This window comes from Salmo salar, chromosome 19 (assembly GCF_965601325.2).
Source record: "Salmo salar chromosome 19, fSalSal1, whole genome shotgun sequence".
In the NCBI taxonomy this organism is placed as follows: Eukaryota; Metazoa; Chordata; class Actinopteri; order Salmoniformes; family Salmonidae; genus Salmo; species Salmo salar.
Genome location: NC_138309.1, coordinates 1867121 through 1931138, shown reverse-complemented (window position 1 = coordinate 1931138; position 64018 = coordinate 1867121). Strand labels below are relative to the sequence as shown.

Sequence of the window (64018 nt, the reverse complement as noted above, 5' to 3'; positions counted from 1 at the left end):
CCGTCACAAATAGTGTCGTTAGTATGAGTATTCGAACACAGCTCAATTGTTATGGGTGTAAGATGGCACGTTGATGCCATCTGTTGGTAAATGTTCATTACTGCAACGCCCGTGTTTTTACCGGTGTACTGATATACCCGGATGTATTGCAATGTGTTGAACAAGACTGGTTACTCGCTTCAATGACTCATCATTTAACTTCCAAATATGCTGTCAGAAGTGACTTCAGCAAATCAGAGCGAACTATTCGGGTTTACAATTCATGCGTCCGTGAGTAAAATATTGGCGGAATTCACCTTAGCTACAGTGAGTTTGCTAAGTTAGTAGTTAGTTAGTTAGTAGTTAGTGTCAGTGTTGTTGGCATCGGAAAGACATGGCTGTGAAAATTCCCCCTCCCACTTATGAAGCACAGCGGAGATTGGAGCACGAACTGGGATACGTTCAGACGTGAATGGGAGGACTTCTGGGAAAGGATGATGATGATGATGATGATGATGTAGTGGCTGACATTTTGAGGACTATAATGAGAGTTGAATGCCAACACCTATACAAACACAACCTGAACCTAACAGCAGCTCAGCAAGGTAAAGCAACAGTTATTCTAGATGCTCTTGAACATTACTTTAAGCCAGCAAATAATGTTATCTACGAGCGTTATGTTTTCGGAGTCCATTGAAGCTTTGTCACCAGGCTAAGGGAAAAGGCAGCTACATCTGAATATAGTGCTTTAAGAGAGGAACTGATCAGAGATAGGATAGTGCTCGGTATAGCTGATGAGGGCACCTACAGACGTTTGCTGAGAGAACGTGACCTGACGCTGGTCTTGGCAGCGGAGACTTGCCATGCAGCAGAGCTTACTGATATACGGATAAGGTCCATGGAGCTAGAAAGGCAGCATATGGACAATGTCAATGCTACATTCAGGCAGCCAGTAAAAAAACTAACATTTTGCCACAGCTAATACTACAGCCAACTCTGCAGTAGACAGCCCCAGTACGTGCAGATAAATAGATTTCTCATCGATGTGGAAAAGAACACTGCACAGAAAATCCTGTGGCACAGCTAATCACTTCGTGAGGTTCTGCATGAAAAGCAAGAGAAAGGAAGGTAAAGTGCACTCCACTGAAACAAACACAGATAGTGAGATTAACAGCACTGAGAAGGATGTCTGTGCTGACGAGTGCATGGGGCAGTGAGGGCCAAAGGAAAAAAGTAGTTTGTCATTCTACAACTCAGTAATAAACCATAGCAATGCCAGCTAGATTCGGGGGCCACATGTAACGTTGAGCCTTAAAGACAAAAGGAGGCTCGCGTCCAGAGACAACCTCCCCAGAGTAGCACCAAGCTGAAAATGTATTCAGGCCAGTTGATTACCTCTTTAGGCCTGTTTGTGACAGTGTTGTGCATGGCCAGAAACACACCGTTGAGTTTGAAGCTAATCAACAGCCATTACTGTCAGGGTCCACAATCGAGCGCCTCTTGCTTAATAACTTCACCATCCCAGCAGACCTTAACATAGACAAAGTCCAGGCTGGGCCCCTGAGCAAAGAGACACTCCTAAGCAAATAACATGATGTCTTCAACGCACCGGTCAAGTCAGTTCACGCCGAAATTCACTTCGAGTTGGATGCAGCAGTCCAGCCTGTCCAGTCCCGCAAAATACCAGTGGCCATGAAAGCAGCTGCGAAGGCTCAGCTTGACAAATACGAAGCAGATGGCCACATCACTGAGCCTACAGACTGGAAAAGTAATATGGTTATCGTCAAGAGACCAGACAAGCTACAGATATGCATTTATTCTAAAGGCCTCAACTGGGCTCTGCGATGTTCACATTGCATTTTGCCCACATTGGAGGATGTTCTTTACAAGCTCCCAAAGGCCAGTTTTCACGCTCACGGATGCCAGAGATGTCTTCCTGCAGTGCAAGCTTGATGAGCCCATCAGCTACATGACCACCTTTTGGAGGATGTTCTTTACAAGCTCCCAAAGGCCAGTTTTCACGCTCACGGATGCCAGAGATGTCTTCCTGCAGTGCAAGCTTGATGAGCCCATCAGCTACATGACCACCTTTTGGACAGGCAGAATGTGAGCATGACGCCAAGCTGCTGGCCTTGATGGACAGATGCAGACAGGTCAAGCTAAGGATATGCATAAAAAAAACTTCAGTTCAAAGTGCCAGAGGTCTGCTCCCACGGGCACATCTTTTCCTCCACCGGATTGAAGGCGGATCCTGAGAAAGTGAAGGCTGTCTTGGACATGCCCCCTTCATCTAACGTAAAGGCACTGCAGCGCTTCGTCACCTACCTGGCCAAGTTCCTTCCGCATCTCTCTGAGGTGTGTGAGCAACTAAGGAGGCTCATAGACAAGGGCGCCATCTGGCATTGGCTCCCAAAAAACAACACAGCGGTAAGGGAAATAAAGCAACTGGTCACCCAGAGACCTGTACTGCGATACTACGATGTGTCAAAATATGTCACGATTCAAAGTGACTCGAGCCAGTATGGACTGGGCTGTTGCCTCATGCAGGAGGGTAAGCCTGTGGCATTCGCCTCTAGGGCACTCACTCCAACAGAGCAGAATTTTGCCCAGATAGGAGTGCCTCAGCATTGTTTTTGCATGCCATCGCTTCTGCTTCCACCACAAACCTGTATGGACGCACAACATTACCGCAGAGACCGGTCACAAGCCCCTTATTGCTATATTCAGCAAGCCTCTCCTGAACACCCCGGAAGGCCAGCAAAGCATGCTACTGGCTCTACAAAGCTACAACCTCAAGTTGGTGTATAAGCCAGGGCCGGAGATGTGAGTGACACGCTCAGCAGGGATACGGCATCAGGCACTCACACGCTCCATGCATGAACAAAATACAGTGTGCAGTTTAAAAACAGAGCAAGTGGATGTTGAACACATCAACAAGGCAGACTACCTCAATGTGCCTTGTACAAATCAGACCGCACACAGACAGGGACAAGCACCTCCAGGTATTGAAGTCTGATTCTGATGGCCTGGCCTGGATGCAAGGAAGAAGCTGCTCTAGCCATCAGAGAATATTGGCCAGTCAAAAAGGAGCTATGTTCAAAATGGAGTGATTTTCAAGGGTCAGAGAGTAGTTATTCCCTGCGCCCTGAGATGTCGGCGCGTATGCACTCAAGTCACATTGGAGGTGAGGCCTGTTGCAGACAAGCACGTGACACACTATTGGCCAGGAATGCAGAGTGAAATAAAAGACTAAGTAAATGCACAATCTGCAATGAATATGCCATTTAGCAACAGAGAGACAATGATGTCCCACGGGCTACCAACGCTCCCCTGGCAGATAGTACGTCTTGATCTCTTCCAGCACAGTGGCAAAGACTTTCTTCTGTTAGTCGATCATTACTCAGACTTCTGGGAGATTGACCTCCTCCCCGACCTCTCAGCAGAGACGACGATCAAACGCTGCAAGACTTAGTTTGCCCACTATGGCCAGGCAGATAGGGTAATCTCAGATAATGGACCCTAATTCTCCTGCTTTGCATTCCGGAAATTTGCTGCAGAATGGGAATTCAAGCATATCACCTCATCGCCACGACACCCAAAAGCTAATGGGAAGGCAGAGTCGGCAGTCGAAATCGCATAGAACCTCTGCAAAAAAAGCCTGAGATATCTCTAGGTTGCCTGGAAAGCGGTCCTGCAGTGGCGCAATACCCCAACAGAAGGCATGAATAGCAGCCCTGCCCAGCGCCTCATGGCTCGTCGCTTAAAAGCAGCTCTGCCAGTAGCCAACAGTCTCCTCGAGCCCTGTATGCTGACAGACGTGCTGGAGCTTTGTCACAGAAGACCGATGTCCAAGTTCATCTACGATAAATCATTAAAATACTATTGTGGCCCTGGTAGCACAAAATAATCTGACTGCACAGAGATGCTTGGGAAAATGGTCATATCGGGGGACCAGCGTGTGTGTGTTTCAGGGGAATGGGGTGGATCTGATCTCCATCACCTAGGACTTGACAATGGTTAATCAAATCTCAAATCTTTGCTCTACCTTGCATGCTTTCTCAAACAGCTGTAACTGTATATGCACTCATAAATCAGGTTCTTTCTTGAGTTGGGCTCTGGGATGTAACATCCGTTGAGCATCTGAGCTCATGGTTGATTGTGGGGGAAAGGGGTTGTGTGTGTGTGTGTATGTTGCAAGGAGATAAGGATGTTAGGGACAATATACGAGGAATCACAATAATTGTTTGCTAAATTAATAATTCCTTGACAAAAATGTAATGCAATGGCAATCCTGGTTATAGGTAACGATCCTTTGCACAAACTGATGACATTATTACGCATATTAATTGTTAATGCTGGAAATTAAGATACACTAGATATTTAAATAGTTTTAAAACACCTACTCTGCCTCCCAAGTGGCGCAGTGGTCTAAGGCACTGCATTGCAGCTGTGCCACTAGAGATCCTGGTTTGAAATCCTGGTTCGAGTCCAGGCTCTGTCGCAGCTGGCCGCTAGAACAATTGCACAATTGGAACAGCATCGTTCGGGTTAGGGGAGGGTTTGGCCGGCAGGGATGTTCTTGTCCGATCGCGCACTAGCAAGTCCTGTGGCAGGCTGGGCGCAATGCACGCTGACACGGTCGCCAGGTGTACGGTGTTTCCTCCGACACATTAGTGCGGCTGGCTTCCGGGTTAAGCGGGCATTGTGTCAAGAAGCAGTGCGGCTTGGCTGGGTTGTGTTTCAGAGGACGCATGGCTTTTGACTTTCGCCTCTACCGAGTCCGTATGGGAGTTGTAGCGATGGGAAAAGACTAACTACCAATTGGATAACACGAAAATTGGGGAGAAAAAGGAGTTTAAAAAAATAAAATAAAAAAAGAACACCTTCAAGGGTTTTTCTTTTATTTTTACTATTTTCTACATTGTAGAATAATAGTGAAGACATGTACTATGAAATCACACATGGAATCATGTAACCAAAAAAGTGTTAAACAAATCAAAATATATTTTATGAGATTCTTCAAATAGCCACCCTTTGACAGCTTTGCACACTCTTGGCATTCTCTCAACCAGCTTCACCTGGAATGTTTTTCCAAAAGTTCCCACATATGGTGAGCACTTGTTGGCTGCTTTTCCTTCACTCTGCGGTCCGACTCATCCCAAACCATCTCAATTTGGTTGAGGTCGGGGGATTATGGAGGCCAGGTCATCTGATGCAGCACTCCATCACTCTCCTTCTTGGTAAAATAGCCCTTACACAACCTGGAGATGTGTTGGGTCATTGTCCTGTTGAAATACAAAATGATGCACCAAATTATTTTTTAATCTTCAACAAAGAAATGCCACCAAAAATGATTTACTTAGAGTCACCTATGATTCACCAAATTATATTTTGAAAGAGGAAGCAAAGTACTTTAAGCATATGTTTTCGTTTCAGTCTCCTCCATCTCCTCTACCCGAAGCTAATTGTATGGATCTTTCTATTAATAATGTAAAATTAACAGCCTCAAAGAAAGACTCATGTGAAGGTGAAATTACAGAGGAGGAACTTCTTGATGCAATTAAAGCATTTAAGTCAGGGAAAACTCCAGGGCTAAATGGCATACCAGTTGAGGTATACAAAACCTTTTTTGAGATTCTCAGAGGACCATTAGTAGCATGTTTTAACCACTCCTATGTAAATGGTAGATTATCACACTCAACAAGAAGGTCTGATTTGATTATTACTGAAACAGGATACATGTGGGAAATATAAAGGTCCAGTCAATTTCAAAAATTGGAGGCCCCTTACACTTCAGTGTTGTGATGCAAAAATGTATAGCGCATAGAATTAAAAAGGTATTGTCGGACATTATTCATTCTAATCAGACAGGTTTTTTACATGGACGACGCATTGGAGATCATATAAGGCAAGTACTGGAAACAATAGAACACTATGAAAAATCTGGGAAACCCGGCCTGCTATTTATAGCGGACTTTGAAATGGCTTTTGATAAAGTACAACTGAATTTTATATATAAATGCCTGGAACATTTCAATTTTGGAGAATCTCTTTATAAAATGGGTTAAGATCATGTATAGCAACCCTTGGTGTAAAATAGTAAATGGTTACTTCTCAGAAGTTTTAAACTGTCAAGAGGAGTAAGACAAGGTTGTCCACTATCGGCATATCTATTTATTATGGCCATTGAAATGTTAGCTATTAAAATCAGATCCAACAATAATATTAAAGGATTAGAAATACAGGGCTTAAAAACAAAGGTGTCATTGTACACTGATGATTTCATGTTTTCTTTTAAATCCACAACTAGAATCCCTCCACAGCCTCAGAGGATCTAGATAATTTTTCTAACCTCTGGATTACAACCAAATTATGATAAGTGTACTATATTACGTATTGGATCACAAAAAAATACAACTTTTACATTACCATGTAGTTTACCAATAAAATGGTCTGATGGTGATATACTCGGTATACATATCCCAAAATAAATACATTCTCACTCCAATACATTTTAATAAAGAGGTCACAAAAATCTATAAGATCTTGCTACCATGGAAAGGTAAATACCTTTCCATTTGTGGAAAAATCACCCTTATTAACTCTTTAGTCATATCCCAGTTTACCTATTTGCTTATGGTCTTGTCAGCACCTAGCAAACCGTTAATAAACCGAGAATAAAAAAAACAATTTTATTTGGAATGACAAGCAAGACAAAATTAAACGGGCCTATTTTATATAATGAATATGAATTCGGCAGGCAGAAATTAAATATTAAAGCATTAGACTTCTCACTAAAGGCTTCAGTCATACAAAATGTATACTTAAATCTGAACTGGTTCTCTAGCAAATTAGTAAGAATGTCTCACCCTATGTTCAAGAAAGGTCTTTTCCCTTTATTCAGATTACAACCTTCAGTTATTTGAAAAGGATATAAATCTCACAAATATCGCTATTTTTAAAACAAGGCATAGAAAGTTGGTTGCGATTTCAAGACACCTTTTTCCTCCAAACATAACAATGGTCATTATGGCCAAGCGGTTCTATTTGTTTCATCAGACCAGAGGACATTTCTCCAAAAAGTACAATCTTTGTCCCCATGTGCAGTTGCAAACCGTAGTCACCCTTTTTTATGGCAGTTTTGGAGCAGTGGCTTCTTCCTTGCTGAGCGGCCTTTCAGGTTAGGTTGATATAGGACTCATTTTACTGTGGATATAGAAACTTTTGTACCTGTTTCCTCTAGCATCTTCACAAGGTCCTTTGTTGTTGTTCTGGGATTGATTTGCACTTTTTGCACCAAAGTATGTTCATTTCTAGGAGACAGAACGCGTCTCTGTCCTGAGCGGTATGACGGCTGCGTGGTCTCATGGTGTTTATACTTGCATACTATTGTTTGTACAGATGAACGTGGTACCTTCAGGCGTTTGGAAATTGCTCCCAAGGATGAACCAGACTTGTGGAGGTCTACAATAGTTTTTCTGAGATCTTGGCTGATTTACATTTAAGACATTTAGCAGACGCTCTTATCCAGAGCGACTTACAAATTGGTGCATTCACCTTATAATATCCAGTGGAACAACCACTTTACAATAGTGCATCTAAATCTTTTAAGGGGGGGGGGGGGGTTAGAAGGATTACTTTATCCTATCCCAGGTATTCCTTAAAGAGGTGGGGTTTCAGGTGTCTCCGGAAGGTGGTGATTGACTCCGCTGTCGTGGCGTCGTGAGGGAGCTTGTTCCACCATTGGGGTGCCAGAGCAGCGAACAGTTTTGACTGGGCTGAGCGGGAACTGTGCTTCCTCAGAGGTAGGGAGGTGAGCAGGCCAGAGGTGGATGAACGCAGTGCCCTTGTTTGGGTGTAGGGCCAGATCAGAGCCTGAAGGTACGGAGGTGCCGTTCCCCTCACAGCTCCGTAGGCAAACACCATGGTCTTGTAGCGGATGCGAGCTTCAACTGGAAGCCAGTGGAGAGAGCGGAGGAGCGGGGTGACGTGAGAGAACTTGGAAAGGTTGAACACCAGACGGGCTGCGGCGTTTCTAGAATAACTGTTACGCACTGTAGAATAACTGTTACACACTGTAGAATAACTGTTACGCACTGTAGAATAACTGTTACACACTATAGAATAACTGTTACATAACTGTTACACACTGTAGAATAACTGTAGAATAACTATTACAATGTAGAATAACTTAGATACTGTAGAATAACTGTTACACACTGTAGAATAACTGTTACACACTGTAGAATAACTGTTACACACTGTAGAATAACTGTAGAATAACTGTTACACACTGTAGAATAACTGTAGAATAACTGTTACATACTGTAGAATAACTGTAGAATAACTGTTACACACTGTGGAATAACTGTAGAATAACTATTACACTGTAGAATAACTGTTACATACTGTAGAATAACTGTTACATAATGTAGAATAACTGTTACACACTGTAAAATAACTGGAGAATAACTGTAGAATAACTGTTACGCACTGTAGAATAACTGTTACACACTGTAGAATAACTGTAGAATAACTGTTACATACTGTAGAATAACTGTTACACACTTTAGAATAACTGTAGAATAACTGTTACACACTAGAATAACTGTTACATACTGTAGAATAATTGTAGAATAACTGTTACATACTGTAGAATAACTTACACACTGTAGAATAACTGTAGAATAACTGTTACGCACTGTAAAATAACTGTTACCCACTGTAGAATAACTGTTACACACTGTAGAATAACTGTTACATACTGTGAATAACTGTTACACACTGTAGAATAACTTACGCACTGTAGAATAACTGTTACACACTGTAGAATAACTGTTACATACTGTAGAATAACTGTAGAATAACTGTTACACTGTAGAACAACTATAGAATAACTGTAGAATAACTGTAGAATAACTGTTACACACTGTAGAATAACTGTAGAATAACTGTTACACACTGTAGAATAACTGTTACATACTGTATAATAACTGTTACACACTAGAATAACTGTTACACACTGTAGAATAACTGTTACACACTGTAGAATAACTGTTACATACTGTAGAATAACTGTAGAATAACTGTTACACACTGTAGAATAACTGTTACACACTGTAGAATAACTGTTACATACTGTAGAATAACTGTTACACACTGTAGAATTACTGTAGAATAACTGTTACACACTGTAGAATAACTGTTACATACTGTAGAATAACTGTAGAATAACTGTTACACACTGTAGAATAACTATTACACTGTAGAATAACTGTTAGATACTGTAGAATAACTGTTACACACTGTAGAATAACTGTAGAATAACTGTTACATGCTGTAGAATAACTGTTACATACTGTAGAATAACTGTAAAATAACTGTTACACACTGTAGAATAACTGTAAAATAACTTACACACTGTAGAATAACTGTTACATACTGTAGAATAACTGTAGAATAACTGTTACATGCTGTAGAATAACTGTTACATACTGTAGAATAACTGTAAAATAACTGTTACATACTGTATAATAACTGTTACACACTGTAGAATAACTGTTACACACTAAAATAACTGTAGAATAACTGTTACACACTGTAGAATAACTGTTACATACTGTAGAATAACTGTTACATACTGTAGAATAACTGTAGAATAACTGTTACACACTGTAGAATAACTATTACACTGTAGAATAACTGTTAGATACTGTAGAATAACTGTTACACACTGTAAAATAACTGTAGAATAACTGTTACATACTGTAGAATAACTGTTACACACTATCGAATAACACACACACATACACAGCGCACACACACAGACACAAACACTCTCGGATGTATGCACGCACAGCGCGCACACACGCACAAGCACACGCACACAGAATAGAACACACACAACCACACACACACATACACACACTTTCTTTTGATTTATTTTGATTTTCCCATGATGTAAAGCAAAGAGGCACTGAGTTTGAAGGTAGGCCTTGAAATACATCCACAGGTACACCTCCAATTGACTCAAATGATGTCAATTAACCTATCAGAAGCTTCTAAAGCCATGACATCATTTTCTGGAATTTTCCAAGCTGTTTAAAGGCACAGTCAACTTAGTGTATGTAAACTTCTGACCCACTGGAATTGTGATACAGTGAATTATAAGTGAAATAATCTGTCTGTAAACAATTGTTGAAAAATTACTTGTGTCATGCACAAAGTAGATGTCCTAACCGACTTGCCAAAACTATAGTTTCTTAACAAGAAATTTGTGGAGTGGTTGAAAAATGAGTTTTAATGACTCCAACCTAAGTGTATGTGAACTTCTGACTAATATATATATATATACTGCTCAAAAAAATAAAGGGAACACTTAAACAACACATCCTAGATCTGAATGAAAGAAATCATCTTATTAAATACTTTTTTCTTCACATAGTTGAATGTGCTGACAACAAAATCACACAAAAATAATCAATGGAAATCCAATTTATCAACCCATGGAGGTCTGGATTTGGAGTCACACTCAAAATTAAAGTGGAAAACCACACTACAGGCTGATCCAACTTTGATGTAATGTCCTTAAAACAAGTCAAAATGAGGCTCAGTAGTGTGTGTGGCCTCCACGTGCCTGTATGAACTCCCTACAACGCCTGGGCATGCTCCTGATGAGGTGGCGGATGGTCTCCTGAGGGATCTCCTCCCAGACCTGGACTAAAGCATCCGCCAACTCCTGGACAGTCTGTGGTGCAACGTGGCGTTGGTGGATGGAGCGAGACATGATGTCCCAGATGTGCTCAATTGGATTCAGGTCTGGGGAACGGGCGGGCCAGTCCATAGCATCAATGCCTTCCTCTTGCAGGAACTGCTGACACACTCCAGCCACATGAGGTCTAGCATTGTCTTGCATTAGGAGGAACCCAGGGCCAACCGCACCAGCATATGGTCTCACAAGGGGTCTGAGGATCTCATCTCGGTACCTAATGACAGTCAGGCTACCTCTGGCGAGCACATGGAGGGCTGTGCAGCCCCCCAAAGAAATGCCACCCCACACCATGACTGACCCACCGCCAAACCGGTCATGCTGGAGGATGTTGCAGGCAGAAGAACGTTCTCCACGGCGTCTCCAGACTCTGTCACGTCTGTCACGTGCTCAGTGTGAACCTGCTTTCATCTGTGAAGAGCACAGGGCGCCAGTGGCGAATTTGCCAATCTTGGTGTTCTCTGGCAAATGCCAAATGTCCTGCACGGTGTTGGGCTGTAAGCACAACCCCCACCTGTGGACGTCGAGCCCTCATACCTCCCTCATGGAGTCTGTTTCTGACCGTTTGAGCAGACACATGCACATTTGTGGCCTGCTGGAGGTCATTTTGCAGGGCTCTGGCAGTGCTTCTCCTGCTCCTCCTTGCACAAAGGCGGAGGTAGCGGTCCTGCTGCTGGTTTGTTGCCCTCCTACGGCCTCTTCCACGTCTCCTGATGTACTGGCCTGTCTCCTGGTAGCGCCTCCATGCTCTGGACACTACGCTGACAGACACAGCAAACCTTCTAGCCACAGCTCGCATTGATGTGCCATCCTGGATGAGCTGCACTACCTGAGCCACTTGTGTGGGTTGTAGACTCCGTCTCATGCTACCACTAGAGTGAAAGCACCGCCAGCATTCAAAAGTGACCAAAACATCAGCCAGGAAGCATAGGAACTGAGAAGTGGTCTGTGGTCTCCACTTGCAAAACCACTCCTTTATTGGGGGTGTCTTGCTTATTGCCTATAATTTCCACCTGTTGTCTATTCCATTTGCACAACAGCATGTTTAATTTGTCAATCACTTTTGCTTCCTAAGTGGACAGTTTGATTTCACAGAAGTGTGATTGACTTGGAGTTACATTGTGTTGTTTAAGTGTTCCCTTTATTTTTTTGAGCAGTATATATATATATCCCAAAAATATATGGGGGATTGGAAATGATGCAGACAATTACATTGATGGAAGCAACAATCTATCCGCAATATCAAAGCTGATCCACCCCCTAAAAAAAAGAAAAAAGGACTAAGCCCCCCCGGACGCGGGGCATAAAAACGAGCGCACCCATAACCACCAGGCCCAGCACACACACCGGTCACAGCGTGAAACCAAAACACAACATTGTTTAAACAAAACATACAATAAATCACATCCCCACCCTCACCCCTGATTGGAGGACCTCAAACATGTAGTCTGTGGGTGTGTTTATTCCAACACTTATTAATTCCAACTTTCAGACAGCCACAGATGAACCCATCTTTCTCAGTAAATCATAATTCTACCATTTCCTCTCGTAATACATCCCTCCATTCTACCATGGTGTCTCACTAGCGACTTGAACCTCCAAATCTGCAACATTTCTGCCAAAATTGCCATGAAAATAAACCTTTTACCCTACAACAAAATGATATTTCCTAATGAGTGACTGTGGTCCTTCAAATCCCCCAACAATACAGTTTGCAGGTCTAACCGTAACCTGATATTTGCTTGTGGCAGAGTCTGCACAGGTCCGATTGTTCAATGCCCCATATACTGAGCATTCTTTTTGTAGAGAGAATTTTATATAATAGCAAAACTTGAAAATAATGAATTGATGCGTCAATTGTTGTTTTGTATGTTAGTTCATAAACCCGATGCCATGGAATTGGGACATCGAAAATCTGTTACCAACTATCTTTAATGTTATGCAGCATAGTATCAACCCTCTTGACAGTAAGGGAAACGGATACATTTTATGATTTATATTAGTCATTTTAAGCCATTTATTTTTAATTGGTAGCAGACAAACTAATTCCTTTCTCTTAAGTAATTGCCTCCCATTTTTGTGGCACAGCTGCAATGTGTTGGTTTTAATTTTGTATTGAGCATACACCTGGATTGTGTGTGTGACAATTCTACCGTCGTTGTTTACAGTGTCATTCATAATCACGATACCTTCCTTATACATTCTCTCCAAGAAATGTCCCCATAGGAGAACCATTTTTGGTTCCAGGTAGAACCCTTTTGGGATCCATGTATTGTAGCTCCCTTTCCACAGAGGGTTCTGCTTGAAACCAAAAAGTGTTCACTTGTGGGGACAGCCGAATAACCCTTTTATTTATTTATATATATATATAAGAGTGTATTATTTGCTGTAATATATGTTCTGGCTAGCTAGCAAGCAACGCTGAAGGGATTGCAAATGGGTTAGCGTAACTCTAGTCAAACATGTTTTCTTCTAAATATTAGCTAACTGGCTAGCATGAGACCAGCAAACACTTTAATCAAATGCTAGGAACGTAATTTCCTCCAATGTTATAATGAAAATTGCCTATCGGTCCCAACCTATCGGGGACACGACATGATCTTGAGTGTCAACAAATCTGCCCAATACAAAAAAATCTAAAATCTGCCCAATTAACTGACTCACTTTCCATACACCTACTTATGTTCATACGCCCACTTCCATACACACTCCAAGTATGCAGTTAACCATGACTCGACTTTCCGCTACGTTGGGACTCAATTTCTTGTCATTTCTATGCGGTAGCCTAGGCTATTCTCGAAAGTGCAACAGTGCAGAACTTGCGTGGCGGTAACAAACATAAAATACCGCTTGATGGATTTGCTCATATCTTACCGACTGTAGTGCGCTTTACAGTTAGTGAGAAGACGTCGGAGAACCGCATGAATGGATTTACTAGAAAGAACTATAGACAGAGGAATGAATGAAATAGCACGCTCCTGTTTTGCTGAACGTTTCTATAATTTGCATTTTCACGTCACGTGGATTATTGTTACTTTGGAATGAGCTAAACCTGTAACGGGGATGGATAACATTTTAGTACTTGTATATGCGTTTTAAAAATGCATTTTACGTAGCAGGCCATCTTGTAATTTTACATAGCAAATCCACGAAAATAGAAAATAGTTTTATACATAACACACAGTTATGTGCGCATGACAGAACCACGAAGAGGGACTTATTTTGTGGTACACATTTCCTGTTTCCTAGCAACGAGCAGGAAGTATGTGGAATGGGATGGAAGAAAAAAGACAATCAAAGAAGACTGGTCTTTTAGGAATATAAATAACTTTGTGGTGAGTAAAAACGGTGCCAGATTTAAATACCATACATTAGAAATTCCAGAACATATTTGGCTGGACGCAAGAATCAAATAGATGGTAAGACAGGGTAACGTTCTCTTTTTTGATGCAATGTTTGTTTAGCCAACGTTAGCTTGTTAAGCATGATGCTAACCGTTACTTGTTTGCTAGCGGCTATTGTATCCAGCATTGGCTTGTTCGCAAACCAACGGATAACTTTTCCGTAATGGTGCGTGTTTTTAAGTTACATGTGAAATGTAGCTAATGGAATTCAACAAACATGTTTACGTTGTTGTTTCCCCACAGTATTGACATAGTTAGGCGGCTAGCAGTCGCGCTATGGTATTGTGACACAATATAACGTTAGCTAGCCACCTTCAGTTTGAATCGGGCAAAATATATCTTGGCTAGTAACAAACTAAATTCTGATATATTATAAATGTTAATAAGTATTGAGACTGTACACTATAATGAATGGAACAATTGTCATGTGTCATTATGTGACTAAACAGAGTAAACCGATATTTGATTAGAGTTTTTATTTTTTAAATGCCGAATTTAGATATACGACAAGTTTTTATTAGCCATATTTGCCATTGAGGTTTGTACCCATTGTATTAGTAAGCATATGGTACACGATTATCCCATAAATAAATAATACAGTGACTGCACGTGATTACGACTAACCAAACGGTTCTCTATTTTTTTCCACAGCACTCATGTTGTACCTGCATCCATTATACCACAGAAAGTAAATTAATATTCAATGGAATGGTACTAAATTGATCCCATTCTTGTGCAGCCTTCCTATTTGGACCTTACAATGAATGTAAGCGCTTGTGATATGGAGGATCTGGGAATCTGATGTATTTCCCCCACAATTATCTAGCTCAAATATTTACAGTACTATACTGTAATGGCCATGCAAGAGCCTGGCAGGACTAAAGGCTTCCCTTGCAAACACTGTGGCATAGTGTGCTCCAACATGCCAAGCCTTCTGGAACACATGGATAGTCACTTCCAGCAAGAAGAAGATCGCAAGTTCAAATGCGATGAATGTGGCCGATGCTACAGGCATGCAGGTAGCTTGGCTAACCACAAGAAAACACATGAGTTGGGTTCTTTTCAATGTCCAAAATGTGCTAGGAAGCTCTCAAACCCTCTGGCCCTGAAGAGCCATCTGCGCATCCACACATCACAGAAGAAGTACTCCTGCATGGACTGTGGGAAGGCCTTTAGGCTAGCTACTCAGCTGGCCACACATCAAAAGGTCCATCTCTCTGGGCAATCAAAGAGGAGAGCCAGTTGGAAGGCCACTACAGAATATTCTCCAATTGAGAATAGTGATGAAGTTGAAGATCATGATAACTTTGAAAAGCCGTTGATCTTGGTGGCTGACCAGCAAGACACGGGGATGGATATTGTGTCTGATAATAACCTTAGCCAAGAGGAGGCAGAGGTTATCCCCAACTCAGCATATTATTGTGAAAACCTAGGCTTTGAAGCAGGGGATCGACCTTTCAAATGTGATCAGTGTGAAAAGTCATATAGACACCATGGAAGCCTGATCAATCATAAGAAGTCTCACCAGGTAGGGATGTTTGAGTGCCCTATCTGTTTCAAGCAGTTCAATAATCTTGCTGCTCTCCATAGTCACCAGAGAACCCACAACAAGTCCAAAAGTGGGCCAGACATCCATTCCTTGGAAGTCACTTACGCAGGCAGAGCACCAGAGCAGTTTTCACCCCTGAACAGGGATGCTCCAGTGCATTTCTGTCACCTGTGTCAAGTGACGTTTCCTAATGATGATGAGTTCCAGGAACACATCCGAAAGCATAATTCTTCCTCTATGTCCTTTGGGCACGATCAAGGTTTATCTGAGGATCATCATGACTCTTATAACCTTAGTGTCACTCCTTCTCCTGACTCAAACTTTTATTCACCACCTCTAAACAATACTCCATTGATGGATCATCAAGGGGAGCAGATCAATGATATTGAAATATACTCTGACCACTCCAGTAACAAATCCACCTTGAATACTCAGGGAGAGCCCTTAATCTTGGATTCAGAGATTCCTGCTGACGATCTAAGTAAGGCAGAAAAGTCCTCAGTTACAGAAAACGGTGAGCGCCGCTTCAAGTGCCAGGTCTGCGGCAAAAGCTACCGGCATGCCGGGAGTCTCATCAACCATAAGCGTTCTCATCAGACAGGCATTTACCAGTGTTCCATCTGCCGCAAGACTTACCCACACATGGCTGCCCTCCGCAGCCATGTCCGCATCCACAGGGCCCATCCGTCCTCCTTTAACCTCGGCTCTGAAGGAGACTGGCTCTCTTCTGAGCCCCTAACGCTGGAGAACCAGCAGGCCTGCTTTTCCTCTCAGGAGGGAGATGCTAGCAATATGATGACTCTCGCTCAGGAGAACACGAGTGAACACGGCATTGGAGGATCATGCCATGTGCAGTTTGACTCCGCCTTTCCCCAGGACAGAACTGTGCACCTACCTCACAATGAACGCCTGATGGAGAGTCACATGTGTGCAGACTGTGGCGAAACATTTGCAGACATCGCAGGAATCAAATTGCACATATGCCCCCTGCTACAACCGCAGCAAGAGGCCATTTCAAATGACTATGACAGTAACTTAAACTTCTTGGACACTAATGGCCGATGCACCATGGGAAATCCAGGGGATCATGTAGAGTTCCAGGGACTGAATGGCAGCCCTAGACAAAGGTACTGTGGTGAACATGACTTCCATGAAGGCCTGAATGGGGAGCAGTTAAATGGTGATGGCAAAGAAGAGGATGAAGAGGATGATGACGGAGAGCTCTATCAGTGCTCAGCATGTGGGAACCGCTACACAAGCATGAGGGCTCTGAGGAGTCATCTTCGTGGCCACACTCAATCCCATGGTACTCCTACAAGCTCCGGCCCCTCCATGTCCTCCCTAGAGGCTGAAAAAGAAGAGGACCCTGGAAAGAGACATCAGATGGATGGGGGTCTGATGATCTGCAGTACTTGCGGAGAGAGTTTTGCCAAGAAGCAGGACATGCTTGCCCATCAGCTCATACATAATAAAGCACAGGCAGATGATGCTAAACACATGCATATGGACAATAGTAATGGAACTAGGCACAAAGAGGTGGACAGCAGCATCTGTGGAAAGTGTGGTATATTTTGCACCAGTTACCATTATCTTAAGACCCATCAATGTACAACAAATGGGAAAAGTGAATCTGCAAACGGTGTTGAAAAAAATGAAATGGGCGGCTCTGTCAACGGTAAAGAATTAGGACACATGAAAGAGAATTTATACAATGGGGATCGCCAGTACAAGTGTGATCAGTGTGGAAGAGCATACAGACATGCTGGCTCCCTTCTCAACCATAAAAAGTCCCACAAAACTGGAGTGTTCCGCTGCATGGTTTGCCAGAAGCGCTTCTACAATCTACTGGCCCTTAAGAACCATCAGAGGACCCACTTTGATGTTAAGAGGTAATTTCTAAACCTGATTGATAACACAGAGAAATATTCTATTCTACTGATAAGTATCCATGTTATTTGACATGTCAAGTAAATAAACAGAGAACCTATAGTGTATTAACCTCTATGGGCTAGGTGGGACGCTTGCTACTCAACAGCCAGTGTAATCCCGTGGCGCGTTATTCAAATACCTCAAATGCAAAAACTTCAATTTTTCAAACATATGACTATTTTACACCATTTTAAAGACAAGACTCTCGTAAATCTAACCACACTGTCCGATTTCAAAAAGGCTTTACAACGAAAGCAAAACATTAGATTATTTCTGGCTGGGTACTCTGCTGACATAATCAGACACCCATTTTTCAAGCTAGCATATAATGTCACATAAACCCAAACCACAGCTAAATGCAGCACTAACCTTTGATGATCTTCATCAGATGACAACCCTAGGACATTATGTTATACAATACATGCATGTTTTGTTCAATCAAGTTCATATTTATATCAAAAACCAGCTTTTTACATTAGCATGTGACTAGCATGTGACTAGCATTCCCACCGAACACTGCCGGTGAATTTACTAAATTACTCACGATAAACATTCACAAAAAGCATAACAATTATTTTAAGAATTATAGATACAGAACTCCTCTATGCACTCGATATGTCCGATTTTTAAAATAGCTTTTCGGTGAAAGCACATTTTGCAATATTCTCAGTAGATAGCCCGGCATCACAGGGCTAGCTATTTAGACACCCAGCAAGTTTAGCACTCACCAAAGTCAGATTTACTATAAGAAAAATGTTATTACCTTTGCTGTCTTCGTCAGAATGCACTCCCAGGACTTCTACTTCAATAACAAATGTTGGTTTGGTCCCAAATAATCCATTGTTATATCCAAATAGCGGCGTTTTGTTCGTGCATTCAAGACACTATCCGAAAGGGTAAATAAGGGTGACGAGCATGGCGCAATTCGTGACAAAACATTTCTAAATATTCCATTACCCTACTTCGAAGCATGTCAACCGCTGTTTAAAATCAATTTTTATGCCATTTTTCTCATAAAAAAGCGATAATATTCCGACCGGGAATCTGCGTTTAGGTGAACAGACGAAAGAAAATAAAGCATGGGGTCGACTCGGGCACGCGCCTAAGCCCATAGTACTCTGATCGGCCACTTGCCAAACGCGATAGTGTGTTTCAGCCAGAAGCTGCCTTGATATCGTTCAGCTTTTTCCCGGGCTCCGAGAGCCTATGGGAGCCGTAGGAAGTGTCACGTTATAGCAAAGATCCTCAGTCTTCAATAAAAAGAGCCAAGATAAACAACTTGTCAGACAGGCCACTTCCTGCATGGAATCTTCTCAGGTTTTGGCCTGCCATTTGAGTTCTGTTATACTCACAGACACCATTCAAACAGTTTTAGAAACTTTGGGGTGTTTTCTATCCAAAGCCAATAATTATATGCATATTCTAGTTACTGGGCAGGAGTAGTAACCAGATTAAATCGGGTACGTTTTTTATCCGGCTGTGTCAATACTGCCCCCTAGCCCTAACAGGTTAAACATGCGGGAGATGCAATTAATTGTAATATTACATTTCAAGGTTTAGGTTATTGCACTTTTACCGTGCCCAGTGCTTGTAAACTAATCCAAGGATATACTGCCTGTACAATTGGTTGTCTACATTCAATGCTCTAAGTTAAAAATGTTAATTGGCAGCACAAGTTCGGAGCACAACATACAATCTAGGAGCACCAGAAGATGCATATTTTTTTTAATTGATTGAGTTATAGCATATGAATTCTAGCTACTTTTGAAGATGTTTATTATAAAAAGCTAAGACATTGATACAAAACATGTAATTGAAATTGCAGTCATTTGTGGAACATTAGGTTTTTTCATTGTGTTAAAGCACTACCTATTGAGATGCATTACATTGAAATTTGTACATTGTCTCTTTTAAGAGCGTCAAGCGACGACATGCAATAGATCACGCATTCATTCATTGCTATGATCATTGATCTTCTAAAGAAGCTATCCCTTTTCCTTTCTTTCTGTGCCCCCAAATGTTTACATATACTGGTAAAGTAACCAGGTTGTTGGCTAGCTACCTAATGAGGTAACATGACTGAACAAGGTGTAAACAAATGCCTGTGAGTGGTTTTGGAACGACCCGCAAAATGGTTTATGAACAGGGCCTAAAAACAATATTTTTTTGGTCCACCAGCCACTTTGGCAGGTAGATGGAAAAAAATCTTACCAGCCAATAGTGTTTATCGCCGTAACTTTGTGTGGCTTTCAGTGTTTTCTCGGGTATGTTTTTCCAGGGTTTGGATTTCCAGTTTTCTTTTTTCTCGGGTTTTCATTCAATCATACTTATTTTCTTTTTTATAGAAAAACAACAGTTGGATGTTCTAAGTACATAACAATGCTTAAACCACACCAGGAGACTACTTTTGTTTCATTTTAATTACTCACCTCAAGTGACTGGTGTTTGGCTGGTGTTGGTTGTACTGCATGCGCAATATTTATTTTTGTTTAACTAGGCAAGTCAGTTAAGAACAAATTCTTATTTACGATGACAGCCTACGGCCTAATAGCGGAGTTTGCAAAACAAGACACCACCCGATTTGTTACAAATCATCATGATATCATATTCTGCCAGGTAAGCCTACTTTGCAGGTAACATTTAATTTGGAAGGTTTAATGGGGAAAGCCTCAGCATTGCTAACTGGCTACACAAAGTGGTATCCCAGGCATTCCTATGATGCATCTTCAGAAGGTTGCAAGAAATACAAATCACTGATGCATATATATTCGTTATATGTAGGCGTTGGACTAAACAAATCTGCGCTCGTTTTTTTTCTCTCTAGGGCACTCGGATACAACTGCACAGTGAAGCTTATCATTACAACAATTATTATCTGGGTCGCACAGGTGCTCCCAGGTCCCAAAGCAAAATATATAGGGGCACTTTAGAGCCCTGTCTACATTGCAGTAATGTGTTTTGTCATTACTTCATTCATGCTCGACTGTTCTGTGCTTTGTAAACATAGGATTAACCTCTACTTGTCCCCTCTTTTTTTTTTCTTTTTTCTTTTTAGACATACTTGCAATGAATGTGGGAAGGCATTCAAGATACAGAAGCAACTATTGAACCACCTAAGAATTCACAAGGAGAACCATGCCAAAATACAGGAGCTCAACAACCAGATTCAGGCCGTCATGCAGATGAATGGCACGAGGTCAGAGGGAGGAATGCGCTTGCTTAATGCACCAGCCAATCAAGCCACCACCACCCAGAAAAAGCGTAGGCCAACCCTTAACAGAAAGAAACCCAGTGTGGAGGAGGGGGCTCAGACTGGAGTCAAATCAGTGGAAGCAGGCGACCCTCGCCCCTACTCCTGTGACCAATGTGGGCGAACGTATCGACACGCAGGAAGTCTGGTCAATCACAAGAACTCCCACAAGACAGGTGAATACTACTGTTCTGTTTGTAACAACACCTACTCCAACCAGCTGGCTATGAAGAACCACCTGCGCATCCACTTCTCAGTTAAAAAGCACAGTTGTCAAGACTGTGGTAAGGCCTTTAGGGGAAAAAAGCCGTTGTCTAGCCATATTTGTGCACACCTCAGAAAGGATATGCCAGGTGGGGTCAGGGGAAGAGGTCGCAGACGAGCAAGAAACGTTAAATGTAAGCAGTGCAGACAGATGTTTATATCTGCTGACCAACTGACAGCCCATACCTGTGGGTCACTGGCAAACTCATCAGAGGGCAGTGATGGACAAACGAGTATGTCCTTGAAAAGGGAGGAGCGACCATTCGCCTGCATCATCTGCAATCGCAGCTACCGCCACGCAGGCAGTCTCCTGAATCATAAAAACACTCATAAGTCTGGCCACTTCAGCTGCACTTTCTGCTCCAAGCCCTTCTCTAACCCCATGGCGTTACGCAACCACACACGAATCCACACACAGAAGAAGAAGCATGTCTGCCTGACCTGCGGGAAGGCGTTTCGGTTGGCCAGTATCCTCCATAACCACCAGAAAGTCCACACCAGGGTGGCCAACCACTTCAGCTGCCCAGAATGTGGCAAGACCTTCCAGGGCAAGTCTGGGCTGAAGAGGCACCGCTGCCGGGGGGGTCAGGATGACTTGGCTAGAGCTTGTGACAGCTATCATAGAGAGAGTGGAGACAAGTGCTTCAGGTGAGTTACTTGTTTCATAATCAGCTCATCATGTAAGGCATGATTCTTTTTCATGGATCTTATTAGAATTATCACTTTTTTTTGTCTTCTGTTTTCATGGCTTTAACACTAGAACCTCTGGGCCTTAAGGGGACCCCCCCCCCCCCCTCGGGCTAATGAGCAGTCATTCTGATTGCAATGTTATTAATGTCATACTATCGCAAAAATAATAATTTGGTTTTGTTTATGAAGGTCTTAGGTAACATTATATATTTTAAATAACAGAGTAGCATTTTCATTCGTTTGTTACTGTAGGCTATATGTAAAAACACAAATTCAATTGTTCAATGAATTTTCTGTGGAATGCCCTTTGTTACAACTATGAAACAGAAAGCAGATGTTGGAACGCGGTAACGGCTTATTTTCATAACAACTAAATAAATAACCCAACCACCAAGACGCACGGTCAAATGATGAAAACATCAGAAGTCTGAACATCATAAGCCCCCAAGTGTGCTTCATAAATAGTGAAAATCAACACAAAATAAATAATGGCATTATAATGAACGTGTCTATAACAGCAGTAACAAATAGTAAATTGTCAGCTAGCCACTTACATGGTGTGTATCTTCACGCAGTTGTATCAGTTGGAGCATGTCCATGTCACATAAACAACTAAAGCTAGTGAGTGCGTTGCTGTTGTTTTTTGCTTGATATGTAGGGCCTGCTTTCTCAGTGACATTTTGTGCTGATAATCTGCCCGCAGCATTGTCACCGGCTTGTTATATCCAAGCGGAGCCATCCCACTGTTTCGTTTGGTGGTAGGGCGGGCACCCGCTGAGTGGGCACGGTTCTGGCGCTTAGGCCTCTGATGTGTAGGTTCAGGCTGAGGCTCAGAATTAGAAGAATAATCATCAGAGATGTCATGATTCGTTTCTCCGCCACCATCTGATTATGTAGCAATGCTAACTCAGCATGTGCGTCCATTTGTCTTGGTCTTCTTGCCATTGTAAATTATGCACGCTCTCGCTGTGTACTCCAAGTAGGCCAGAGTAGACTGATAAGAGTGCTTGGAATCGGTGGACTGATATAGGGTACATACCAATTTGAGATTAAAATAGATCAATACAATAGAATGGCCCGCCCTGTTCTTCATTCACAATTGATTACATAATTATATATCGTTCACTTCCCCTCGCTCAACTCACCCATTCTCCCTATCATACTTCATATATTTCATCTGTTACAGTGCCTTCATAAAATATTCATACCCCTTATTCCACATTTTTGTTACAGCCTGTATTCAAAATTGATCAAATATATTTATTCTCTCACCCATTTACACACAATACCCCATAATGACAAAGTTAAAAAAATGTGTTTTTAAATATTTGCTCATTTATTGAAAAATACAGAAATATCTCATTTGCATAAGTATTCACACCCCTGAGTCAATACCTTGTAGAAGCACCTTTGGTGGCGATTACAGCTTTGAGTCAACTTGAGCAAAGCTGATCGACGTACCCATCTGGATTTGGGGATTTTATCCCGTTCTTCCTTGCAGATTTTCTCAAACTCTTAAGTTGGATGCGGAGCGGTGGTGACCAGCAATCTTCAAGTCTTTCCACAGATTTTCAATGCAATTCAAGTCTGGGCTTTGGCTGTGCCGCTCAAGGACTTTCACATTATTGTTCTGAAGACATTACAGCATTACTTTGGCTGTATGCTTGGGGTCATTATCCTTTTGGAACATAAATATTCACTGCAGTCTAAGGTCATTTACACTCTGAAGCAGGTTCTCATTAAGGATTTGCCTGTATTTGTCTCCATTCATTGTTCCCTGTATCTTGACCAGTCTCCCAGCCACTGCTGCTGAAAAGCATCCCCATAGCATGATGCTGCCTCCACCATTTTAGTCTCATCAGACCACAGAATCTTTTGCCTTAGTCTTCGAACATGCCTTCTTACAAATTCCAGGTGTGCTGTCATGTGCCTTTTTTCTCAGGAGTGGCTTCTGTCTGGCCACTCTCCCATAAAGCCCAGATTGGGTAAGTGCTGTAGAGACTATTGTCAAGCAGGTTCTCCCATCTCAGCCAAGGAACTCTGTAGGTCTGTTAGTGGTCATTGGGTTCTTGGTCACCTCCCTGACCAATGTCCTTCTTTCTCAGTTTGGTCGGATGGTCAGCTCTAGGCAGAGTCTGGATGATCCATATTTTTTCAGTTTACCAATGATGGAGACCACTGTGCTCTTGGAAACTTTCAACATTCTAGAAATAGTTTTATATCCTTCTCCAGATAGAATTGTGATGAGGCACACTATATCTCAGAGATCTACGGACAGTTCCTTGGACTTCTGTTTCTGCTCTGATGTGCATTGTCAACTGTGGGACCTTATATAGACAGGTGTTTCTTTTTTAAAATCATGTTTAAACAATTGAATTGGCCACAAGTGGACTCCAAGTAAGTGTGAATACATGTGTAAATATATTTCCTTATTTGAAAAAAAATAAAAAATATATTATTATTTTTTTCCCCCCAATTTCATGGTATCCAATTGGTAGTTAGTCTTGTCTCATTGCTGCAACTCCCGTACGGACTCAGGAGAGGCGAAGGTCGAGAGCCGTGCGTCCTCCAAAACACAACACAACCAAGCCGCACTGCTTCTTGACACAATGCCCACTTAACCCGGAAGCCAGCCGCACCAATGTGTCGGAGGAAACACAGTACACCCGGTGACGGTGTCAGCGTGCACTGTGCCCGTGTCAGCGTGCACTGTGCCCAGCCCGCCACAGGAGTCGCTAGTGCGCGATGGGACAAGGACATCCCTGCCGGCAAAACCCTTCCCTAACCCGGACGACGCTGGGCCAATTGTGAGCTGCCCCATGGGTCTCCCGGTCGCGACCGGCTGGGACAGGGCCTGGACTCAAACCCAGAATCTCTAGTGGCACAGCTAGCCTTAGACCACTGCGCCACTCGGGATGCCATATTTTATTTTCAATAAATTTGCAAAAAAAAAATACAAATATATATATTTCCACTTTGTCATTATGGGGTATTGTGTGTAGATGGGTGAGGGGAAATAAATCTATTTAATCCGTTTTTGAATTCAGGCTGTAACACAATGTGGAATAAGTCAAGGGGTGAATACTTTCTGAAGGCACTGTATATGTGTGAAAGGCAATAGGACAATAACCACCCGAGCCACTACCTGTTCACCCCGCTTCCACCCTGAAAGCGAGTACAGGTGCATCAAAGCTGGGACAGAGATAGAAACTGTTTTTCAATCTCAAGGCCATCAGATTGTTAAAACCTCTTACATCTAGATGTGCCGCTAGCGGAACGCCTCGCCAATATCCAATGATAGAGCGTGGCGCGAATTACAAACACCTCAGAAATCCCAAAACTTCAATTTTTCAAACATATGACTATTTTACACCATTTTAAAGACAAGACTCTCCTTTTATCTAACCACATTGTCCGATTTCAAAAAGGCTTTACAACGAAAGCAAAACATTAGATTGTCAGGAGAGTACCCAGCCAGAAATAATCGCACACCCATTTTTCAAGCAAGCATATGTCACAAAAACCAAATTATTTTGGTTCCAAATAATCCATAGTTATATCCAAATAGCTGCGTTTGTTCTTGCGTTCAAGACACTATCCGAAGGGTGACGCGCCGGTGCGTATCGTGACAAAAAATTTCAAAATATTCCATTACCATACTTCGAAGCATGTCAAACGCTGTTTAAAATCAGTTTTTTATGTGATTTTTCTCGTAAAATAGCGATAATATTCCGACCGGGAGACCTTGTTTTCGTTCAAACACTGAAAATAGAAAATTGAGTCTTCACATGCACGCGCGCACCCGTGTCATTGTTCTCAGAACGACCACTTTCCAAAACCCCTACTGTTTTTCGCCCAGGGACTGCAGTCATCATTCCCCGTTCTGGCGCCTTCTGAGAGCCTATGGGAGCCTTAGAAAGTGTCACGTTACAGCAGAGATCCTCTATTTTCGATGAAGAGGCTATAGAAGGACAAGAAATGGTCAGACGGCACTTCCTGTATGGAATCTTCTCAGGTTTTGGCCTGCCATATGAGTTCTGTTATACTCAGACACCATTCAAACAGTTTTAGAAACATTAGGGTGTTTTCTATCCAAATCAAAAATTATATGCATATTCTAGTTTCTGGGCAGGAGTAATAACCAGATTTAAATCGGGTAAGTTTTTTTTTTTATCCGGCCGTGAAAATACTGCCCCCTATCCTAAACAGGTTAAACAGCCACCACTAGCACAGAGGCAGCTGCCTACCTACAGACTTGATATCATTGGCCACACCTCTTTAAGGAATACCTAGGATAGGATAAAGTAATCCTTCTAACCCCCCCCCCCCCCCCCCCTTAAAAGATTTAGATGCACTATTGTAAAGTGGTTGTTCCACAGGATATCATAAGGTGAATGCACCATTTTGTAAGTCGCTCTGGATAAGAGCGTCTGCTAAATGACTTAAATGTAAATGTAAATAAATGTAATTTTAATAAATGGAACACTGGTCACTTTAATGCCACTTTAAGAATGTTTACATATCTCGCATTACTCATCTCATATGTATATAGTATATTTTATATAATCTATTGCATCTTGCCTATGCTGCTCTGTCACTGCTCATCCATATATTTTATACTTATATATTCTCATCTCATTCCTTTACTAGATTGTGTGTATTAGGTTTTGTTGTGGAATTTTTAGATATTACCTGTTATATACTGCTGAACTGTCAGATCTAGAAGCATAAACATTTCGCTACACTCACAATAACCTTTGCATGTGACCAATTAAAATTGGATTTTGATTTGGTTAGGTTTAGTTTTGAGGCAATTATCAGGGTGATTATCAACTGGGCAGGGCACCTTTAATTGTCAGGAGGGGAACAGGCCCTACTGTCATGAGGGGTAATGGGGGGGAAACCATAAAAATAAAAAAAGACATGCCCTCCTAAAACTGGTTATAAGTCCAGTTCTGTTTGTGCTATTGATTGTAACAACGACAGTGTATTTATATTGACTTTTTTAAGGGAGGGGTGACTTTAAAAATGGCAAAGTAACTTTTTTTTTAATTTGTGAGCAGTCCAAATGACAACTTTAGCAGTTCTTGTGTTAATGGCTATGTTCAGTGTTAGGATAAATCTGTGTGTAATTATTTCCTCATAGTTAAATTCTATTAGTAAAGATACACCTGTGATTATCTTCTTGTTAGAAGGTGGGCCTTTGGTACAGTAAGAAAAAGCCACTTTATGCCCAATTTAAATAATTTTCATAAACAGGGATTTTAATAAATCTCTCTGCTGCAGGTGTGACCTCTGTGGACGCTCATACCACCATGCTGGCTCCCTACTCAACCATAAAAAGACGCACTCCGAAAACCTCCACCACTGTACCTTGTGCCTCCAGACTTTCCCTGACCCCCTCGCCCTCCAGATCCACTCCCAGATGAAGCGCCACTGCTGTCCAGACTGTGGCAAGACCTTCTGTCTCATCTCGCACCTGCAGAACCACATGGAGGTGCACTCCAAGGACCGCACCCTGGTCTGCAGCCCCTGCCATCAGAGCTTCCCCAACCCAGCCAGGTACCAACAACACCAGGAACTGCACCACCGGGCCCAAGGGCATTATCAACAACACATGCAAATGGAGGATGACCTAGGCTGGGAATCGGGACTAGACCAAACCATGGAGCTCCAAGGCATCCCCAAGCTGGTACCGGCGTTTGCCCACATGCACGGTGGCATGCCCGACCAGCAGGAGAACGAGGCGCACTGTATAGGGGAGAAGAGTCACGTGTGTGAGCACTGCGGCCGCACCTACCGCCATGCAGGTTCCCTCCTCAACCACAAGAACAGTCACAAGACCGGCTCCTTCTTCTGCTCCGTGTGCCAGAAGGAGTTCACCAACCTGATGGCGCTGAAGAACCACCGGCGCATCCACACGGAGCCCAAGCGCTACCAGTGCCTGGAGTGCGGCAAGGCCTTCCGCGTGTCCACCCAGCTCATCTGCCACCGGAGGATCCACACCAAAGAGAAGCCCTTCTCCTGCCTGCTGTGCGACAAGCGCTTCTCCAGCAAGTCAAACCTGCGCCACCACCAGAAGATGCACCAGAGTGGTGGCCAGGACTACGAGTCCTCCTTCGGCATGGATACAAACAGTTTTATGGACTTGGACATGGGCTCTTTTCTCTGAGCCAGGACTCCGTGTCAAATACTTACTATATTATTCTCCCCATTCACTGGACCCCTATCAGTAATTGTAAAGTGGCGTGTTCCACAAAGCCCCAGTAGAGACAGCGTTTACTCTTGATGTTGAACTCTTCAAAGCTGCCTCACAAACATTTCTTTTTCTGATTATGCTTTGGTCATACACTTTTGGAGTGGTAGAAGGATTTCCGATCTTACCTCTAGCAGGGATTGTGGTACTGTTAAAATTTCCAGACAGGCACAGGCGACAGTGTCTGTCAAATCTTTATAAGATTGTTTTCGCATGGAGTGCACATTGTCATTGAATCGTTTAACCTCTCTGGGGTATGTGGGACGCTAGCAGAGCGCCAAATTCAAAACAACAAATCTCATAATTCAAATTTCTCACACATACAAGTATTATACACCATTTTAAAGATAAACTTCTCATTAATCCAACCACAGTGTCCGATTTCAAAAAGGCTTTACGGCGAAAGCATAACATTAGATTATGTTAGGACAGCACCTAGACAAGAAAAACCACACAGCCATTTTCCAAGCAAGGAGAGGCGTCACAAAAAACAGAAATACAGCTAAAATTAATCACTAACCTTTGTCAATCTTCTTCAGATAACACTCCCAGGACTCAATGTTACACAATACATCTATATTTTGCTCGATAAAGTTAATATTTATATCCAAAAACCCCATTTTTACATTGGCGTGTAATGTTCCGAAATGTTTTGCCTCCAAAACTACCGGTGAATGAGCACATCAATTTACAGAAATGCTCATCATAAATGTTGATAAAATACAACTGTTATGCGTAGAATTAAAGAAACTTCTCCTTAACGCAACCGCTGTGTCAGATTTCAAAAAAGCTTTACAGCGAAAGCACACCTTGCAATAATCTGAGTACAGCGCTCAGTCACCAAAACAAGCCATACAGATACCCACCATGTTGTGGAGTTAAAAGTCAGAAATAGCATTATAAATATTCACTTACCTTTGATCATTATCGGAATGCACTCCCAGTTCCACAATAAATGTTTGTTTTGTTTCGGCAAAGTCCATATTTATATCCAAATACCTCCTTTTTGTTCGCGCGTTCAGTTCACTATTCCAAATGCAAAATGCGTGAGCACTAAGTTCAGACAAAGTCAAAAAAGTTATATTACAGTTCGTAGAAACATGTCAAACGATGTATAGAATCAGTCTTTAGGATGTTTTTATCATAAATCTTCAATAATATTCCAACCGGACAATTCCTTTGTCTTCAGAAATGAAAAGGAACTCGGCTCACTCTCACGGGCTGTGCGCGTGACTGAGCTCATGCCATTTTTCTAGACACCTGATTCCAATAGCTCTTATTCTCTCCCCATTCACAGTAGAAGCATGAAACAATGTTCTAAAGACTGTTGGCATCTAGTGGAAGCCTTAGGAAGTGCAATATGACCCCACAGACACTACAAACCTCAGATTTCCCACTTTCTGCTTGGATTTTTCTCAGGTTTTCGCCTGCCATATGAGTTCTGTTATACTCACAGACATCATTCAAACTGTTTTAGAAACTTCAGTGTTTCCTATCCAAATCTACTAATAATATGCATATCCTAGCTTCTGGGCCCGAGTAGCAGGCAGTTTACTCTGGGCATGCTTTTCATCCGGACGTGAAAATACTGCCCCCTACCCTAGTGAGGTTAACGCTATAGGAGTGAGAATTATTGGACCATCTTCCATACTGACTGTATCAATGTCCTCACAAGGTAGACAGTCAATTTCCCAACCAAAGTGAACTGACGTAACAGAACTGCTTCAGCTCAGTTCCTGCATGTGAGCTTGATTTACACATTAATGACTCATATTTTTATGAGAAAAGTGCTGTTCAGAAATGGTCATTTCCTCTCGCTATCTATTACTGTGTTCAGTGCCTCCGTAGGTTCAATTCTCTGCCCAGCTTATCAAAAGTGCGGACTGTTCTCAATATTTTGCTATAGGTTAGAGAAAAGTGATCAATTTGACCTTTTCTGATGTGGCTTCACTAAGGATGACCTCCTAGTCTTACCCAGAGGATGATATCAAAGGTATTTACTGAAATCATGTAATCAAGTTGGTGGTAATCAAATGGTTTTAGTGATGGTGATATTTGGGTACACCTTTGAGTGACATTTGTATGCTAAATGGACATACTTAATTATTTATTCCTGTTCTTTTGACTTATTTTCTATTTTTCTGTGTGTACTTTGATATATCACAGTTTCTATGAATGCTACCTTGACTCTTAAAAAATATCCTATGTAGCATTTAAGGAAATTCCTCAATCTGTAATTCCATTCTCAATTGGTGTGACTCCAACACAGGTAGGAATGCATTAGCCAAGGACAGTGGTCTTGCCAGCACTGTGGTTTTGCCACATTAAAATGTCTGATGTGCAAAGCATTCTAGATAATTATCCATGTCTGAATTGGGCATTACTTTATTTTTACAGGTGCCATTTCTCACCCATGTCTTGTTCAAATAAGAATTGTAGGTTTTCTTGTCCATAATCACCCTTGACAATTTTCAGAAATGTTGCAAACCTTTACAATACAAAACACATGCTTTTGACTTATCAAACTTTCAAAAAATGAAACGTCCTCTCACTGTCAACTGTGGCTATTTTCAGCAAACTTAACATGTGTAAATATTTGTATGAACATAAGATTCAACAACTGAGACATAAACTGAACAAGTTCCACAGACATGTGACTAACAGAAATTGAATAATGTGTACATGAACAAAGGGGGGTCAAAATCAAAAGTAACAGTCAGTATCTGGTGTGGCCCCAGCTGCATTAAGTACTGCAGTGCATCTCCTCCTCATGGACTGCACCAGATTTGCCAGTTCTTGCTGTGAGATGTTATCCCACTCTTCCACCAAGGCACCCGCAAGTTCCCAGACATTTCTGGGGGGAATGGCCCTAGCCCTCACCCTCCGATCCAACAGGTCCCAGACGTGCTCAATGGGATTGAGATTCGGGCTCTTCGCTGGCCATGGCAGAACACTGACATTCCTGTCTTGCAGGAAATCACGCACAGAACGAGCAGTATGGCTGGTGGCATTGTCATGCTGGAGGGTCATGTCAGGATGAGCCCGCAGGAAGGGTACCACATGAGGGAGGAGGATGTCTTCCCTGTAACACACAGCGTTGAGATTGCCTGCAATGACAACAAGCTCAGTCCGATGATGCTGTGACACACCGCCCCAGACCATGATGGACCCTCCACCTCTAAATCGATCCCGCTCCAGAGTACAGGCCTTGGTGTAACTCTCATTCCTTCGGCGATAAACGCGAATCCGACCATCACCCCTGGTGAGACAAAACCGCGACTCGTCAGTGAAGAGCACTTTTTGCCAGTCTTGTCTGGTCCAGCGACGGTGGGTTTGTGCTCATAGGCGACGCTGTTGCTGGTGATGTCTGGTGAGGACCTGCCTTACAACAGGCCTTACAAGCCCTCAGTCCAGCCTCTCTCAGCCTATTGCGGACAGTCTGAGCACTGATGGAGGGATTGTGCGTTCCTGGTGTAATTCGGGCAGTTGTTGCCATCCAGTACCTGTCCCGCAGGTGTGATGTTCGGCTGTACCGATCCTGTGCAGGTGTTGTTACACATGGTCTGCCACTGCGAGGACGATCAGCTATCCGTCCTGTCTCCCTGAAGTGTTGTCTTAGGCGTTTCACAGTACGGACATTGCAATTTATTGCCCTGGCCACATCTGCAGTCCTCATGCCTCCTTGCAGCATGCCTAAGGCACGTTCACGCGGATGAGCAGGGACCCTGGGCATCTTTCTTTTGGTGTTTTTCAGAGTCAGTAGAAAGGCCTCTTTGGTGTCCTAGGTTTTCATAACTGTGACCTTAATTGCCTACCGTCTGTAAGCTGTTAGTGTCTTAACGACCGTTCCACAGGTGCATGTTCATTAATTGTTTATGGTTCATTGAACAAGCATGGGAAACAGTGTTAAACCCTTTACAATGAAGATCTGTGAAGTTATTGGGATTTTTATGAATTATCTTTGAAAGACAGGGTCCTGAAAAGGGGATGTTTGTTTGCGTGTCAGTCCGTAAAATGTAAGTCAAAAGTGTAGAATTATCGTGTTGTGAAAGCCTACTCTCTCTGATCAGTTAGCCTACTTATATTTATAATACAAAGTATTTATTTCTGTCTTATTTGAATGGTTATTGTATTTCTGTTAATGTTTCATGGACACAAGCTTCAGTGTTCAACTTGTCCACATCCAGTTGGTTGCTTCAACCATGTTGACAGCAGTGTGTATCCAGAAGCAGATGTTGATCACAGCTATTTGAGAAATGGTTTGGGGCCTTTGGAAAAAGCAATTTGTGGTCATATAATCTTTACATAAATGTGCAATTAAGTTAAATCTAGTATTTCTTTAGTTTGCAATGCTTACCAGAAACGGTGTAGAATAAAATAAGGTGCTTATCATGTACAAAGTAGTGCATCTTTTCAGTCCCACTGTAATGGCACTTTTTTTGTAAAACACAAGTAGCAAGCATAGATCCTTTAGGTTTAAAACCTTGTTTGAGGGTGTGGTCCCAGTACATTATGAAATGTGTAACTGACACCACAATGTGTTTTTCTTGGCATTCTTTATGCCTTATCCTATATTTAATATACAGTGCATTCGGAAAGTATTCAGACCCCTTGACTTTTTCCACATTTTGTTACGTTATTGCCTTATTCTGAAATAGATTGCTTTGTGTGCACATTTACAAAAAATAAACATCACATTTACATAAGTATTCAGACCCTTTACTCCATACGTTGACGCACATTTGGCAGCGACTACAACCTTGAGTCTTCTTGGGTATGACGCTACAAGCTTGGCACACTTGTATTTGAGGAGTTTGTTGCATTCTTCGCTGCAGATCCTCTCAAGCTCTGTCAGGTTGGATGGGGAGCGTAGCTGCACAGCTATTTTCAGGTCTCCAGAGATGTTCGATTGGGTTCAAGTCCAGGCTCTGGCTGGGCCCCTCAAGGATGTTCAGAGACTTGTCCCGAAGCCACCCCTGCGTTGTCTTTGTTTGGTGCTTAGGGTCATTTGTCCTGTTGGAAGGTGAACCTTCACCCTGTTCTGGTCCGGAGCACTCTGGAGCAGGTTTTCATCAAGGATCTGTCTACTCGATCCTGACTAGTCTCCCAGTCCCTGCTGCTGAAAAACATCCCCACCGCATGATGACGATGCTGCCACCACCATGCTTCACGTAGGGATCTTGGTTTCATCAGACCAGAGAATCTTGTTTCTCAAGGTCAGTCTTTAAATGCCTTTTGGAAAACTCCAAGCGGGCTGTCATGTGCCTTTTACTGAGGAGATTGGTGGAGTGCTGCAGAGATTGTTGTCCTTCTGGAAGGTTCTCCCATCTCTACAGAGGAACTCTGGCACACTGTCAGAGTGACCATCCGATTGCTCAGTTTGGCCCGGGCGGCCAGCTCAAGGAATAGTCTTGGTGGATCCAAACTTCTTCCATTTAAGAATTATGGAGGCCACTGTGTTCTTGGGGACCTTCAATGCTGTTTTGGTACCCTTTCCCAGATCTGTGCCTCAACACAATCCTGTCTCGGCGCTCCACACACAATTCCATTAAACTTGTGGCTTCGGTTTTTTTTCACTGACATGCACTGTTAGCTGTGAGACCATTTATATAGGTGTGTGTGTGTGTCTTTCCAAATCATGTCCAATACATTGAATTTACCACAGGTGGACTCCAATCAAGTTTTAGAAACATCTCAAGGATGATCAATGGAAACAGCATGCACCTGAGCTCAATTTCGAGTCTCATAGCAAAGGGTTTGAATACTTATGTAAATAAGGTATTTCTGTTTGTAGCTTTATCATTATGGAGTATTGTGTGTAGATTGCTAAGGATTTGTATCCATTTAGAATAAGGCTGTAACGTAAGAAAGTCCAGGGATCTGAATACTTCCCGAATGCACTGTATATACAAAAGTATGTGGACACCCTTTCAAATTAGTGCATTAGGCTATTTCACCACACCCGTTATTGACCGGTGTAAAATTGAGCACACAGCCATGCAATCTCCATAGACAAACATTGGCTGTAGAATGGCCTTACTGAAGAGCTCAGTGATTTTCAACGTGGCACCGTCATAGGATGCCACGTTTCCAACAAGTAAATTGGTCAAATTTCTACCCTGTTAGAGCTGCCCCGGTCAACTGTACAGTGAGGGGGAAAAAAGTATTTGATCCCCTGCTGATTTTGTACGTTCGCCCACTGACAAAGAAATAATCATCTATAATTTTAATGGTAGGTTTATTTGAACAGAATAACAAAAAATCCAGAAAAACGCATGTAAAAAAATGTTATAAATTGATTTGCATTTTAATGAGGGAAATAAGTATTTGATCCCCTCTCAATCAGAAAGATTTCTGGCTCCCAGGTGTCTTTTATACAGGTAACAAGCTGAGATTAGGAGCACACTCTTAAAGGGAGTGCTCCTAATCTCAGTTTGTTACCTGTATAAAAGACACCTGTCCACAGAAGCAATCAATCAGATTCCAAACTCTCCACCATAGCCAAGACCAAAGAGCTCTCCAAGGATGTCAGGGACAAGATTGTAGACCTACACAAGGCTGGAATGGGCTACAAAACTATCGCCAAGCAGCTTGGTAAGAAGGTGACAACAGTTGGTGCGATTATTCGCAAATGGAAGAAACGCAAAAGAACTGTCAATATCCCTCGGCCTGGGGCTCCATGCAAGAGCTCACCTCGGAGTTGCAATGATCATGAGAACGGTGAGGAATCAGCCCAGAACTACACGGGAGGATCTTGTCAATGATCTCAAGGCAGCTGGGACCATAGTCACCAAGATAACAATTGGTAACACACTATGCCGTGAAAGACTGAAATTCTGCAGCGCCCGCAAGGTCCCCCTGCTCAAGAAAGCACATATACATGCCCGTCTGAAGTTTGCCAATGAACATCTGAATGATTCAGAGGATAACTGGGTGAAAGTGTTGTGGTCAGATGAGACCAAAATGGAGCTCTTTGGCATCAACTCAACTCGCCGTGTTTGGAGGAATGCTGCCTATGACACCAAGAACACCATCCACACCGTCAAACATGGAGGTGGAAACATTATGCTTTGGGGGTACAGGGGACAGGACAACTTCACCGCATCAAAGGGACGATGGATGGGGCCATGTACCGTCAAATCTTGGGTGAGAACCTCCTTCCCTCAGCCAGGGCATTGGAAATGGGTCGTGGATGGGTATTCCAGCATGACAATGACCCAAAACACACGGCCAAGGCAACAAAGGAGTGGCTCAAGAAGAAGCACATTAAGGTCCTGGAGTGGCCTAGCCAGTCTCCAGACCTTAATCCCATAGAAAATCTGTGGAGGGAGCCGAAGGTTCGAGTTGCCAAACGTCAACCTCGAAACCTTAATGACTTGGAGAAGATCTGCAAAGAGGAGTGGGACAAAATCCCTCCTGAGATGTGTGCAAACCTGGCGGCAAACTACAAGAAACGTCTGACCTCTGATTGCCAACAAAGGTTTTGCCACCAAGTACTAAGTCATGTTGTGCAGAGGGGTCAAATACTTATTTCCCTCATTAAAATGCAAATCAATTTGTAAAATTTTTTACATGTTTTTCTGGATTTTTTTGTTATTATTCTGTCTCTCACTGTTCAAATAAACCTACCATTAAAATAGACTGTGGGCAAACGTACAAAATCAGCAGGGGATGAAATACTTTTTTTCCCCTCACTGTAAGTACTGTTATTCTGAAGTTGAAACGTCTAGGAGCAACAACAGCTCAGCTGCGAAGTGGTAGGCCACACAAGCTCACAGAACGGGAGGGCCGTGTGCTGTAGCGCATAAAAATCGCCTGTCCTCGGTTGCAACACACTACCGAGTTCCAAACTGCCTGGAGTTTGGAGCCAATGAATCTGGGTTTAGCGGATGCTAGGAGAACGCTACCTGCTCAAGTGCATAGTGCGAACTGTACATTTTGATGGAGGAGGAATAATGGTCTGGGGCTGTTTTTCATGGTTCAGGCTAGGCCCCTTAGTTCCATTGAAGGGAAATCTTAATGCTACAGCATACAATGATATTCTGGATGATTATATGCTTCCAACTTTGTGGCAACAGTTTGGGGAAGGCCCTTTCCTGTTTCAACATGACAATGCTCCTTGCACAAAACGAGGTCCATATAGAAATGTTTGTCGAAATTGGTGTGGAAGAACTTGACTGGCCTGCGCAGAGCCCTGACCACAACCCCATCGAACACCTTTGGGATGAATTGGAACGCCGACTGCGAGCCAGGCCTATTCGCCCAACATCAGTGCTCGTCCTCACTAATGCTCTTGTGGCTGAATGGAAGTCCCTGCAGCAATGTTTCAGCATCTAGTGGAAAGCCTTCCCAGAAGAGTGGCGGCTGTTTATAGCGGCAAAGGGGAGACCAACACCATATTAATACTCATGACTTTGGAATGAGATGTTCCACGAGCAGGTGTCTGCATACATACTTTTTGGTCATGTAGTGTATTATGAATTGTAAATATTTCTGCGACCAGTAAGAGTATGCCTTGCCAATTCAACAACTGATATTTAAAGATATAATCTTTCCTAAATAAACTTATCTATTCAGTACTGTAATCATTCAAACTTTTAAAGTCAGGTAGGCCTGTATCATGAGCACATTGTTAATAAGGCATCAGCTCCCAACACCTCAAATTCTAATTGCATGTGGGCAGTCGAGATACATGTAAGTTGTTCTGCCCAGTCTACCAATATTATAAGCAAGATGTTGACCTTTTAAGAAATGTTTAATGCTAATTTTGTCAGTACATGGTACCATATTAGTAAGTGCACATCTTGTTGATTTTAATTAGTCATTTCTGTCGGACCATTCAAACATGCTTTCCCACTGGGTCAAATTTATATTACTTCATTCAGAAGATGAAACGCATTGCCATCCTGACACAGGGAAAGTACAACTCACACAAAATAGCTCTGAATTTTAAAGGTTTACAACAGTAGGAACTACTGTACACTTAGTCTGCCATCACCATAGTAAGCTATTCTATCTAAACAGACTGTTTTTGACTTGCATCAAATCCAATTTTATAGTTTACATACACATTTAGCAGATGTTATTGCAGGTGTAGCGAAATGCTTGTGTTTCTAGCTCCAACAGTGCAGTAATATCTAATAATTTCTCAACAATACACACACACATCTAAGTAAAGGAATGGAATTAAGTATAAATACATATATGGACGAGCAATGTCAGAGCGGCATAGACTAAAATACAGTAGAATAGAAAACAGTATATACAAATGAGATGAGTAATGCAAATGATGTAAACATTAAAGTGACTAGTGTAAAAACAAAAATGGAAGTGGCCAGTGATTTCAAGTCTATGCACATAGGCAGCAGCCTCTAATGTGCTAGTGATGGGTATTTAACAGTCTGATGGCCTTGAGGTAAAAGCTGTTGTTCAGTCTCTCGGTCACAGCTTTGATGCATCTGTACTGACCTCGCCTTCTGGATGATAGTGGGGTGAACAGACAGTGGCTTGGGTGGTTGTCGTCCTTCATGATCTTTTTGGCCTTCCTATGACATTGGGTGATGTCGGTGTGCTGGAGGGCAGGTAGTTTGCCCCCGGTGATGCGTTGGGCAGACCGCACCACCCTCTGGAGAGCCCTGCGGTTGCGGGCGGTGCAGTTGCCGTACCAGGCGGTGATACAGCCCGACAGGATGCTCTCAATTGTGCATCTGTAAATGTTTGTGAGGGTTTTAAGTGACAAGCCACATTTCTTCAGCATCCTGAGGTTGAAGAGGTGCTGTTGCACCTTCACCACACTGTCTGTGTGGGGGAACCATTTCAGACGTGCTGTTTCCTGAAGTCCACGATCATCTCCTTTGTTTTGTTGACGATGAATGAGAGGTTATTTTCCTGACACCACACTCCCAGAGCCCTCACCACCTCCCTGTAGGCTGTCTCATCATTGTTGGTAATCAAGCCTACTACTGTTGTCATCTGCAAACTTGATCATTGAGTGTTGGAGACGTGCGTGGCTACGCAGTCATGGGTGAACAGGGAGTACAGGAGAGGGCTGAGCATGCACCCTTGTGGGGCCCCAGTGTTGAGGATCAGCGAAGTGGAGGTGTTGTTTTCTACCTTCACCACCTGGGGGCGGCCCGTCAGGAAGTCCAGGACCCAGTTGCACAGGGCGGGGTTCAGACCCAGGGCCTCAAGCTTAATGATGAGCTTGGTGGGTACTATGCTGTTGAAGGCTGAGCTGTAGTCCATGAACAGCATTCTTACATAGGTATTCCTCTTGTCCAGATGGGATAGGGCAGTGTGCAGTGCGATGGCGATTGCATTGTCTGGGGAGCTATTAGGGCGGTAAGCAAATTGAAGTGGGTCTAGGGTGTCAGGTAAGGTAGAGGTGATATGATCCTTGACTAGCCTCTCAAAGTGAGTGCTATGGGACGATAGTCATTTAGTTCAGTTACCTTTGCTTTCTTGGGTACTGAAACAATGGTGGCCATCTTGAAGCATGTGGGGATAGCAGACTGGAATTGGGAGATTGAATATGTCCGTAAACACACCAGCCAACTGGTCTTCGCATGCTCTGAGGATGCGGCGAGGGATGCCGTTTGGGCCGGCATCGTCTTGCGAGGGTTAACACGCTTAAGTCTTACTCACGTCCGCTACGGAGAAGGAGAGCTCACAGTCCTTGGTAGCGGGCCGTGTCGGTGGCACTGTGTTATCCTCAAAGCGAGCGAAGATGTTTAGCTTGTCCGGAAGCAAGATGTCGGTGGTTGCGACGAGGCTGGTTTTCCTTTTGTAGTCCGTGATTGATTGGTTGTAGACCCTGCCATATACGTCTCGTGTCTGAGCCATTGAATTGCGACTCTACTTCATAGAGACAAAGATGTTTTGCCTGTTTGATTGACTTACGGGGGTAATAACTACACTTTGTATTCTGCCATATTCCCAGTCACCTTGTCATGGTTAAATGCGGTGGTTCGTGCTTTCAGTTTTGAACGAATGTTAGGGTAGGTTTTAATAGTCACAGTGGGTACATCTCCTGTACACTTCCTGATGAACTCAGTCACCGTATCAGTATATTTGTCAATGTTATTCTCAGAGGCTCCCCGGGAACATATCCCAGTCCGCATGATCAAAACAATCTTGAAGCGTGGATTCCGATTGGTCAGACCAGCGTTGAATAGTCCTGCCTATAGGAAGGGAGGAGCAAAATGGAGTCATGATCAGATTTGCCGAATGGAGGGTGGGGGAGGGCCTTGTAGGCATCCCGGAAGTTGGAGTAGCAGTGGTCGAGTGTTTTTAGCAGCGAGAGTACTACAAACGATGTGTTTGGTAGAACTTCGGTAGCACTTTCTTCAAATTTGCTTTAAAATCCCCAGCTACAATACATGCGGCCTCAGGATATGTGGTTTACATAAAGTTCATTGAAGTTATTTTGAGGGCCCTCGTGGTATCGGCTTGACTATAACCGAAGAGAATTCTCTTGGGAGGTAATACAGTCGGCATTTGATTGAGGTATTCTAGGTCAGGTGAACAAAGGACTTGAGTACCTGAATGTTATCACAATCACACTTCTTCCCAGAGAGATATTTATTCCTGTGCATGATGAACTAAGAACCCAACTGGTTGTACGGACTCAGATAGTAAATCCAGAGTTGTTTCAAGGAAACATGGCTATGTTACAATCCCTGATGTCTCTCTGGAAGGAGATCCTCGCCCTGAGCTCGTCAACTTTATTATCCAGAGACTGAACTTTAGCGAGTAATATACTCGGAAGCGGTGGGTGGTGTGCGCGCCTCCTGAGTTGGACTAGAAGTCCACTCCGAGTACCTCTTCACAGCCGGCGATGCTTTGGGTCAGCCTCTGGAATCAGTTCAATTGCCCTGGGGGGTACGAACAAAGGATCCTATTCGGGAAAGTCGTATTGTTAGTCGTAAATGCTGATGAGTTACCGCCACTCTGATATCCAAATGTTATTCCCGGCTGTATGTAATAATACACATCAGGCCTAATAATGTACGAAATAACACGTAAAAAACAATACTGCAAAATTGCCTGGGGGCTAGAAGCACGGCTGCCCTCTATCGGCGCCATTACGGTTAAGTTCTGTAATACGGTTCGCATATCCAAATTGCAACATGTATTTTCATAAACCATTAACATTTTATGGTCTGCATGTAGTGTTAATGTCAGATCTCAGTTTAAACCTTGCAAGTGGCATTGTCTGATTACTATGGTTCCATCTCTTCTGGCACTTGTTAATGTACACTTAACTTTTTTGCCAGGATGACAACCCCTATGTACTATATGTGTCATGTGCATCTCCCACAGTTGTAAATATTGGAATGAAACATTGGTTGGGTTCTCTGTACATTCATAGCAGGATTCTCCTTTACACAAGGAACTCACCGCTAAACTAGCTACAGTGTAATAAAAAGCATATACCACAAAGATTTGAATTTAGTGTTCAAAAACTAATCTGAAATATTTTATAATATAACCCTCTATATATTTTGTCACTTTGAAATGTATATTTTTACTTCCAGGTTAGGACTATGAACGTAGCTAATTAGAACCTTAGCCAATCAGTTTGTTGAAATTAAATGACTTAAAAAAACATTGTGTTGGTAATTAAGTTAATGTCCTTTCCAAGGATTCCAACCTTTTATTTTGTTTAAAGTTTTATAACAAAGCATGCTTCTGCATGCTTTTCTGTTCCAAACCAATCCCTTTCTCCTTCAAACTGCTTCCAAACTTTACCATTTCCTATACCTGGTTCCAAACCACACCCTGTCTCCTACACACAGTATTTGGTTTCAAACCAAGCCCCTACACGCAGCACAGTACCTGGTTGTTGTTTAACAACTTAATACAAGGTTGATATCTAGAAATCAGCTCATTTTATTCTTAACATAATACACAAAAGTCAGCCAGAGTTCACATGTAACATTGCTTATTACTACACTAACCCATGTACATAAACCAAACAAACAAACAAAAAAAAAATTAACTAACAACTTGTTAGTTATTGCTCAGTAACAAAAAGTTGGTCAGCTGGTGTCACTGGTTTTATAAACAACTTTGCAGGGGTCCCTTTGACAGTATTTATCCAGACATTTAACTGTTACCACAAACTATAAACATTAAAAAATATAATTCAAAATAAATAATTCTGTATACACATTGTCCTTTTCTTGCTGCTTTTATCCATATCCACTTAATATTGATAACGAAGTAATTGTCAGTAACATGAAATAGGTAATTATTCAGCCATCCACATTCTCCTGACACACAACCCTTAAAATTGTGTTCTGACTTAGTATAACTGTGTACTCAGCTTCAAACTATGGTTATACTTGTCAATAGGGTTCAGTTAGTTTTTTCGCTAAACCATAATGTTCCTTCCTGGGTTAACATTTGGTGACTAATAGTGTTACAAACATTGTCACAAGCATTGACTCATCTCCATTGTTTCAACTGAGGAAAGGGAATACTGAGTAAGTTGCACAACAATGCATTCAACCAAAATACACTACCGGTCAAAAGTTTTAGAACACCTACTCATTCCAGGGTTTTCCTTTATTTTTACTATTTTCTACATTGTAGAATAATAGTGAAGACATCAAAACTATGAAATAACACATGGAATCATGTAATAACCAAAAAAAAGTGTTAAATCAAAATATATTTTATATTTGAGATTCTTCAAAGTAGCCACCCTTTGCCTTGACATCATTGCACACTCTTGGCATTCTCTCAACCAACTTCATCTGGAATGCTTTTCCAATAGTCTTGAAGGAGTTCCCAAATATACTGAGCCCTTGTTGGCTGGTTTTACTTTACTCTGCGGTCCGACTCATCCCAAACCATCTCAATTTGGTTGAGGTCGGGGGATTGTGGAGGCCAGGTCATCTGATGCAGCACTCCATCACTCTCCTTCTTGGTAAAATAGCACATACACTGCCTGGAGGTGTGTTGTGGGTCATTGTCCTGTTGAAAAACAAATGACAGTCCCACTAAGCCCAAACTAGATGGGATGGCGTATTGCTGCAGAATACTGTGGTAGCCATGCTGGTTAAATGTGCCTTGAATTCTAAATAAATCACAGACAGTGTCACTAGCAATGCACCCCCACACCATAACACCCCCTCCATGCTTTACGATGGAAAATACACATGCGGCGATCATCTGTTCACCCACACTGCGTCTCACAAAGACACGGTGGTTGGAACCAAAAATCTCCAATTTAGACTCCAGACCAAAGGACAAATTTCCACCAGTCTAATGTCCATTACTCGTGTTTCTTGACCCAAGCAAGTCTCTTCTTATTATTGGTGTCTGTTAGTAGTGGTTTCTTTGCAGCAATTCGACCATAAAAGCCTGATTCACACAGTCTCATCTGAACAGTTGATGTTGAGATGTGTTTGTTACTTGAACTCTGAAGCATTTATTTAGGCTGCAATTTCTGAGGCTGGTAACTCTAATGAACTTATCCTCTGCAGCAGAGGTAACTCTGGGTCTTCCTTTCCTGTGGCGGTCCTAATGCGAGCCAGTTTCATCATAGAGCCCGATGGTTTTTGCGAGTGCACTTGAAGAAACTTTCAAAGTTCTTAATTTTCCATATTGACTGAACGTGTCTTAAAGTAATGATGGACTGTCATTTTTCTTTGCTTATTTGAGCTGTTCTTACCATAATATGGACTTTGTCTTTTACCAAATAGGGCTATCTTCTGTATATCCCCCTACCTTGTCACAACACAACTGATTGGCTGAAACACATTAAAAAGGAAAGAAATTCCACAAATTTAGAAGGCACACTTGTTAATTGAAATGCATTCCAGGTGACTACCTCATGAAGCTGGTTGAGAGAATGCCAAGAGTGTGCAAAGCTGTCATCAAGACAAAGGGTGGCTATTTGAAGAATCTCAAATATATATATTTTTTTATTTATTTGTTTAACACTTTTTTGCTTACTACATGATTCCTTATGTGTTATTTCATAGTTTTGTTGTCTTCACTATTATTCTACAAAGTAGAAAATAGTTAAAAATAAAGAAAAACCCTTGAATGAGTAGGTGTTCTAAAATTTTGGACCAGTAGTGTATGTGTTCCGCATTTAACCCAACCCCTCTGAATCAGAACACAGTTGTAAGGATTCCCTATTTGTGTCCTTCTGGGAATGAGTTAAATGCTTAGATATAAACTATACAGAATTCTGGACCACCTAGAACTTTTCCATCACAACAGTTTGGGAACCCCCATGTTATGCTACTTATCCTGCATAGTGCACACATTACACAGTGTCTACATTTTACAGTATAATGGTAAAATTACCTGTTAAAGAATGTCCAATATATTTGAGCAGTTTCATAGTCACAACTTATTTTCCCTTTGCCTCTTGATTGGAAGACTACAGTGCACAAATGTTAACATTATACTCCTTTAAAAAATGAATCGTTTAAACTAGTAACAGGACCCTGAACGGCTTCTACCGCGAGCCATAAGACTGCTAAACAGTTCGTCCGAGTAGATATTTGGTTAACTATCTGCATTGACCCCTTTTTGCACTAACTTTGACTCATCACATATGCTGCTGCTACTGTCACTTTATTCCTAGTTATATGTACATATCTACTTCAATTACCTCGTACCCCTGAACATCGACTCGGTACTATTACCCCTTGTATATAGCCAAGTTATCGTCACTCATTGTGCATCTATTGTTACTTGTATTATGTGTTTTTTATATTATTTATCTACTTTCTCTGCATTGTTGGGGGTGGGGTGGGTTCTAAGCTGACATATGGAATCATTTTAAGATGATCATAAGGTGGCTCATTTAGCTATTTGAATTTTAGGACCCCTTTAGGTATAAAAAATTTTTTTAACATTTGATATAATATTGAATTTGGCCTTTACTACTATAGCCCAAAGAGAGATACTGAATAACACATTCATAAATGGCAAAAAGACATTCAAAAAATAAATAAGAAACAAGGTTACGTGTTTGTCCTTTATCTAGGAGATATAAGAAAGCTCAGGAAATCATATACAGTACCGGTCAAACGTTTGGGCACACCTACTCATTCCAAAGTTTCTTTATATTTACTATTTTCTACATTGTAGAATAATAGTGAAGACAAACTAGGAAATAACACATGGAATCATGTAGTAACCCCAAAAAGTTTTAAACAAATCAAAATATATTTTAAATAACCGATCGACGGGTTGGTGACCACTCATCTAACATATCACTTGTATACTTCACCAAGAGGTTGTTATATATGACCAGCAAATATAAACCTTTTAGTCTTAGAAGTACAGTAGGTCAAACCTGGCCCAGAAAGCTTGATTGTGCTGTATTCACATTCATCCTGCTTGTGGCAAGTCGAGGCAGTGTGTTAGCTGGTATTCTACCTAATAAGCTAAATGTACAATATGTCTGACACCAACACAGTAATAGGTGTTCAAGCATTGACAGTTATGGTAATAAATACAAATCATTCAAGATGTGTCTCATGTTCACTACTGTTTTTGAACCTACTTATTGTTGAACAAATGACTTATCGATAGATTGGAATATCTACACTGGCTAAAACTAGCATCACTACTCAAAGGACATTAATACAAAAAGAGCTGTGAGAGCTACTCTTTACTAACCACATGGTCTTCCTCAGAGTACAGTCTGACTTCAGACAAGACGAGATTGACAGCGTGAGTCAACACAGTTCTATGTGAGAGCTCGGTTCTGTAACAGTCTAATGAGTGTGAGGACATCTTTACTAACTAGCAGTATAAATTCATTATGGTCAAACTCTACTCAAATAATACCCACAGTCCATTGTACAGAAATTCTTCTGACGATTGGTCCTCAAAAGGTGTTCCCTTGGTTCTGTCACATCGATGTCAGGAGGAAGATGAAGCTGAGAAAGTAATGAGAGATTTGTTGGTTAATTCACTCAACATCCCCCATTATTTCAAAACAATTACAATTTGTACAAAACTATTTGCATACTTATCGAGGCTACTTACATACACTTATTTAATTATGTATAATAATTGATAGCAGTTATCAATTGTTCACATCAACAAATTTGCGGAATGCATACCTACTGAAATGTTTAAGCTTGGTAAAGAGGTCCCGTTGTCTCTTCAATAGGTTCTGCAGAACAACAAAAAAATGCTGAACATTTTTACTGTATTTTCACCAGAACCCAAAGAGGTCAAAATGCTACAATAAGTTTAATGACTGACAATGTTAGTTTATCAGGAGATGGTAGCCGTGAGCCCTACCACGAAGGGGCCTATTGTTTGCTGTGCATCGATGCACCATGACCCCAATGATCAATACTGCAATGAGCAGAACAACTGCCAGCACAGAGAAACTGGAAATAGCTGCAAGTCTCCAGACATCAGATCTCTCCTCTGTAAATGTGCCTGAAAAGGGGACATATTGGTCAAAGGGGACAGTTTTGGTTATGTGCAAGATTTAGTTGTAAGTTAAATTATTAGCTAAGGAACATTCAAACTTAACTTACAAGTGTTACATGAAGGGGTCTTTGGATACTGCTTGCATGTTGAGCAGGATACGCATTGGTCTATGTCTGAACTCCAGAACTCTTTACTGGTGCATAGGCCTGTGAAAAAAAACAAATGGAGAGGCTTAATCCTCTGACAGCATTTACCCTTTGAATGACCACAATTTGTGACTCATACTGTACATTTGCTCATTGGGAAATGTTCCTCTACCTCACCAAAGCAAATTAACTATTGGAATGGAGTGTGTATATATTATTTTCCTTCAACATTGGTCAGTGTCCTGCACAGTGAGAATCATAGATCTGCTTGAAGTCTTTGGACAGCAACCTAAGTATGTAGATGTTTTTAAAACCTGCCAATAAAAAAAGGTATGCACTCAGTCTGTGTGGTCTCTGAAAGGAATTGTTTTGGCCCAATAATAAAGAAATCGTATGACATCAAGTCTAAAGAAATTGAGAAGATCCGAGAAACTGTGGGTTTCCTCTTCTTATAAAATGAGTTGGGGAATTCCTTTGGTTTTGCACCTACACGTAAATTAACATTACTCACTGGCTTTGTGTGTACAAGCATGGTGAGACAGGCAGGATGTGTCATCAAGACCAGCTTTGCCGCATTGTTTTGGGTGTTTGACTTCTAGAGAAGTTGGTGAGACTGAAAGCATAGCAGCATTGAACGGTGGTTCCTCCCTGACTGACACACGTCATAAACTAGATAAACATTTCTACATCCCTTGAGACACTACAAACGGAAACCTCATATATCCTTTTAGAGAAGCCACAGCCAGCAGTACCAGACTAATATACACTACATGACCATAAGTATGTGGACACCAAAGGTGTTCGATGGGGTTGAGGTCAAGGTAATGTGCAGGCCAGTCGAGTTCTTCCACACCGATCAACAAACCATTTCTGTATGGACCTTGCTTTGTGAACGGGGGCAATGTCATGCTGAAACAGAGCCTTCCCTAAACTGTTTCCACAACGTTGGAAGCACAGAATCGAACATTGAATGCTGTAGTGGTAAGATTTCCCTTCACTGGAAGGGGCCTAGGCCAAAGGGGGCCTAGGCCAAACCATGAAAACAGCCCCAGACCATAATTCCTCCTCCACCAAACTTTACAGTTGGCACTATGCATTGGGGCAGGTAGCGTTCTCCTGGCATCCGCCAAACCCAGATTCGGCCGTCGGACTGCCAGATGGTGAAGCATGATTTAATCGCTCCAGGGAACGCATTTCCACTGCTCCAGAGTCCAATAGCGGCGACCTTTACACCACTCCAGCCAATGCTTGGCATTGCACATGGTGCTCTTAGGCTTGCTTGTGTGCAGCTGCTTGGCCATGGAAACCCATTTCATGAAGCCCCCGACAAACAGTTTTTGTTGCTTCCAGAGGCAATTTGGAACTCGTAGTGAGTGTTGCAACCGAGGACAGACAATGTTTACGTGCTTAAGCACTCGGCGCTCCCGTTATGTGAGCTTGTGTTGCCTACCACTTCGCAGCTGAGCCAATATGGCTCCTAGATATTTAATTTCACAATAATAGCACTTACAGTTGACCGGGGCAGCTCTAGCAGGGCAGACATTTGACTAACTGACTTATTGGAAAGGTAGAATCCTATGATGGTGCCACATTGAAAAAGTCAGAGCTCTACACTAAGGCCATTCTCCTGTCAATGTTTGTCTATGGAGATTGCATGGCGGTGTGCTCAATTTTATACACCTGTCAGCAACGGGTGTGGCTGAAATTGCTGAATCCACTCATTTGAAGGGGTGTCCACATACTTTTGTATACAGTGCATTCAGAAAGTATTCAGACCCCTTGACTTTTTCCATATTGTTACATTACAGCCTTATTCTAAAATTTATGAAATAAAAAAGGTTTCCTCATTAATCTACACACAATATCCCATAATGACAAAGCAAAAACAGGTTTAGAAATGTTTGCAAATCTATAAAAAACTGAAATACCATAAGTATTCAGACCCTTTGCTATGAGACTTGATATTGAGCTCAGGTGTATCCTGTTTCCATTAATCATCCTTGAGATGTTTCTACAACTTGGAGTCCACCTATGGTAAATTCAATTGATTGGACATGATTTGAAAAAGGCACACACCGGTCTATATAACGTCCCACAGTTGACAGTGCATGTCAGAACAAAAACCAAGCCATGAGGTCGAGGGAATTTTCCGTAGAGCTCCAAAACAGGATTGTATCGAGGCACAGATCTAGGGAAGGTCCCCAAGAACACAGTGGCCTCCATTCTTAAATGGAATAAGTTTGGAACCACCAAGATTCTTCCTAGAACTGTCCGCCCAGCCAAACTGAGCAGTCGGGGGAGAAGGGCCTTGGTCAGGGAGGTGACCAAGAACCTGATGGGCACTCTGACAGAGCTCCTCTGTGGAGCTGGTAGAACCTTCCAGAAGGACAACCATCTTTCAGCACTCCAATTTTTTTCACCTTTATTTAACCAAGTTGGCTAGTTGAGAACAAGTTGTCATTTACAACTGCGACCTGGCCAAGAAAAAGCAAAGCAGTGCGACACAAACAACAACAGAGTTACACATGGAATAGAAAAGCGTACAGTCAACAAGACAATAGAAAAAAACAAAGTCTATATACAGTGTGTGCAAATGGCGTTAGGAGGTAAGCAATAAATAAGCCATAGTAGCAAATTAATTACAATTTAGCAGATTAACACTGGGTGATAAATGAGCAGATGACGATGTGCAAGTCGAGATACTGGTGTGCAAAAGAGCAGAAAAGTAAATAAAAACAATATGGGGATGAGGTAGGTAGATTGGGTGGGCTATTTACAGATGGACTATGTACAGCTACAGCGATCGGTTAGCTGCTCAGATAGCTGATGTTTAAAGTTAGTGAGGGAAATATAAAGAAAGTCTCCAGCTTCAGCGATTTTTGCAATTCGTTCCAGTCATTGGCAGCAGAGAACTGGAAGGAAAGGCGGCGAAAGGAGGTGTTGGCTTTGGGGATGACTAGTGAGATATACCTGCTGGGGCGCGTGCTACGGGTGGATGTTGTTATTGTGACCAGTGAGCTGAGAAAAGGCGGAGCTGAGATGACCTGGAGCCAGTGGGTCTGGCGACGAATATGTAGCGAGGGCCAGCTGACTAGAGCACACAGGTTGCAGTGGTGGGTGGTATAAGGGGCTTTAGTAACAAAATGGATGGCACTGTGATAGACTGCATCCAGTTTGCTGAGTAGAGTATTGGAAGCTATTTTGTAAATGACATCGCCGAAGTCGAGGATCGGTAGGATAGTCAGTTTTACTAGGTTAAGTTTGGCGGTGTGAGTGAAGGAGGCTTTGTTGCGAAATAGAAAGCAGATTCTAGATTTGATTTTGGATTGGAGATGTTTAATATGAGTCTGGAAGGAGAGTTTACAGTCTAGCCAGACACCTAGGTATTTGTAGTTGCCCACATATTCTAGGACAGAACCGTCCAGGGTAGTGATGCTAGTCAGGGGCGTGCGGGTGTGGGCAGCGAAAGGTTAAAAAGCATGCATTTGGTTTTACTAGTGTTTAAGAGCAGTTGGAGGCCACGGAAGGAGTGTTGTATGGCATTGAAGCTCGTTTGGAGGTTAGTTAACACAGTGTCCAAAGAAGGGCCAGATGTATACAGAATGGTGTCGTCTGCGTAGAGGTGGATCAGAGAATCACCAGTAGCATGTGCGACATCAATGACGTATACAGAGAAAAGAGTCGGCCTGAGAATTGAACCCTGTGGCACCCCCATAGAGACTGCCAGAGGTCTGGACAACAGGCCCTCCGATTTGACACACTGAACTCTATCAGAGAAGTAGTTGGTGAACCAGGCGAGGCAGTCATTTGAGAAACCAAGGCTATGGAGTCAAAAGCCTTGGACAGGTCGATGAAGACGGCTGCACAGTACTGTCTTTTATCGATGGCGGTTATGATATCGTTTAGTACCTTGAGCGTGGCTGAGGTGCACCCGGATTGCACAGCGAAGTTACGGTGGGATTCGAAAATGGTCAGTGATCTGTTTATTGACTTGGCTTTCCAAGACTTTAGAGAGGCAGGGCAGGATGGATATAGGTCTATAACAGTTTGGGTCTAGAGTGTCACCCCCTTTGAAGAGGGGGATGGCCACGGCAGCTTTCCAATCTTTAGTGATCTCGGACAATACGAAAGAGAGGTTAAACAGACTGGTAATAGGGGTTGCAACAATGGTGGCGGATAGTTTTAGAAAGAGAGGGTCCAGATTGTCTAGCCCAGCTGATTTGTACGGGTCCAGGTTTTGCAGCTCTTTCAGAACATCTGCAATCTGGATTTAGGTGAAGGAGTAGCTGGGGAGGCTCAGGAAAGTAGCTGCGGGGTGGGGTGGGGGGTGGGGGGGGGGGGGGGTTAGAGCTGTTGGGCTGGGCAGCCAGCCATAGGGAAATGCTTATTGGTGACTGTGTTACCTAGCCTCAGTGCAGTGGGCAGCTGGGAGGAGGTGCTCTTGTTCTCCATGGACTTTACAGTGTCCCAAAACTTTTTGGAGTTAGAGCTACAGGATGCAACTTTCTGTTTGAAGAAGCTAGCCTTTGCTTTCCTGACTGACTGCGTGTATTGGTTCCTGACTTACCTGAACAGTTGCATATCGCAGGGACTATTCGCCACAGGGTGTTTTTATGCTGGTCAAGGGCAGTCAGGTCTGGAGTGAACCAAGGGTTATATCTGTTCTTAGTTCTACATTTTTTTGAAAGGGGCATGCTTATTTAAGATGGTGAGGAAATTAATTTTAAAAGAACGACCTGGCATCCTCGACTGACGGGATGAGGTCAATATCCTTCCAGGATACCCGGGCCATATCAATTAGAAAGGCCTGCTCGCAGAAGTGTTTTAGGGAGCGTTTGACAGTGATGAGGGGTGGTCCTGATTGAAAACAGCAGAGGTGTATTTGGAGGGCAAGTTGGTCAGGATAATATCTATGTTTACGGATTTAGGGTTGTACCTGGTGGGTTCCTTGATGATTTGTGTGAGATTGAGGGCATCTATCTTAGATTGTAGGACTGCAGGGGTGTTAAGCATATCCCATTTCAGGTCACCTAACAAAACAAACTCTGAAGATAGATGAGGGGCGATCAATTCACATATGGTGTCCAGGGCACAGCTGGAAGCTGAGGGGGGTCTATAACAGGCGGCAACAGTGAGAGACTTATTTCTGGAGAGATTAAGTTTTAAAATTATAAACTAACTGTTTGGGCATAGACCTGGAAAGTATGACAGAACTTTGCAAGCTATCTCTGCAGTATATTGCAACTCCTCCCCCTTCGGCAGTTCTTTCTTGACGGAAAATGTTGTAGTTGGGTATGGAAATCTCAGAATTTTTGGTGGCCTTCCTAAGCCTGGATTCAGACACGGCAAGGACATCAGGGTTGGCGGAGTGTGCTAAAGCAGTGAGTAAAACAAACTTAGGGAGGAGGCTTCTGATGTTAACATGCATGAGACCAAGGCTTTTTCGATTACAGATGTCAACAAATGAGAGTGCCTGGGGACACACAGGGCCTGGGTTAACCTCCACATCACCCGAGGAACAGAGGAGGAGTAGGATGAGGGTATGGCTAAAGGATATCAAAACTGGTCGTCTAGTGCGTTGGGGACAGAGAATAAAAGGAGCAGATTTCTGGGTGTGGTGGAATAGAGTCAGGACATAATGTGCAGAGAGGGGTATGGTGGGGTGCGGGTACAGTGGAGTTAAGCCCAGGCACTGAGTGATGATAAGAGAGGTTGCATCTCTGGACGTGCTGGTTATACTGGGTGAGGTCACCGCATGTGTGGGGGGTGAGACAAAGGAGGAATCTGAGGCATGTAGAGTGGGACTAGGGGCTCCACTGTAAACTAAAACAATGATAACTATACTAATCAACAGTATACAAGGCATATTGACATTTGAGAGAGACATAAAGCGAGGCATAAAGCAATCACAGGTGTTGATTGGGAGAGCTAGCTAAGACAACAACAGCTAAATCAGCTAAGACGACAACAACAGGTAAAATGGAGATGAATGGGCAGAGAGGGTCGGTTAACTACACACAGGGCCTGAGTTCGGGGCTAGGGCCGACAGATAAAACAAAAAAAAGAAGGAAAAAGAAAAGATGAATGCCAAGCGTCACGTCTGGAGGAAACCTGGCACCATCCCTACGGTGAAGCATGATGGTGGCAGCATCAGGCTGTGGGGATGTTTTTCAGTGGCAGGGAGTGGGAGACTAGTCAGGATCGAGGGAAAGATTCTAGGACAGAACAGAGAGATCCTTGATGAAAGATCCTGAGAGCTCTGGAGCAGGTTAAGACTGGGGCGAAGGTTCCCATTCCAACAGGATAATGAGCCTAAGCACACAGCAAAGACAAAGCAGGAGTGGCTTTGGGACAAGTCTCTGAATGTCCTTGAGTGGCCAGCCAAAGCCCGGACTTGAACCCCATCAAACATCTCTGTGGAGAGACCTGAAAATAGCTGTGCAGCGACGCTCCCCATCCAACCTGACAGAGCTTGAGAGGATCTGCTGAGAAGAATGGGAGAAACTCCCCAAATACAGGTGTGCCAAGCTTGTAACATCATACCCAAGAAGACTCGAGGCTGTAATCATTGCCAAAGTTGCTTCAACTGAGTAAAGGGTCTGAATACTTATGTAAATGTAATATTTCCGCTTTCTTTTTTGTTATACATTTGCAAAAACCTGTTTTTGCTTTGTCATTGGGGAGTGTGTGTAGATTGATGAGGGGATTTTTTTTTTTTTAAATCAATTTTAGAATATGGCTGTAACGTAACAACGTAGAAAAAGTCAAGGGGTCTAAATACTTTCTGAATGCACTGTATATACACTGCTCAAAAAAATAAAGGGAACACTTAAACAACACAATGTAACTCCAAGTCAATCACACTTGTGTGAAATCAAACTGTCCACTTAGGAAGCAACACTGATTGACAATACATTTCACATGCTGTTGTGCAAATAGAATAGACAACAGGTGGAAATGATAGCCAATTAGCAAGACACCCCCAATAAAGGAGTGGTTCTGCAGGTGGTGACCACAGACCACTTCTCAGTTCATATGCTTCCCGGCTGATGTTTTGGTCACTTTTGAATGCTGGCGGTGCTTTCACTCTAGTGGTAGCATGAGACGGGGTCTACAACCCACACAAGTGGCTCAGGTAGTGCAGCTCATCCAGGATGGCACATCAATGCGAGCTGTGGCAAGAAGGTTTGCTGTGTCTGTCAGCGTAGTGTCCAGAGCATGGAGGTGCTACCAGGAGACAGGCCAGTACATCAGGAGACGTGGAGGAGGCCGTAGGAGGACAACAACCCAGCAGCAGGACCGCTACCTCTGCCTTCGTGCAAGGAGGAGCAGGAGGAGCACTGCCAGAGCCCTGCAAAATGACCTCCAGCAGGCCATAAATGTGCATATGTCTGCTCAAACTGTCAGAAACAGACTCCATGAGGGTGGTATGAGGGCCCGACGTCCACAGGTGGGGGTTGTGCTTACAGCCCAACACCGTGCAGGACGTTTGGCATTTGCCAGAGAACACCAAGATTGGCAAATTCGCCACTGGCGCCCTGTGCTCTTCACAGATGAAAGCAGGTTCACACTGAGCACATGTGACAGACGTGACAGAGTCTGGAGACGCCATGGAGAACGTTCTGCTGCCTGCAACATCCTCCAGCATGACCGGTTTGGCGGTGGGTCAGTCATGGTGTGGGGTGGCATTTCTTTGGGGGGCCGCACAGCCCTCCATGTGCTCGCCAGAGGTAGCCTGACTGCCATTAGGTACCGAGATGAGATCCTCAGACCCCTTGTGAGACCATATGCTGGTGCGGTTGGCCCTGGGTTCCTCCTAATGCAAGACAATGCTAGACCTCATGTGGCTGGAGTGTGTCAGCAGTTCCTGCAAGAGGAAGGCATTGATGCTATGGACTGGCCCGCCCGTTCCCCAGACCTGAATCCAATTGAGCACATCTGGGACATCATGTCTCGCTCCATCCACCAACGCCATGTTGAACCACAGACTGTCCAGGAGTTGGCGGATGCTTTAGTCCAGGTCTGGGAGGAGATCCCTCAGGAGACCATCCGCCACCTCATCAGGAGCATGCCCAGGCGTTGTAGGGAGGTCATACAGGCACGTGGAGGCCACACACACTACTGAGCCTCATTTTGACTTGTTTTAAGGACATTACATCAAAGTTGGATCAGCCTGTAGTGTGGTTTTCCACTTTAATTTTGAGTGTGACTCCAAATCCAGACCTCCATGGGTTGATAAATTGGATTTCCATTGATTATTTTTGTGTGATTTTGTTGTCAGCACAATCAACTATGTAAAGAAAAAAGTATTTAATAAGATTATTTCATTCATTCAGATCTAGGATGTGTTATTTTAGTGTTCCCTTTATTTTTTTGAGCAGTGTAGTTTAGACAAGGCACATTTAAATAAATATATGTAAAGTGAAGAAGTATTGAAGGAAAAGGTCTGCAATGTTAATTAAACTCAGTAAAGAATAAAGCATGATGGTAAATGAAATGTGATCACAGCACTAAACAAACGTGTAAATAATGTAATGAAAAACCTGTTACTTTACAGAGTTAATAGTTCACTTTGACGTCTTCACATCAATAGATTCAATCATTGACGTTGTTAGGGTTAAACTGGCTATTTTGTTTGCATAACCTATATAATATACCGGGGAAGCTATGCTACAATATTAAGTATATAAACTACGGATAAGTCAACTGCTGAAGACAAGAACTACAACCGGCGACAGGAAGTGCATCACGAGGCTGGGACCAGCCTGCCCGCCGACGATAGGAGGAGCAAGTTTAAACCACGCTCCTCCTCCCTCTGACAGGCCAGCATTGAGCGGGAACTATCTCTGTCAGAGTATATAAGAGAGAACAATAGGATGTGACGCTCTCTTCTCTGTCTGCCCTGTGTGGTGTCACAGCGAGACCGTATATATATATACGAACAACTTATTTACCATACACGTGTTTGCAATAATTAAAGAACAAAGAAAACTTGAGTTACTCTTTGCCAAATAATTTGTTCTAATACCAGATTTGAATTGACGCGACCTTACAACGTGATGTAAAGATAGAGTTAAATAAGATGAAGATTATAGTTTGCTATTTCTTGAGCTCAAAGGTCACACAAGGGTTAAAGTTCTAGCTATCCAGTGTAATCAGGTGTTCACAATGTCATTTGTTATTTTGTAATTCAGCATGTTACCACATGGGCAATGTACTTAATTGAGAAAATGTTGACAATTTTCAACATTCACGGCAAACAGTTGGAAGGATGCATACTTTTTAATAACCTGCCGCATTATCTCACCATTCCACATTACTTTAATCATGGGTGTAATATAGGCTATGATTGGTGTGGTGTTGATCAGTCATACTTACAGGATTCTTCTTTTAGTTGCATTTAGCATCAGCTGCTTTGTAACTCAGTGAAACGATACCAAAAGGTCAGTACTGAGTGACACAATGATGTAAGACAAAGGTGTGAGATAAGAGTGCAGGAAATTGGAGACAAGTCAGCACTTGCATGAAATCTACAGTATCAAACAGTCAGTCTGGGTTTCCATGGTAAGATAGCAGATGATGCATGTTATCAGTTAGTGTTTTATTTTTCAAGGGATTCTCATCTTCGTCTGTCATACCCAGGGGCGGAAATCCCGGGGGGGACGGGGGACACATGACCCCCCCCATCCTGGGAAAAATATGATTTGTCCCCCCCCAATATATCACTGAAACATAACTATGTAATTTAAATAATATTAATAATACGCAATGAAAGCAATTGTGCTGATTATAGACACTTAATAGCGCGTTTAAGTTTCAAAAGATTGCGACCCCCCCACCCTTTTCCTCACAATGGTTTGATCCACTGGCAAGGTAACAGAGGGGTCGTGTCTACTGTCTGAAAGGCACTCAATGAACGTAACTGACGTAAAGTTAATCCAGTCAATTGCGCACACACACTAGCTGATTATGCAGAGCTAGCGCGCAAATATTAACTATTAAGCTAGCTAGTACCTATTCCATTTATTTGGCCTCGTCAAAGATGGAATCTTTGCTATCGTCAATTTATTCCGAGATCAGCATGCAGATGATGTAAGTTAGTGCTTCAAAGTCCCTGTGATAAGGTTAGCGATAAACTGAAGTCCAAACTGAACAGAACTACACTCTTCTTCTACCATTGTCTTAAATATATTTAATGGTCTCGTTGCAAAAGCTAAATTGTCGCAAGGGAACTTTTATTTATTTATTTTATTTAACCCGGGTAGAAAAGATTATAGCAAACACCACTGAAACGGAATTGGTGCTCGCTTGCTTTGCAAATTCAGCTATTGTTGGAAGCCAGCCAATATGAAACAAACTATTACAATTACAAAAGGTTGCAGCATATGTTGTGTAAATGGTGAACTCATACAGCTGTCAACTCTTGTCATTTTAATCCGTTTCACATTTGCTAGCTACCTTTTAGATCGAAGCCCAAATAGAATGATAAAAGATAAGATGATAGAAGCCCATCTCCTACTGTAAATAACCTACACACTGTGTGTGTGTGTAGCCAGCCAGCCAGGTAAAAAAATGGCAGAAAAATTAAAGACGGACATCAGAGTATTTTTCAGTACACCAAAACGCAAAGTAAGAACCCTAGTAGCCTAATATTTCAAAGACTAGTTGATAAAATGTTCATAAGAAAGAAATGAAATTCTAATGGAAATGTTTCACAATGATGTCATTAGGCAGAGCAGGCAACAGATGGCACACAGACAGCAGAGTTGGGGACAGATATGCAGGGTTAGACTGGCAGAGACAGGGAGTCTCAGGTAAGTTTGTTGAGTCTTTGTTTGGCAACATTATGAAAGGTTCTCAATTTTTTTGACTTGTAAAATAGGAACATAATTGGAAAATGCCATGGATACCCCCACTCTCAACTTAAACTGGTGACTGAACTAAGATTTGTTAAAGGCAATGGTATTGCTGTTGTGAGTAGTTGTGTAGTTTTGGGTACCGGTAGTTAGGAGTACGGCAAACACCTTATTTCTTTGGTTCCTCAATATACATTTACCATATTACAATGTAGGCTATGTGTTACAGCACTACTTTTGGTGTCCCCCTCAGGAATTGCTCTTGAGAAAATTTCATGTAATTGTCCCCCCCAAAGTTGATATCAGATTTTCGCCCCTGGTCATACCATGACTGCTAATGTTAGAATTGACGTGTGCTAGCTGTTAGGCCTTCATATTCTGCATGAGAAGGTGTCACTTGAAAAGAGGGGGGAGGGTAAGTAGATTTATATTTGATAAATAATCATAGGAAATCAACACTGGTAGCCTATAGTGTCAGCCCCACCACCTGCACAATTCCAATTCACCCGTGGGTCGAGGGTGCAAGCTAAATCTCGGAAAACTCTTGACGGCATTCTGCCTTCTCCCTACAGTTCTCAACCAGTAACATGCCGAAGCTGTGTTTTATAGTTTCGAAACGTCAATAATCATCGCTTGCGACACGGCTTTCGAAACATATGGCCCTTATATTTCATCAGCGAGAAAGAATCCATTAAATAAAACACACTTACTGTAGCAGTTTTGCACAGCTCAATACCGGGCCTCCGTCCGACGCAACTACACTTCCCATGTTAGGCTTACATTCAGGTGTTCAGGGCATGCTAGATACTTAGTACAGTTGGTCGCCTCATGTCTTCCGTAAACAATCGCTGGATTATGGAGATATGGCCGTGGGGAACACTAACAAGGTGTGTATAAATGTAACGTTTTTTTTTTGAAAATTATTTATCGTTGATATGAAAGATAAGGTCCTTATGCTTCCAAACCCGTACCGCAAGCGACACTTGTTTATTTTCAGATTGAGCTTCGAGGATCTTAACAAAACTCCCCCTTACATAAGACGCCTTCATCCAATGACTCTTATGTGTAATATAATGGAACTGAGAGTCATGATCAAGGGCAAGCCTATTTCAGCATTTTCTACATTGTTTACCTGGTCTGGTCAATGCTTAAACAGTCTCACATGCATGCAATAAATAATAACGTTCTCATAACTGAGAGCCACCCTAGAAAATAAAGGAATTCTTAATGTGCTGGGAATGGGAGAACATTTTTTCTCAAGTTCAAAGTCACCAATTATGCTAATCATTTATACATCCTCAAGCAAGTAAAGAAGTTATTTCTTTTCTGTTGCCAACTACAAGTAGGCTACACCATTCAATTAGGTCTGTCCTCACCCGTTGGCATGGATGGAGTGAAATAAGGTGATTAGAATGCGGAACCGGTGAGAAGGCAGCTGGTAGAAAACTCGATAAGCAACCCTTTTATCCGACTCAATTTGAGAGGCCATGCGATGATTCCATGTTCTTAAATAAAACACGAATTCCCATGCGATTAAAAGTGAGAGAAAATAAAGTTTTCGCATTTCAAATAAAACATTTCTTACAAGTCTTTTTCTACTTGCCCTTACATAGACATGTCAACGAAAACAAACTTTGTACAATTACATTTTAGCACAAAGTTTAAGAAAAAATATTTGACTTACTTTGCCCATTCACTCCGTTTAGTTTCACAATTGTCGCAATGATCAGTCCACAAAGCGCACAGAGAATGTATGAAGCCATCGTTCTTGTATAAACGCAATTCCCGAAAGTTCATCTGATGAACACACCGTGTTGGGGAGTAGTCTGAGCCTTGTTTTAATAGAGTACACACCCACGCTAACAGTTGAACTCCTATGAGTCATTTCCTATGTACTGTACTGAAATTCTCAATGTATTGCGCATGAAGCACAGCGGTCTGGACAGGCAGGAAACTTAATGATACTACAATAAACGAAACTGAAATGTTGTAAAGAGAGAAATGTCAATGGATCATTCAACGGCGTCAACACCACAGCCACTGCTAGCTAGCCAACTTTACCAACTATCAGTACTGTAGAAACTAAATACATTACAACGGAACGATTTGATTAGTGTAATGTTAGCTAGCCACATAGTTGTCTTTGTATCAAAGATAAAGGTAAACGCAGCCACTGCTAGCTAGCCAACTTTACCAGCTAGCAGTACTGTATCATTTTTAGTCAAAGATTTTTGCAATGTAAGCTTAACTTTCTGAGCTTTTGAGTTGTGTAGTCCACTTGTGTAGCTAGCAGAACTGACTTTGTGTTAGCATGCTAGTTAGCTACGGCGTCATAGGACACGGTGCACTGGGTGGGTTTCACGGAAGAATACTGTACCAAGTTATCTAGCTGAATAAACTAAGTTTGAGCCTATTCCTGGAAACATTGAACCACTGTAGTTTACATCAATTATAATTTCTAAAGTGGAAGTTGGAAAAGTTATTTGAGTGTTTCAGCGAATGGTTAGTGAGGGAGGCCCTGCTCTCTCGCTTCCCCAGTTGTTTAGTTAATTTTCATTCCTTTGCATTAGCGTAGCCTCTCCTGTAGCCTGTCAACTTATGTGTCTGTCTATCCCTGTTCTCTCCTCTCTGCACAGGCCACACAAACGCTTCACACCGCATGGCCGCTGCCACTCTAACCTGGTGGTCCCAGCGCGCACGACCCACGTGGAGTTCCAGGTCTCCGGCAGCCTCTGGAACTGCCGGTCTGCGGCCAACAAGGCAGAGTTCATCTCAGCCTATGCTACCCTCCAGTCCCTCGACTTCTTGGCGCTGACGGAAACATGGATTACCACAGAAAACACTGCTACTCCTACTGCTCTCTCCTCGTCTGACCACGTGTTCTCGCATACCCCGAGAGCATCTGGTCAGTCGGGGTGGTGGCACTGGAATCCTCATCTCTCCCAAGTGGACATTCTCTCTTTCTTCCCTGACCCATCTGTCTATCTCCTCCTTTGAATTCCATGCTGTCACAGTCACTAGCCCATTCAAGCTTAACATCCTTATCATTTATCGCCCTCCAGGTTCCCTTGGAGAGTTCATCAATGAGCTTGACGCCTTGATAAGTTCCTTTCCTGAGGATGGCTCACCCCTCACAATTCTGGGTGACTAACCTCCCTACGTCTACCTTTGACTCATTTCTCTCTGCCTCCTTCTTTCCACTCCTTTCCTCTTTTGACCTCACCCTTTCACCCCCCCCCCCCCCCCCCCCCCCTACGCTTTGACCTCTCTCTCCAGATGAAATCTTGCGACTTGTGACGGCCGGCCGCCCAACAACCTGCCCGCTTGACCCTATCCCCTCCTCTCTTCTCCAGACCATTTCCGGAGACCTTCTCCCTTACCTCACCTCGCTCATCAACTCATCCTTGACCGCTGGCTACGTCCCTTCCGTCTTCAAGAGAGCGAGAGTTGCACCCCTTCTCAAAAAACCTACATTCGATCCCTCCGACAACTACAGACCAGTATCCCTTCTTTCTTTTCTCTCCAAAACTCTTGAGCGTGCCGTCCTTGGCCAGCTCTCTTGCTATCTCAGAATGACCTTCTTGATCCAAATCAGTCAGGTTTCAAGACTGGTCATTCAACTGAGACTGCTCTTCTCTGTGTCACGGAGGCTCTCCGCACTGCTAAAGCTAACTCTCTCTCCTCTGCTCTCATCCTTCTAGACCTATCTGCTGCCTTTGATACTGTGAACCATCAGATCCTCCTCTCCACCCTCTCCGAGTTGGGCATCTCCGGCGCGGCTCACTCTTGGATTGCGTCCTACCTGACAGGTCGCTCCTACCAGGTGGCGTGGCGAGAATCCGTCTCCGCACCACGTGCTCTCACCACTGGTGTCCCCCAGGGCTCAGTTCTAGGCCCTCTCCTATTCTCGCTATACACCAAGTCACTTGGCTCTGTCATATCCTCACATGGTCTCTCCTATCATTGCTACGCAGACGACACACAATTCATCTTCTCCTTTCCCCCTTCTGATAACCAGGCGGCGAATCGCATCTCTGCATGTCTGGCAGACATATCAGTGTGGATGACGGATCACCACCTCAAGCTGAACCTCGGCAAGACGGAGCTGCTCTTCCTCCCGGGGAAGGACTGCCCGTTCCATGATCTCGCCATCACGGTTGACAACTCCATTGTGTCCTCCTCCCAGAGTGCTAAGAGCCTTGGCGTGACCCTGGACAACACCCTGTCGTTCTCCGCTAACATCAAGGCGGTGACCCGATCCTGTAGGTTCATGCTCTACAACATTCGCAGACTACGACCCTGCCTCACACAGGAAGCAGCGCAGGTCCTAATCCAGGCACTTGTCATCTCCCGTCTGGATTACTGCAACTCGCTGTTGGCTGGGCTCCCTGCCTGTGCCATTAAACCCCTACAACTCATCCAGAACACCGCAGCCCGTCTGGTGTTCAACCTTCCCAAGTTCTCTCACGTCACCCCGCTCCTCTGCACACTCCACTGGCTTCCAGTTGAAGCTCGCATCTGCTACAAGACCATGGTGCTTGCCTACGGAGCTGTGCGGGGAACGGCACCTCCGTACATTCAGGCTCTGATCAGTCCCTACACCCAAATAAGGGCACTGCGTTCATCCACCTCTGGCCTGCTCGCCTCCCTACCTCTGCGGAAGCACAGTTCCCGCTCAGCCCAGTCAAAACTGTTCGCTGCTCTGGCACCCCAATGGTGGAACAAGCTCCCTCACGACGCCAGGACAGCGGAGTCAATCACTACCTTCCCGAGACACCTGAAACCCCACCTCTTTAAGGAATACCTGGGATAGGATTAAGTAATCCTTCTAACCCTCCCCCCAAAAAAGATATAGATGTACTATTGTAAAGTGGTTGTTCCACTGGATATCATAAGGTGAATGCACCAATTTGTAAGTCGCTCTGGATAAGAGCGTCTGCTAAATGACGTAAATGTAAATGTATTTTGAACCAGCAGCGCTAAATACCATGACCGCACCCTTTCTGATTTGCTCTGTAGCCAATTTGGAGTGAAAACTGTATAGTCTGGAATTATTAGTGTTCTCATTGGTATTACCACGCCTGTTATATACGTCATTCACTGAGCACTGCCAAAAAAGTATATTGCATACGTCTGGATCAAGCAGTGGAGAAAAGCACTTAAAACTGGGTTTGAATACGTTTAGGGTTGTGTAAAACCTCAAAAGAGGAACTTTTGTGATGCAAAGTTGTACTTTTCTAAGAAACACTACAGAGATGACAAATATTAGAGAAAATAATTATCTTGGTTTTCATGATTAGATTGCGCAACTGTTGCAGTGTTCGATATCACGTTTTTTGTGTCAAAGGGGCTTGTCGCCATTCTCATTAAGTAGCAACATCAAACACAACATTTACATAATTTAGCAGACGCTCTTATCCAGAGCGACTTACAGTAGTGAATGCATACATTTCATACATTGTTTTCTCTGTACTGGTCCCCCGTGGGAATTGAACGTTGCAAACACTATGCTCTACTAACTGAGCCACACGAAACCCTCCAACACAAACAAACCCTTCCTATCAGGGTTTCCATAATGAAAATGTGGCACTGGACACTTGGCCTGCAGCATCTTAATTTACCGGACTCATTAGCATTGGGTGCGTAACCAGATTAGGGCGTCCGTCACCGTACTCAGAATGACAGAAATTACATTTAGATAGTGGTAATTAATCTTAACAGAACATGTAAATCAAGGATGCAATGACTTTGTCCTTACTGCGCAATTTGAAGATGTTAGAATTACTGTCCACATTTACTTCTCCTCAGCCAACAAGACCAGTAATGAACAGCAAAATCACTAGCCTATGTATAGGCAGCGTGTTAGTTTCAAGTTTGGGTAAGTATATTTTCACCATAAAAATGTATCTTTATAATAAAGCATGCCATGCATCATCGCATTCGCAGACTTACATTTGCAGACTCATTCAAGGCTTTTTACATGTTTTACTATTTTCTTCATGTTTAAATAAGACATCAAAACTATGAAATAACACATATGGAATCATGTAGTAACCAAAAACCAAAAATATATTTTAGATTCTTCAAAGTAGCCACCCTTTGCCTTGACAGTTTTGCACACTCTTGGCATTCTCTCAACCAGTTTCACCTGGAATCCTTTTCAAATAGTCTTGAAGGAGTTCCTACATAGGCCGAGCACTTGTTGGCTGCTTTTCCTTCACTCTGCGATCCAACTCATCACACACCATCTCAAATTGGGTTGAGGTTGGATGATTGTGGAGGCCAGATCATCTGATGCAGCACTCCACTTTCCTTCTTTGTCAAATAGCCCTTACACAGTCTGGAGGTGTGTTGGGTCATTGTCCTGTTGAAAAACAAATGATAGTCCCACTATGCCCAAACCAGATGGGATGGCGTATCGCTGCAGAATGCAGTGGTAACCATGCTGGTTAAGTGTTCTTGAATTCTAAATCAATCACCAACAGTGTTACCAGCCAAGCACCCCCACACCATCACACCTCCTCCTCCATGCTTCACGGTGGGAACCACACATGCAGAGATCTGTTCACCTACTCTTCGTCTCACAGACACAGCGGTTGGATCCAAAAATCTCCCATTTGGACTCATCAGCCCAAAGGACAGATTTCCACCGGTCTAAGGTCCATTGCTTGTGTTTCTTGGCCTAAGCAAGTCTCTTCATATTGGTGTCCTTTAGTAGTGGTTTCTTTGCAGCAATTCGACCATGAAGGGCCTGATTTATGCAGTCTCCTCAGAACAGTTGATGTTGAGATGTGACTGTTAATTGAGCTGCAATTTCTGAGGCTGGTAACTAATGAACTTTACTCTGCAGCAGAGGTAACTCTGGATCTTCCTTTCCTGTGGCGGTCCTCATGAGAGCCAGTTTCATCATTGCGCTTGATGGTTTTTGCGACTGCACTTGAAACTTTCAAAGTTCTTGAAATATTCCGTGTTGACGGACCTTCGTGTTTTAAAGTAATGATGGACTGTCGTGTCTCCTTGCTTATTTGAGCTGTTCTTGCCATAATATGGACTTGGTCTTTTACCAAATAGTGCTATATTCTGTATACCACCCCTACCTTGTCACAACACAACTGATTGGCTTAAACGCATTAAGGAAAGAAATTCCACAAATTAACAAGTCACACCTGTTAAGTGAAATGCATTCCAGGTGACTACCTCACGAAGCTGGTTGAGAGAATGCCAAGAGTGTGCAAAGCTGTCGAGGCAAAGGATGGCTACTTTGAATAATCTAAAATCTATTTTGATTTGTTACATTTTTTTTGATTACTACATGATTCCATTTGTGTTATTTCATAGTTTTGATGTCTTCACTATTATTCTACAATGTAGAAAATAGTAAAAAATAAAGAAAAACCCTGGAATGAGTAGGTGTATCCAAACTTGACTGGTACAGTATGTAATGTGATGAGTAGATTGGATAGTCATAATTTAGGCTAATAATATAAATCAATCACTGTTTGCAAA

General features: G+C 42.8%; 1 protein-coding gene and 2 long non-coding RNA genes across 5 annotated transcripts; 1 reads left to right on the top strand and 2 right to left on the bottom strand.

Annotated features, from left to right (window-relative positions):
• Nucleotides 1-4859: 4859 nt before the first annotated feature.
• On the bottom strand, nucleotides 4860-13754 carry LOC145862286 (uncharacterized). The gene is made up of 2 exons (XR_014381578.1): nucleotides 13622-13754; nucleotides 4860-5264 (listed from the first exon to the last, which is right to left on the bottom strand). It is a non-coding gene; the product is annotated as an uncharacterized LOC145862286 (long non-coding RNA).
• Nucleotides 13755-13828: 74 nt separating this feature from the next.
• LOC106578270 (zinc finger protein 646) lies at nucleotides 13829-32798 on the top strand. The gene is made up of 4 exons (XM_014156934.3): nucleotides 13829-14082; nucleotides 14803-17589; nucleotides 20685-21791; nucleotides 27120-32798. Exons 2-4 carry the CDS (start codon nucleotides 15005-15007, stop codon nucleotides 28003-28005), a joined length of 4578 nt encoding a protein of 1525 aa, XP_014012409.3. The 5' UTR covers nucleotides 13829-14082; nucleotides 14803-15004; the 3' UTR covers nucleotides 28006-32798.
• Nucleotides 32799-40960: 8162 nt separating this feature from the next.
• LOC106578269 (uncharacterized) lies at nucleotides 40961-58550 on the bottom strand. 3 transcript variants are annotated; one of them, XR_001322401.3, is made up of 5 exons: nucleotides 58197-58550; nucleotides 45618-45716; nucleotides 45334-45516; nucleotides 45189-45241; nucleotides 40961-45002 (listed from the first exon to the last, which is right to left on the bottom strand). It is a non-coding gene; the product is annotated as an uncharacterized LOC106578269 (long non-coding RNA). The 3 variants fall into 3 exon arrangements; XR_001322402.3 differs by having other exon boundaries at nucleotides 45193-45241; XR_001322404.3 differs by having other exon boundaries at nucleotides 45373-45516.
• Between the last annotated feature and the right edge of the window lie 5468 nt (nucleotides 58551-64018).

Coding starts and splice junctions, on each gene's coding strand:
- LOC106578270 (XM_014156934.3), top strand. CDS start 15,005: ATGGCCATGCAAGAGCCTGGCAGGACTAAAGGCTTCCCTTGCAAACAC. Junction 17,590..20,684: donor ACCCACTTTGATGTTAAGAG/GTAATTTCTAAA, acceptor TTTTCTTTTTAG/ACATACTTGCAATGAATGTG. Junction 21,792..27,119: donor AGTGGAGACAAGTGCTTCAG/GTGAGTTACTTG, acceptor TCTCTGCTGCAG/GTGTGACCTCTGTGGACGCT.